Here is a 65,698-nt window from a genome sequence, read left to right as displayed (position 1 = left end):
ATATATATATAAAATATTCCTCGTGGTTTAATAAATAGCATGTCACTGATTACAATAATTATTTAATATGGAGATCTAACATTATAAAACAAAGGCAGATGTAGTATGCGAAATAATATAGTTAAGCAACAACAATGAATGCATGTTCGCGGCAGTGCATAACGAGGCGTCTAGTTGTTAATAGTTCAAAGTTCTGTCAATTCAATTATATTTGATATTAATAGAATGTTATCGAAATTTAAACCAAAATCACGAATATTTGATTAAATTAAAATATTCCTCATTTTTACTAGATCGACTTCAATAAAAATCTCCGTCATCATAGTTATATTCCATATAAGCCCAGTGGTGGAAATTCGTGTATAATTATAATAAAAAAAAAATAAGGAAAACATATGTGAATTTATATATTCATAAAATTAAGAATGACAAAAAGGAGAATACGTTCCGAATAGGCACCCGATCAAATTCAATATGTAGTAAATAAGTCGTACATTATCGGCTTTCGTTAATGGCACAGTTGAGAACATTTTGCAATACAATTTATCCTGTTTTTTTTTGGAATTTATTATTTATTCACAGAGGTATTTTTAAATTATACTATTTAAAGTTGAAGAATTTTTTTATGGTACAAGTTGGCGGACTGCCAAATGGGCTACCTGACCATAGACATTCGCGCCGTGACCTTAACCATTCCACAAATCGACAATACGCCACTTACCTTGGGAACTAAGATGTAATGTCCATTGTGCCTGTAGGTTTACACACCCTTCCAACCGGAACACATCAATGCTAAGTATTACTGCTGGTAGAATATATGATGAGTGGATGGTACCTACCCAGATGGGCTTGCACAAAGCCCTACCACCAAGTTTGTTTGAAATCGCTATCATCAGGTTGTACGAGACCGATTTAAGAGAAAATCTTGTTGAATGAGATAGCACATTAGTTTAGACAGGCTATATCATTATGATACGACACATGGAGGTGGAGCAGTGACGTAAAATGCAGTTAAAATCACACGAAGCAGCAAAACAAATCAAAATATACTTTATGCAAAAAGGCTCTTGCGTGCGCTTTTGAATCGTCATTTACAAGATTGAATTAAAGCTACCAACTGTTCTGAATGTAGCTTCCACCGAGAAGATCCAAGACTCATTAGTTACTCTTTTCCGAAAATAATTTACATTAAATACAATTGAATTATCACTTATCCTGCACGGAAATCCACTTTATTAATCGAATCACTTATATAATATATAAATACTCTGGACTGCTTACAAAAACACGCTGTAACAGTCAATGTCTAACTGCTGGGCTGAGGCCAAGTCTCCACTTCATGTAGATTACTCCTCTGGTTGGTCACCACACTAATCCAATGCGGGTTGGTGGATACACAAGTAGCATTTTTTTAACGACACACATATGTTTCCTTAGAATTTTTTCCTGCCTAGCACAAGCAGAATTAAGCAAATAAAAATTCACTTGTACTTGCCTTGGTTGAACCCACAATTTACCGATCAGATTAAGGTATTCTCACCACTAAGTCATGTTAGCTATAAAGCTCAAAGGCCTTATTGTTAATGAGTAATGGGAGCCCACGATAAATACATTCGCCATCAACAAACATAGTAATGTATTACACAGTCCATTTATTGCGTTGAAATACGGCTTTGATTACATAATCTGTGGCGGCGTTATGATTAACGACTTCTTTGCTCGAATACGACTTCAATTCGTATAATTCTAGAACAAAACGGTGTGTAGGGGTGATAGCGGGAGATTGTATAGAACGACTGGTGTGTCATGGTTGACAGATTGTATTCCCTTGGAACTGTGTCTCACATCAATATTAGCCTTACTAATGCTTAAGGTATTTTCAACCTTGTCGTTTGGGACTCTTGGTCCATATTCGCATAAACATATTTCTGTACTTTCGCCCAAATAGTCACACTTCTAGTTCAAAGTCAAGGATAAACAACACTTTCGTGGCACATCGCTCAACAAGCACTTTACTATGAATACGGATTCGTTAATATAAACCATTAACTAGAACCATTACATAGTGCAGCTTAAAGCAAATTGGCACGGATGGTTCAATAATTAGAACACATTAATCTTAATCAAGATTGCGGATTCAAACCCGGGCAAGCACCACTCGATTTCCATAAGCTTACCTAATTTCTGTTTTAATTTATGTTGTGTTCAGTAGTGAAGGAAAAGATTATACTTTATGTGCATGTATTGAATGAATATGTCACATGTAAATCCAGCAATCCACGAGGCAGGGTTGTACAATAACCTCGTAACCTTCACCACAAATGAAAAGGTCGTTTTAGCCCAACCGTGGGACATTTACGAGTCTAATTTTTTACAGTCAATACCAAAATTTTTTTTTAAATAATATCACTAAAAGTAAGTATATCCCCACATACTAAATCACATCGGCTGTAACTAGACGGTGGCCTGACGAATTTTGATGAGCGACCAATAAATCTTTCTAACAAAATTAAGCACCTATAAATGTTGGAATTAGCGTGCAAAAGATTTATATTGCAGCTAGCGGTATGTTCTGGGATAACTCGGCTTTAATTATTCAAACGTTGAGTACGATTTAAATTGAAATAAAATTTATTAATTCTTTCTCAAACATAATCTTTTTGATGGACTTTTATGTAGGTATTTTTTTGGAATATTTAAACTAAAAACCATTAATAATATCAAATATAAATGTTTTATTTGAGCCTATTAATGTGCCTCTGCTATTCAAATGCCACTGCTTCTCGCGAAAAAAAGATTTCGAACTTCAAACTCCACCATACTACTAAAGCGGAATTGTGAATATAAACGTGGCAGATTTTCATCCGACACATGCAGGTTTCCTCACGATGTATCCCTTCATCGCATCGCTTATACGCTAAAATATGTTCTGCGCAAATTTACCATTCCATACCATGTAAACATCATTTTTTTATTGCCCCATATTAGGATTGGAATTCAAGACCTCTTTTTAGCCTTATCTGTGAGAGCGTTACTAGAACCACACGGTTGTACTCTATAACTTTGACAGCCTCATTGGTCTTGTGGCTAGATGACCGCTGATCCCGAGATCTTGGTTTCAAAATCAACGTTAGGCCGATAAAAAATTATTGGATTTTACTATCGCAACACTCTCAGTAACAACAACACTGGACTGGATTCTGGAAGTTGGAATTGTGAACACTCCCGTGTCTCGAAAAGCACGTGAAACTTTTGGTCATGCGCCTGACCTCTTTGACGGAAACATCAAATTTTTGGATCTGAATCATCTGAATTTAGGGAGTGAGAGAATACTAAGTGCACTTGTGTGTGCGAACACACTTGTGCAGTATAATATGTTCTGCGTAGTTCGCTGGTCTTCCTTAAGATTTGCCGCCGTTGCCGAAATCTTTCAGGTAACCATCACTGAACTACACATAATAAGCAATTGTGAGCATACTTCAAAATGATTTAGAAAAAAACAAAGGAGATTAGTTTCAGAATTTAATGGGTCAGACTTTTAATCACTTATTTTATAAAAAAAATATCTATTTAAACTTTACAAGAACTATCTATAAAATACCTCTTTAAAATTTAAATAAATATAAAAATTACAGTATCTATTTCAGTACAGAAGGCTTTTAATACAATTAAAAGGTTTTATAAAACACAGTCTCTTGTTAATATAACAATTTTAGTAACGCTAACAGAACAAAGTCTAAAGAAGCAATTTATTTTCATCGCTCGTATTTCTTTTTCTACTACAATATACTAAGTACATGTAATGCAGAATAATTTAGTTCTTAAGTACTTGTATTGTTTGTTAAGGAATTATATTCAATTATTCATATGCAATATATATTAAGAAGTAATGTTCCTGTAAGTGTCCACTGCTACGCTTAGGTCACTTTTGAGAAAAAGGTTTGGAGCTTATTCCACAACGATGCTCCAATACGGTTTGGTGAATATACATGTGGCAGAATTTCATTGAAATTAGACACATACAGATTTACTCGTGATTTTTTCGTTCACGAGATTAATTATAAACATAAATTAAATACAGTTTAGGTTTGAACCCGCAATCATCGGTTAAAAGGCACGCTTTCTAAACAACAGGCCATTTTGGTTTTATGTTATAAACGCGAAAGTAACTCTGTCTATCTATCTGTTGCTCTTTACAGTCAAACCACTGAACCGAAATTGAAATTTGATATTAAGGAAGCTGGATCTCCAAGAAAGGACATAGACCTTTTTATGCCTAAAGCCTGACAATTAACCACGAACAGATGAGGGATCCCGAAAACGACATCTACTGCATACATAGAGGATAGTTATAAGTTAAACGTTTTATTTTATCGAGACTGTTATTGGCTATGACACGTCTTAAATAGACAGCCGAGTTAAATTCTTAATTTACCGTAAAAGAGGTATCGAAAAGTCAGAAGTACACAAACTCATAATACAGTATAGTAAGAAAAAATAATGTTAGGGGGATGTTAGAAAGCCCAGCTTTATAATAAGGTTTGAATAATAAGGTATCACTAAAAAGGTATAATATCTATGAATTATAAATTCTATAAGTGTATTTAAAAAATCCTTTTAGCAAAAAAATTGAAAGGTAATCGAAAGGATTTCTTTTTTAGAAATTTTATTTAGTACGATTTTTACTGGCGGTAGGACTTTGTGCAAGCTCGCCTGGCTGGGTACCACCCATTTATCAGATATTCTACCGCCAAACAGGAGTAGCCAGTATGTTGTGTTCCGGTTTGAAGGGTGAGTGAGCCCGTGTAACTACAGGCACAAGGTACATAACATCTTAATTCCCAAGTTTTTTGGCGCATTGGCGATTTATGTGACCGCTTACCATCAGGTTGCCCATTTACTTGTCCGCTAACCGATATCATGAAAATGTGCCTTAAGGCACTAAAAATTGTTATACAATATCTTTGTTTATGTGTTTTTCGTATTAAGTGATTTATGCAAAGTTCTTGTTGAGAAATATACCCATAATCTTTATCACATTATCATAAACATGAGTCGAGAATTAAAAAAAATCATTCATTCATCTGACTTCATAGTTAGGCTTCAGTCCAATATAACTCTTAGCTGCGGACCACCAATGTCATAATCCCATCAAAAACGTAAATGAAAAATGGAAACCAAGTTCAATTTTCAAAAATATGCGTACAAATCCAGTTCGCCGACAAAAGAAATTACATCTACATGTACCATGTGATAGATTCCCAGTTAGTGAAAAGTTTTGATACTTGTATCATTTAAATGTTACAATCATTATGGTCAAAGTCGCAAATCCCCTCTGAAATTTCCGCTTTCATAGTGTTCCGCTTTCATAGTGCCTATTTGAAGACGCACTATTTTTTCCCGGGATGGGTACTTCGGAAAGAATGTAAAATAGGACTTTTTTATTTCTGTGTTCTCCTTAATCTGTGTTAACACACACACACGTGGACCATATTATTAATAGAGAACTGTATGTAAAATATCCATTTATTTAAACTACGAAACATTTTATCCTTACATAGTAAGACAAATATAGCCAGAAATACCGAATTATTCGCTTCACAAACGCGGCGGTACATCACTCGCGATATGACTGACACGCAATAAACGGAGTACGTGTGAATTATTAAAATTTAATTCACATTTTGAAAAAAATTCTTACGTATCTTCTCATCTTTACCAATTCTCAGTTTTTTGGTCTAGTAGTTAAATTTTAAAGCAGATCTGGAGGTTCATATCCTAGGTCGGGCCATTATTAGATTAAATTTTATTGTATTTACAGTCCTGTGCCTCGGAATACACGTAAATCTTTGCGGTCGTGTCGGATTTACCGTCCCATCGAATTATAAGAGTAAAGGTTTAGAGAATGCACATATGCATTATAAAATTTCGGACGCAGTTGGCTAGACTCTCTTGAGGATGGCCGCTGTGGCCCAAATCGAAGAGAAGACTTAGTAGCATAAGTTTCATGTAATTTTATAGTAATTCTATATGTTGTACACGCGAGAGATAAGTGGACTGTATTAAGATGAGTAAAAAGGGGATTTCTTACCACAAAATCTGAAATTTACTTTGGAAGTAACTTTCTTTTTGGGAGCACTCCCTTGGTCTTCACACACTTGAAGAACACAGCCAAAGCATGGCTGATATTATTTGTAGAATAGGAGAAGCATAATCGAAGAACTACATGAGTACGTCATGCGTCAAAATCAATCATGGACAATTATCAACATATCAATTTATGCATTATCCTAAATACTCTATGATTTGTTATTAAAATTAAACACATTACTTTGAGTTTTTATTGGTTGAAGAACCTAATATTACCTATAATGTTACTCAAACAATAAATATAAATTAATTAGAAAATAAAACCACAAAATCATTTCAACTATTTTTTTTTAATTTATTGAATTTAAAATAAAATTAAACAATACATTGCAACACGGAAGACCAGACTATATAGGGAATCAGCGAAGAGGTTGGTCAATGAGCTTATGAATCCAATCATACCAACCTAACGACTTTGATAACTCCAAGTGCACAGTTATATAACTTGTGTTATAACAATAGACAAATAGAGGATTGTTCATTAGATCCAATAATTATATCAATACGGGCAGCTGGTGGAAGAATTACTTGAAGAAGCCGCTGGTTTTCAATTTAAAGACGAAGTACTTTTGGTAAATTTGAGAAAAGCAATGTTTAAATGTTTCCAAAGCAGTTGGGCGTATAATCCTAATGAGATTTCTCTGAGAACATTTGGATAAGTGCAGGATTTCTGGGTTCACGGAAATCTTAGGGTTAATCTCTGAAATACACATGAGAACCTGATTGATCTGTTTTGAAATTTCATCTGCGTGTGTCATTTACTGATATACCAAAACTTATTCCGTCTACTGCAAGAAATGTAGTTATAATTATAGAGATTTTTAGTACCTATAAATAAATGTGTTTTGTATGGAACGTTTGACAATTTTCCTTATATGACAACATTTATATCGAAAAGAGGGAAAGAGTTCAGATCGACTTCCGATTTCGCAATAATAACAGCAAATATAACAAAACTAAACATTGTACTGACACAAGCTAATATCTGAACAGGCTGACTAGAAGTTACGCTATGGTAGTAAATTTGCCAAGGATTTTTCCACCTATTATAATTATTTACATTCCAACATTACTAAATACACCAGAACACTAGAATCATTTTCGTTTTCCATATTTTTTTATTAATTATAATTTCTTCACAGACGTGCTGTCCGTGTCGTTGTTAAACCAAATTTATAAATTTAATTGTTTTATTTTAATGTGCCTGCATTTTATTGTCAGATCACGAGCACGGTCTGAATTTTTGGATTCGTTTTCCATGTTTAATTATATTAGACTATTGTTTTTATTTGACACTTAAATACGTTATAACTCAACTCAAATAATTTTAAAAATCACAAATAGAAATCTAGTACGAGCAAACTAATTTATACATTATTAATAACTGTTTAGAATTTACTTGGTGGTAAGGCTTTGTGCAAGCCCGTCTGGGTAGGTACCACCCACTCATCAGATATTCTACCGCCAAATAACAGTACTCTGTATTGTTATGTTCCGGTTAGAAGGGTGAGTGAGCCAGTGTAATCACAGGCACAAGGGACATAACATCTTAGTTCCCAAGGTTGGTGGCGCATAGGTGATGTAAGGAATGGTTAATATTTCTTACAGCGCCATTGTCTATGGGCGGTGGTGACCACTTAACATCAGGTGGCCCATATGCTCGTCCACCAACCAATGCCATAAAAAAAAAAAGAATTTCAGATTTGATAAGAAATTTTTACACTTTGCAATGACTTACAAAAAAGACTCGAGTTATTATATAAGGGTTATAAATGTCTCAATAAATAGGTTTTACTTGTTTGTATTAAGTTTTACGGCGAGGTGTCTACAACGGCTATTCTTACGAGAGACCTCTCTACACGAGATCGTTATTTCGATAGCATAAAGGTTTCAACACATCTGACTGTTATTCATTATAAATATTAAAAATGGAAATTTTGCATAAATTTATCTGTAATTTCTGACAAATGTATTACAAAACACACACAGTACTGCATGGTAGGCCTATGTGCAAGTCCATATGGGTAGGTACCAGCCACTCATCAGATATTCTACCGCCAAACAGCAATACTCAGTGTTGTTGTGTTCCGGTTTGAAGGGTGAGTGAGCCAGTTAACTACAGGCGCAAGGGACATAACATCTAAGCTCCCAAGGTTGGTGGCGCATTGGCAAAGTAAGGGATAGTTAATATTTCTAACAGCGCCAATGTCTATGGGCGGTGGTGACCACTTACTCAGGTGGTCCATTTGCCCGTCCGCCTTGCTATTACATAAATAAAACACAGAAGATTAAGGAAATATAAATATTACTCCATTTACTTTTTTTGTCGATCACTAAATTATTTGCATATTAGTAAATATATCTACAGCCAAGTCAAAAGAGTTCTCATAACACGGTAGGTAATTTTGCATATTACAAGGACAATTTAATTTTAGACAACGAAAGACCTGTCTTAGCATATATTTTTGACAACAAGTTAAACGTGTTGCCAACCTAAGCCCGTTATCCCGGTACATAAGCAGAGGCTAGAACAAACAATATATTTTACCCGGTTTGACTCCACTCGCAGTTCGTAGTTCAGACATAAATAATGCTACGCTTAACGTTCCACGGTGTTGCCAAGGGTGAAATTTGGACGTATTTACGACATATTTTAAACTGGCAACACGTCCTTTGCATCTGTGAGCGGGTATACTGCTGGTACATTACTTTGTAACCTTTCTAATCTTTACCCCTATATATTATAAAATTAATTAAATTAACACAAATGATTTACTGCCATTGTTGATAGAAAAATATATAAAGATTAGTATCAAAATCAAAATATACTTTATTCAAGAATTGTAATTTTACAGAATTATATTAAACGTAAAGCTTACCGGTTTAGTAAGTGGAAAGTAGATTCTACCGAGAAGAACCGACAAGAAGCTCAGTAGTTGCTATTTTCCAACATTTGAAACATATATGTCAGTTATATGCATCCATATATAATATATATATCAACGTCGCCTGAAAGTCAACAAGTATTAGCTCCACGATTTTTTATCATCTATATAAATTTTACAATAATAATCTTTCTTTTTATATAATTCAATGAACCACATAATAGTGCGATTTAACTTACTACTAACGCCATCTATTATCACGAGGAAAAACCTTTTATTTTTTGTTTAAGGTGTTTAATATGTACAGGTATAGAATAAGGTGTATAATTAATATAGATTTGGTGAACATTATGTGGATGCTTGTCGAAGGTATCGGAAAAAATATGCCGGTCAATAGAAATTTATATGTAAACACTAGCTGAACATGCGACTTTACTCGCGCGAATATTTTGAAGACACAAAACAAATTTCCAACCGTTTTTACCTCTTAAGGGTGAAGTTTTGTAAAATCCCATTTTAGAGGATGTCTACACCCAATTATTAACCTACCTGCACATTTTCAAGTTTGTAGGTGTTATAGTTTCCGAGATTTCGTGATTGATCAGTGAGCGGTATTTCGCTTTTATATTTATTTAGATTATATGAAAATCCTTGTTCTACCGTACGAAGCCGGGTCTGGTAGTTAGTTAAAATTAAAATGATATTAACGAGAAAGGATATACCTTTTCCGTCGCTAGTATGTAAGGGAAATAATACAAAAATATTCATCAGCGAATTATCTTTCAGACTTTTGATTAACCAGTTGCGTCCAGTTTTCTGCTGAACTCAATACAATTAATATAAGACTTTCAGCTTAAGATAACGAGACGAGAAAATATACCACCTGATCACCATTACTCGTAGACTTTAGAACCGTAAGAAATATTAACCATTCCTAAAACACCAATGCGCCACCAACCTTGGGAACTGATATAATATCCTGTAGTTACACTGGATCACTGACCATTCCGAGATGTGACCATGAGCCGAGATGGCCCAGTGGTTAGAACGCGTGCATCTTAACCGATGATTTCGGGTTCAAACCCAGGCAGGCACCACTGAAATTTCATGTGCTTAATTTGTGTTTATAATTCATCTCGTGCTCGGCGGTGAAGGAAAACATCGTGAGGAAACCTGCATGTGTCTAATTTCAACGAAATTCTGCCACATGTGTATTCCGCCAACCCGCATTGGAGCAGCGTGGTGGAATATGCTCCAAACCTTCTCCTCAAAGGGAGAGGAGGCCTTTATCCCAGCAGTGGGACATTTACGGGCTGCTAATGCTACTGACCATTCAAACTCCAACACAAACACCACTGAATATGTGGTACTTACCCAGACGGACTTGCAGAAAGCCCCAAATGAAAAAATAATTCCATTGCTGTCTTCGAGAGTTTAAAAACCTCACGTTTTCATATATTTTTTAAGAATAGATTTTTTGCAAATTACATATCTCTTAAGTTGAAAATACAGTTTAAAAAAAACAGTCACAAAAGAAGAGATAATTCAGTATAACTGTTATTACTTAAAAGCTGACAAAAGAATATTACATTATAGAAAAATTGAAACGCGTAATATATCATTTATACAATGATTATTTTTATTTAATAAAGCACTCACAATATGTACAAATTTCAAGCACTTTTATTTTTATCGTTACTAAAATCAATTGAACAGAAATAGATCAGAAATGCTATTGATCTTACGTATCTTATACGTGGATTTTTTTTTTCAATTAAAATAGTATTTTCACTACCTATATCATTAGAAAGTTTAACAGATATTTAAAAAAATACCAATCTGTTCCTCAGATATGCAAATTTAAAACTAGATGGAACTATTTTAATTTAGTTATATATTTATATATTTAGTTATTATATTAAGTTAATTTATGCTGACATATTTTAAAAACGAAGTCCAAATAAATTATCAGGATTACCCTGAAGTCTGTAGAGTGATTAGACCATTTAAAAAAAAAATTATGTATGTTGTCTCTACCACAAATATGAACCATGCCGTACATTACCAATGGGTCCCAACCTTTGCAATCAAGATCACACCACAATACTAAGTATTGCTGTTTGTCAATAGAATATCTAATAAGCGGGTGGACTAACAACATAAAAAAAACAGTTATGAAATACAAGATACCTTTTTCGGAGTCAAATCTAAGACAAGCCGCGTTGAAGCCACTTCTATCTTACATGCACTTAGGTATAACTTAGCCGTCTCAGGCAATGTATCTCTCGGCGCCTCAGATATAAAAAATGGAAACAAAATTATATTGACGTTTCTATATCGTCATCGACATTATTGGAATAGAGAATGATCTTCGTGCTTTGTGAAATAATCATTTAACAGAAAAATATAAGAACGTTTGATATTTTATCCAAGGATTTAAAAATAAATGTAAGAAAAAAATAAAAAAATATTTGAGAGATCTTTTTTCAAATACAGAGACTAAATATTTAGTTTATGGATAATATTGTCTCTGTTTACATGTTTGTGTACACATTATCGGCGACCCCTCGAATATAATGGATTTAAGTAAAACTCGGTCTAGTGATGTAAGCATGAAATGTTTATATATGTTACCGGAAATGTATGAATTCAAGGAATTGTATACAAATCCTAGGAAATTTATACAATTCCGAAGTTATTTAGGAAATGTATAAAATATTGTTTCAAAAACTATTTAATACATAAATGTCCTAGGAAATGTGTACAATTCCTAGGAATTCTATATAATTCCAATATCGTAAAAGGAAATAAATAAAATGAATACTTTCTGTAATAAAACAAGAATAATATTTTTTTATCGTCATTCGTCTAGACAACATCGTTCAGGTAACAATCATATCGTATAATATAATAATCTTCATATTATCTTACTAATTAAAGCTTCTAAAATTAACTATCTAGTAAGCTTTAAAATGTATTTATCACAAAATCGACTTATATTATTCATATAAAGTCAAACTTTCGTTTGGTAAGTAATCTGTTATTTAAGTAATTATAAATGTCACAATAAGTAATTCCGATTGATATTTAGGAAATGTATATATTTCCTAGGCAATGTGTCTACTATAATTTATTTTACACATTTCCGAGCGATTTTAGGAATCACATACATTTCCTAGGAATTATATACAATTCCTAGATTTCATACATATCCGGTAACATATATTTAAGAAACACTATTTCGAATTGACAGTATATATAAGCAAAATCTTTTGTTATTTCAATGAAGGAACAATCTGGATTACAACCGAATAAACTTGTAGTTGATCTTTAATAATTTAATTGCGATATGTATCTATGGAATAAATAACTAAACTTTTACCTGTAAACGCGAAAACATATTTAAATTTTATTATTCCACATGACCTTTCAGAATTCCTTATCACGTTCAACTAGATATTTTTTTTAAATTACCATTTAACGTCATTTCAAGTTTTCTCAATTACCACAGATAAAACATAACCGAAACTTAAATGTCAGCACGAAAGCAAAACTTAGCAAACATTAAAGCAATATAACTAACTAGCTGAACTTGCTTTACCCGAACGTAAATTATAAAACTTTACTTAAAACAAACAAACCATAACCTATTAATCCGCCGAGGGGTGAAAAAATAGCTTATGTCTTTTGTTAGGATCCAAACTAATGTATCCGTAACAAATTTAATTTATTTAACAAATCGGCTCAGTGGTTTAAGTGTGAAGGCGTAATAGACAGAGTTACTTTTCCATTTATAAAATTAGCATAGATTTTTCTTTACATATATAAATATTAATAATTATTTCAATTATTCCTAAGAATACTTAGAAAGAAACGATATTTACAAATGGAATGTTCAAGAAGAAAAGAGTGATGAATCTCTAGTTCCTCAAACTCATAGTTTATAAGACAATCTGATTTATATGTTTGTTGAATCATTGTAGTGTAACCTCGACAAGATTTATAAACCGAGTAGCTACTGATTTTTTTGTAAACCTGATAGGTTTCATTGGTCCAACGCATTCGAGTCCGACTTATAAAACTACTAGGTAGGTCAACTACCTACCTAGTAGTTTAATACAGTACATCTGTACATCTAAAAAGAAATGTATAGTTTTTCGAACAAGAAATTCATCCTAGTACTCCGATTCATCTTAATAAGTCATTTTACAAGGTTAATTTTAATATCAAGAGAAGAACCAGCAAGAAACTCAGTAGTAATTCTTTTTTAAGCCAAAGCAATTTACATATAATAAACATATACAATTATTATTATGTATCCTGTATTAACTTCAACGAATATTAACACCAAACTCTTCTTTTACATAGGTTAAATCCTGTGCAGTATAAAATACCTTTTTTTAACATAAATTATAAATTTAGCGTCAAGCAAAAGTAAAATGTAGTTAATTCGTATAAGTTCCAATATTAAACATCCAATATTGGCGACAAACTGTAACAAATTGCTCGGTGTACTTAAATAGAAATCGAGGCGCGATTCCATGAGGAAATTTAAACAAGATTCGTTTCGTTAAATCGTGTGTGCAGCAAACAAATTAAAAGTAAGATGGGAATTTTCATTTGTTGATATTTGCACCGGTTTCATCTCTTATTATAATTGTAGGACGGAAAATAAATAATAATCCTTGAAACCTTCAGGTAATATAGGTATTATTATTCATTGGTGATCTGATGAACCTCAGGTCACCATAAAATATAAAAAATCACATAAATCTTTATAATCGGGTTCTTATGTTGGAGGGGCTACATTCGAAATGAAAGAGTGTTATTAATAATTTGGATTTTAACTTTTATTATATTTCAAAAGGGTGGTAATAGTCTACTTGATGCTAAGCGGTCGCCGCCGTTAACAAACACATGGCAACAGTGAAATAAACCGTCTCTTTCATCGTCAATCCGCTACCAACCTTGGTAACTTATATGTAATGCCTAGAGTCTGCGGTTGTACTGACTCACTTGCCTTTCAATCCTGAACACAACAATAAAAAATATTACTATTTGACTGTCGAAAATAAAATGGTAACTACTTAAGCGAACTAACACAAGTTATACCATTTAGCGAACTCAGTCTGGCACTCTAACTCCGGGATTCTTTTTTTTAAATTCATCTGTCGATGAAATAATACACCATAGACTCGCCTTCGTCTCCTCCTTCTTCCATAACTTCATGATTGACTGAAAACGTGACGGTTATGAATGGCTAAAAAAGTAACAATAAAAATCCTTTAATCAAGCCTCTTGATAATATTAAAGAATATTTTGCAACGAAATCCTTGTACGAGAATTTCTAAAACGAGAATAATATATATGTAATGTTAGATGTAATATTCCAATTTTAAACATCCACGTGCTAACACTTATACTGTAAATATTTTCTAAAATTCGACGGATAACTCGTTGAATGTTAAACTAACGTTTTAAAACTAATTAGCTTCGAAACTACATTTATTATTCAGAAAACGCTTAAGTCCTCGTAATTTATGTGTCTGAGAAATTTCCGAGGAAAACGTTCGGTTCGAAGTATCTGTAATGCAATAAAATGCAGACCGACTCCCCTGGTGTAGATGTGGCGTTACCGTTATCTATAATAAATCTATAAAGTTCCGTCTAATCGTAGTCATATGTTTCTCATCGAAAAGCTGAAGGAATAGGCATACATGTGTACTATGTATACAAATGTCTAATTTAATCTATATCTATATATGCATGTAATAAAATTGGAGTGTCTGTTTGTAATATAAAATTTTAATTTAAACTAAAATTTAAAATGAACAGCTTTTTACTAGATGTATATATATACACGCTACATTTTTTGTCTGTCTGTCTGTTTATTCCGGCTAATCTTTGGAATGGCTGGATCGATTTTGACGGGACTTTCACTGGCAGATAGCTGATATAATAAGGATTTAAGTTTCTCCTTATTTCCAATAGCCTAAGTAGGCTACTTTTATTTTAGAATTATATATAAAATGATAATAATGTCACGCTGCAATGTCCAAATACCGTGCAATACCGGGCGCTCGTGCGTGCCACCGCTCCGCCGTCACGTCGGGTGCTTCGTACCAACGACTTAACATCACAAAAGCTGCCTAATACCCAATTAATAAGTTATATTAAAATCTGGGAACTGAATACAAACACTTAAAGTTTAACTTTAACTTTGGGCTACTACTGAAAATAGTACTCTGTATTGAACCGACCTGGACTTAGGATCACTTAGGACATCGATGTTCGCAGTCTTATAAGCTAGTTACTAAACTAAGAGTCATTTTAAATTAACATCGATCTATTAAAACAAGAGTATACAAACAAATCTGTTCCATTAGTTATATTAATTCAGACAATTTATAGTCCTTGATCTGTTTTAATCATACAAAATAAAAAATTGAGCCACGATTTAGTTAGGCAAGAACGCGCACTTTCCAAGCACAAAGGAAATCCAACGGCGCTGGTGTTTTGAATACAAAGACACGATACTCTGTTAAACGACTGATCCTTATGTTCATTCAATACTAAAACTGCTTTTGCAGTAAGCTTAAAATTTACCAGGTGTATTTCTTATTTATCGCAGTAGTTTTTAAGGTTTTTTGCCGTCTATAAATTAGTCAAGTAGAGCTTCAAAAACTCTTCGTTCATTATACAGAACTGGGTCCCGGGATGTCTCACGTCACGAGTCCTAAGACTTGCTTGTCAAAATTATATCATAATGTTGCTATTTAAAAAAAGTCATAATAAGTTTTATTCGCTCGCATTTTTATTCCCTTTTTCTGTCACCGAGGCTGAAAGGACTTCTCGTTGCCCCAATATGCAGCATTAGTAATTGACGTGACGTGACGGAAAGAATGTGTAAATAGTATTTTAATAGCTTTTATTTACATGGGCTGAATTGGCTTTAATTGTTGCAGCACGTGAATCTTAACCGAAGATAGCGGGAACTAATTTGTTTTTCATTGTACATGAAAAACAACGTAAGGAAACCTGCATGTATTGGATAAAAACAACCACATGTCCATCCATCCACCAACCCGCATTCGATCGAATATACTAGAATAAGTTCAAAGCTTTCTCCTCAAGAAAAATGGCGACCTTTGAGAAATGGGAATTTTACAGGTCGTAAAGACTAACATCACATACATGAAGACATAATTTTGCCGTATCGCTTCCAGCCGAGTAGAACGGAACCTACAGCTAACCAAATAACTAGTTTTTTGTGGGCTAATCTATCAATCAAGCATAAGCAGCTAAACCATTCGTACACGGTACAGTTTTGTACCACCAACTAAAACAAAAGCATGACGTCAGATAAATCTTGTCCATGCAGTTTAACGACCCGAAAACACGGGAAATGTTGGACCCATGACCCCAAAAACATATATAAGTGCGTTAGGTTTATTTAAAGTGACTTAACGCATTTTAAGAAGAATTTCTATATCTTTATAATATTTTAAGGTTATAAGACAATAAAAGTTTACATAAAACTCAAATATTTATTTAACCATTATAATGGCTGTAATAATCGTAATATTGTATTCATTAATGTTAACATTAACACTAATTACCAAAATACTAACTTTGTATCTTGTTAATTGCAAAAAACAATTCATATTATCATGAGCCCATATTCACTCCAACGTGCCTAAGGACGTCCTACACTACGTTTGCCGAGACAATTCATATATTATCAATAATTTATTAAGCAATAACAATTATACTTTATCACAAAATAATACCATACCTTAAATGCTAATACTTTGCTAGTCCAGGAAAAAGTAAGGAACTTCCATCACTGATACAAGCCTCACTATTAATCACATGATTCGCAATAATGAACGGAAAAGTCTTATTTTTAATGTCTTATTTTCAATGTTATCAATACAATTTAAATCTAATTATTATTATTACAGAATTAATTAAAACATACAATACATAATATAAGCCTTTTTTTTATCATTATTTAATAATTTCTTACTTAATCTGTCAAGCGCAACGAATCATAAAACCTACTGCATTTTATTATGCACACAAAAAAATTATAAAAATTAAAATTTAATTGATACATAAAAACATATATTTTAATGAAACACTCTAAAGATGTTATGAACGTATGATTTAGTGTGTTAATTCAGGTTCGGAATGCCGCTATTACAAGATATGCCTTTGATTATAAAGGATCTAAAGCTATCCGAATCGCTTGTTAACATCTCTTGATATTAACACGTGATTGACTATTTAATCAGAATTCTATAATTGTGGCACTATATACATAAAATAATACAAATCCCAACATATAATGTATACTCTATTTCAACACTAAGAGGAGAAAAACCAAATAGACAATTCGACCGCAAATTGACGCGATATCATTGGTCGAGAGCTTGATTAATCTATAATATTCACTATGGATTTGCGAAAAAATGGCGTTTTGAACGTCGCCGAAACTGTTATCGGAATTTTGGTAATAAAATTAAAGTGGAAATGAGTAGTTAAGTGTATTAATGTTGTGTTATAAATAAAGATATATGAATCATAAGCTCTTAATGTTAATTGTTAATATGTTTATAGTACACTACCAACAAAAATTCAGAAATCTTAGAATTAAACACAAAAAAAAAAGAAAAATAGAAATAGAACTAGAAAACTCAATAGAACTCAAAACAAGAATATAAACAATTTTATGTGTTGTACAATGGGCGAACTTATGGCTAATTAGCATCTCTTGCAGACAACCCAATCTGAGAGAGATTTTTTAAAACCATCGGGGTAGACGTAGTCATAAACTTATCATAATACATATATAAATATTTATATCTATTGTACACTAATTAATATTTAAGATAATAATAATATAACGAAATTAATTGATGAATTATTACTTAGGTAATAGTTTTTAACAGCATTTTTAAAATTTGAAATGGACTTTTTTTATTTTCACTGGAAGAGCATTCCATAACTTTATGGCCTGTGAAGTAAACGAGTTGTTTAGGAATTTTGGTCTTAAAGGGGCATTGGTATCGTATAAACTGAGTTAGCAGCGTATTAAGAATTTCTACTTTCTTATTAATTGAGTCAGCAGAGAATGCCAACGACCAATCCAGCTGACGAGCCTCATCACAGAGTCGAAATCTGATCCATTCCTGCAAAATTGTACCTGCACAATTATTATTTTTTACATTAACAGCCTGTAAATTTCCCACTGCTAGGCTAAGGCCTCCTCCCCCTTTGAGGTGAAGGTTTGGAGCATATTCCACCACGCTACTCCAATGCGGGTTGGTGGATACACATGTGACAGAATTTTCGTTGAAATTAGATACATGCAGGTTTCCTCACGATGTTTTCTTTCACCGCCAAGCACGAGATGAATTATAAACACAAATTAAGCACATGAATATTCAATGGTGCTTGCCTGGGTTTGAACCCGTAATCATCGGTTGAGATGCACGCGTTCTAACCACTGGGCCATCTCGGCTCAACAAAGCTCAGTTATTAGCAAATCGCATAAAATACGCAAAAAAGAAAGGTTTATTATTCAATTGGAATAGGTATTAATGGATAGAGTTCAATGAAATATTCTTCGAGAAGATCAAGGTTATACTCCACGTTGCGTTGGCATTATTCGTACATCATTATTTGATAGAATAATGTATAAGGTAACGATAATTCTAAAATGTTAGCGGTATTTATTGATATGTCTCGTCTTGTCCTTGAAAGTCCTTATAAAAGAAAGGTCACGGATTTCTTCGCCATTTTCGGAATGTAGAGAATGAGCGAATCAAATGAATTTAATAGTACCACTAAAATCTGATAATTGATAATAACAAGCGGCGTCAATAAGAGAATGGTTTACGTCGCCTTGTGATGTAAGAAGTCTCAGGTTCGATCTGACCCCGTGGGCTATGGTCCCGACTCCTAGCACAAGCTTTAAACATAATTGGGGTATAAATAGGAACATTACTAATAACGCTACTATTCTTAAAAAATTTCTTAATAGGCTTAAATCTTTTCTTTATAATTAAGAGGTATTCCACCAAGCATTCATACGTGCTATTCTGTATGGTGGTGGTAGATTTTTACCTATCAATAAACAAGTGTAACACTTCTATTTTGAATGAAGATTTTTGACTTTGTGAGAACTATTTTATTATCCTACTTGGTGGTAGGGCTTTGTGCAAGTCCGTTTGGGTGGGTACCACCCACTCATTATATATTTTACCGCCAATCAGCAATATTTTGTATTGTGTTTCAGCTTAAAGGGTGTGTAAGCCAGTGTAACTAGCACATGTTAATTTAGTTCCCAAGGTTGGTGACACATTGGAAATCAAGGATCTTACGGTGCAAATGTCCATGGGCAGTGGTGACCACTTACCATCAACTGGCCCATTTGTCCATCCGCCTACCTATTTCATAAAAAAGTGTTTCAATTATCAGTAGTCAATGTCACTGAAATATCACGATCGAGTTCTTCTGTTAGTTTCGAGTGTGTTCTTTCAGAATAGCTCCACAGGTATGGATCGATGCGTCTCGACGCTGAACTCCATCGCTCACCTGTCTGTACATGTAGGAAGTACTTATAGGAATTAACCATGAATTTCTTTGTAACAACTATTTTGCTATAATACTATGAATGGATGTTAAAAATTATCTTATTAAGTGTCCATATTTTGTGTTTATTGTAAATTCTTTGAGTGCTATCTATCTCGACTGCCTCATTGTTATAATGGCTAGATACAAGGCCGCAGGTCCCCAGGCTGATAAAATGATATTAGGTTGTTTTGTCAAAATATCTCGACGACGACCTCCGTGGTCGAGTAGTGTGTACACCGGTTTTCATGGGTACGCCACACTGAGGTCCCGGGTTCGATGTAGAAAAAGTTCATTAGTTTTCTATGTTGTCTTGGGTCTGGGTGTTTGTGGTACCGGTTTTACTTCTGATTTTCCATAACACAAGTGCTTTAGTTACTTACATTGGGATCAGAGTAATGTACGTGATGTTGTCCAATATTTATTTATTTATTATCTCTGGTAGGTCAGCAAAAGTATGAATACTCCACGTAAACGAAAGTACGTAGTCATTTGGTCCGCGCCTGAACTCTTTCTAATTATGTCTAGTTTGCCGTCTCTTTTGATCCGACTGCACTTGTCCTGCACAGTCTCCCTTGAGATTGGCCGGCTTGGCCGAAATCGGTCACGAGGACACTATTATGTTGGATTAATTTTACAAAATAACGATATTGTATTATAATTGAAATGTCAATTAATCAAATAAAACATTTAACAATTTATTAACATTTTATCGGTGTATTACTTTTCGTTATTTATTTAGTGCTATTTTAAATTTATAACCAAATAATTCTGCAAATTCATTTTATATATCATCTGTAGAAGGTAAAGCGTTGTCACTGGCATGCTATTATAAAAAATGTTGTTTAAAAATTTGGAGCGATTTCACGGTTTTGTAAATGAAATCAAATTCATTTATTAAATATAGAAGCACTGCATTTAATAATTTAATGTCATATTAGACACTACCACCGGTTCGGAAAAAAATATCCTGACTGGCGAAAGTAATTCAGCTGCTTTTCTTTGTATCTGTTGTGAAATGAAAAAAAAAACAAGTATCATTAATGCATACCAAATACTTCTAACAGTTCTACATTATTTCAGCTTTTTTGTATGTCATATCAGAAGAAATTCAGAAATGTCGAAAACACGCTACAACATCTTACACCTCTAAATATTACCTTTAACACGACATTAGCGATCTTTTTTAAATAGTTTTCATTAAAATATTATGTATCTGTATTGAACTAGTAGTCGTCCGCAGCTTCGCTTACCTTTTAGGTCTGGTAATAATTTTCCCTGGAGTTAAAGCTTGCTCCATAACAAATTTCATTAAATTCGGTTCTGTTAATTAGCCCTGAAAGCGGAACAGATAGTCAGACACAGAGTTACTTTCGCATTTATAATATTAGTATATAGATTATCATATACTTTGCTAAGGAATAAATTATAAAACGAATACCATTTTATAATTTCCTACGTAATTAAACATCAAACCATACAAAACAAGCAAACAAATACAAATAATGTAATGTTATAATCTCAGAACATTGCAAATAATAATCAAAAAATCGAATTTTAAAATTCGAACGAACATATCTTCCAAATAAAAATCGAAAAAGGCAAACGTCAAGTCACCATAGGTCTAAAAAGTTTTTACATGTTGTAAATTAATAATTCTGTGTGTACCCTCAATGTGTACCCTCAATGTGTATGGGTTCTCGAGGTTACTAAAACGCAATCCGATGCCACACGATCACATCCTTCCGGAGTCTTGACAGTACACGATTAGTATTACTTAGCGCCTACACAACAACACTATGTACGTATGGAGTAGGGATGTTATGTAAGTCGATGCTTTCAATTTAAATAAATAACTGTCAATTAATTCGAATTTAATGTTTCCGTTTACATTACATTACAGCCTTTAAATTTCTCACTGCTGGGCTAAGGACTCCTCTTCCTTTGAGGAGAAGGTTTGGAGCATATTCCACCACGTTGGAATACACATGTGGCAGAATTTCATTGAAGACACATCCAGGTTTCCTCGCGATGTTTTCCTCCACCGCCAAGCACGAGATGAATTATAAACACTAATTAAGCACATGAAAATTCAGTGGTGCCTGCCTGGGTTTGAAGCCGCAATCATCGGTTGAGATGCACGTAACCGTTAAATATTTAAAAATAAGACACGGACTCTATCTGGTAAATTACATAGATGTTATTTTTATTTGATGTCATGTTTATTGCGTCCGCTAAATCTACCAGTATTTTATGTATATTGTCTGCTACCTAATTAATACATTATTTCGTCAATAATTAACTAAAACTAATGAATCTAGAAAAAAAAAACACAATTATCCCTCTAAGTTTCCCTCGCCAATTTCAAGCTTTTCACTACTTTCAATAAGTAAAATCTTTCCATATTTAAAAAAACATATTTCAAATTTGACTCACAGTATATCGACAAACATGTATGTAGAATACAAGCATCCCTATCCGTATCTAGATCTCTAATCTCAAATTCCTAACAACCCTAGTATACAGTGAAGTGCTGGCAGTACAAAGGCCACAGGTGTGGATCGATGCGTCGCGACATTGCGACACTACGCCTGCAACCTTTGATACACACGAGAGTAGTGAGCCTTATAAGTAACAAGATAGTTAACTGCTTTATATTTCTATAAGGATTTTATATTAAAAAGACAAAATCCCTTGTTGTGGGTGATTAATTGAATACCTTCGGTCATATATTTATTTAATTCTCGAGTCTCCAAAAAAGATACACACTAAATACATATTCTTAAAATTAAACAATGTAAAGGTTACAAGTCGTAAATAATAATTTAAATACAATTAGGATAAAAAGTGAAAAAAATATACGTAGCAGTAAAAAACAAATATAAATTAGTAACTTAAAAGTTAAGAATAGCTTATTAATTAAATTTTTTTTTTGTGTTAGGTTAAAAGTTTAGTTAGACACACTCTGAATTTGAACAAACTGTAACGATGAATTCAGGTCATTATTATTTCTAGAAAGTGTGTTATATTGTCTACAGAGCCTTGGAACGGCAGCGTTATGGCCTAAGTTTGATTGAAATAAAGGAATATTAAATAAGTTAAATGATTTTATAAACCAAATGACAGTAAAACATTACATTTAAAACTAGCTGTGCAGTTATAGTGAGTTCGCAGTTTTCACTATTATTAAGTCATTGGTGGGAGGCACCCGACGTGACGGCGGAGTGGTGCCATGCACGAGGGCTGCGCGTGGTACTGGACGGTATTCGGACATTGCAGCGTGACTTTACTATTATTTTATATATAATTCTAAAATAGAAGTAGCCTACTCGCTATTACATCAACTATCTGTCAGTGAAAGTCCCGTCAAAATCGGTCCAGCCGTTCCAGAGATTAGCCGGAGCAAATAGACAAACAAACAGACGAAAATTTAGTATAAAGTGGTTATTTTAATATTACAAACAGACACACTAATTTCATTACATGTATAGAGTATAGATAAAAAATACTTTATTTAGACGAGACATAAATACATATATTATAATGAATAATTGTGATCGCTTAAAAACTCTTTATAAAACATCCGAAAACATTTTCTACGAATAGCATTTGTGAAGAACGCTTAAAGTAACGTACAATATTAATTAGCTCGTGTATAAAACCATATTCGATTCGATTAAAATTAAGTGTTTTCTACTCATATTTTCCGTTGAAGTTATTTTTTTTTATGTACAATTTCGTATCTTTGAATGTTAGTTATTTATTCACGACTCATAAATATATATTAGACATTTGGTCAAAAAAATAATTGAACGCTACGTCTTCGGACGTCATTGTGTGGGCTTATGTGGGTATCGTGCAAAATGAGACAGCTTTTGGAAAAATCATAGTATTTTTAAATAGTCACAGTAAATCATTAAATAGGGAACTGCTCAGAAAACTTACTGTAACGTTCGGTGCGACTACCTAGACACCCAGACAATAAAGCGCTAAATGGTGCCACTAGTCTTCCGCCGATATAAATATAATTTTGATTAATAAAAGATTGTAAAATTCGCTTGGTGGAAGTGCAAGCCTGGGTAGGTATCTCTCTCATCAGACATAACATCTTAGCTCCCAAAGCATTTCTCACAGCGCCAATATAGACGGTATCGACTACTTACTATCAGCCGGTCCATTTGGCCGTCCGGCTAAATATAATATTAAAAAAAAAAACGCCCCGCGGATTAGATTTATTTTTAAATAGTCTAAGATTTTAAATTAAAAAAAAAAATTGATATTTTATTTGTATGTACACAAAACTCCCGTAACACACTTAAGTTATTATAAATTTAAAGATAGATTGTTAACGACGTCACAAAATTATGAAAAAAGAATTTCATTTAAAATTAAACGCAAAAAAAATTAGTTCACAATTTTCACACAATATTCTAGGTTAGGTTAGTGTATTAAAAAATAATTAAAAATTACCCTTTATATTTATTGTGTGTTTTGAATATTATTATTTATTTATTGTTGTTTAATAATAATAAGAAACAATCATGTACCTAAAAACTGAGAACAAAATTGACTTCCGCTAGTTTGGAAATCAGGCCCGGTATTAATAATGTAAACAAAACTTGCCTGTAAAATAAATTAAATGAATATTAAATATAATAAGCCGAGATGGCCCAGTGGTTAGAACGCGTGCATCTTAACCGATGATTTCGGGTTCAAATCCATGCAAGCACTGAATTTACATGTACTTAATTTGTGTTTATAATTCATCTCATGCTCGGTGGTGACGGAAAACATCGTGAGGAAACCTGCATGTGTCTAATTTCAACGAAATTCTGTCACATGTGTATTCCACCAACACGCATTGGAGCGGCGTTGTGGAACATGCTCCAAAAACCTTCTCCTCAAAGGGAGAGGAGGCCTTAGCCCAGCAGTGGGAAATTTACAGGCTGTTAATGTAAATACATATGTAAAAATAACATAAGTCTTTATATTATATACTCGCGAATTAGATCGTTTGGAACCGGCGCTTCATTACCTACTCTATTGCACTATAAGTACTCTATGGCGTCCAAGATGATTTGCCAATTATAATGAAACTTGCAGCTGAAGCTCTAGACTTGAGCACACAGCTCAACGACCCGCGCCACCGTCTGATGCGAAACCTTTCCTTGTTTACATTTTCCATGTATTAATTTAAAACGAATACTAAAAAACGCAAATTAATTATTATTTTATACTAGATTACATATGATAATAATATTATATACAACAAGTATTTAATACGGAATATTTACCATGTTTTTTTATTTTTATTTGGTATAGCTCGATATTTCGGCATTATCTACGAATGTCTTGTCCACCAAATAAAAATAAAAAAACGTGGTAAATACCCCGTTTTAAATACTAGTAGTTATATAATTAACCAAGTTAATTTAAAATCTTATAAAGAATATTTTGATTTTGGTGACTCATAAACTCATACTTAAATTAAATAAATAAACAAATATCGTATCACCGTCGATTATCAACATTTAACTATTAAGATTAGACGTGAGATTTAACAGATTAATGCTAGTTTTTGTACATTTTACAAATAAAGTAACGGACGTACCTAATATGACGAAATAATGAATTCAAATTCCACAAAAAAAAAACTTAAAATACAAATTTTAAAAATATATACTTTTATTGTTGAAATTAAAATACTCGAAAAATTATTTAATAACTGAACTCCACTTAAAAAATATTGAAACAATGAACACAACATATTTAAAGTTTTAAAGTGGAAGCTAAAATGAACAAAATAGACTTATAACAACAATTATTAATTATTATTAATATTGCCACTATTCGATATTCTTTATTAATTATTACTTACATATAAAGTACATAAGTCTGTACCTATTCTGTAAGACGAAACTCGAAATGTGACAAAAGACTACAATTAGTATGTAACTTACATATAGGAAACACGTATAAAAATGGCGTATGACCAAAAGTCAATGGACAACATTTCACGAGTGAGATGCGAAACGAATTCTTATATAATGCGCTCATGATTACAACAAAATAAAAAAAAATGCCGTTAAATTTCTAACATCAAATTATTACAAGGTTTCCTGTTTTTGACAAACAAAGAGTATATCCAAACGAACTAATCTAAACCAACGAATTCATAAGTGCACGCATCGATCGGTACAGACGCAGCCGGCAAATAAAACAAAATGGGCCCCGTAGTCTCGTCGCTAGACAACAAAGGGTGGTCATACAAGCCCCTTGTACCATAAAAACGAGGAAATTCGAGCCCTCCTACCGTGACATAAGGTAGGATTCGGTTGTAAATAGCAAAATGTTCTGTCCAGGAAGCGATGTGTTAAACGAAGGTTAGATTTAATTGCGTTTACAGATTTCACGGTAGGGATGCTGGCTGTATAGTAGAATATTCTAGATTCTAGAATGTATATAAATTATGAATACATAGTTGGAATAACTATTTACTGTAGTAATTAATGAAGCTAGATTATTTTTATAAATTTCATTTTAGCATTATCAGCATTAGCAGCCTGTAAATTTTCCCACTGCTGGACTAAAGGCCTCCTCTCCCTTTGAGGAGAAGGTTTGGAGCATATTCCACCACGCTGCTCCAATGCGGGTTGGCGGAATACACATGTGGCAGAATTTCGTTGAAATTAGACACATGCAGGTTTCCTCACGATTTTTTCCTTCACCGCCGAGCACGAGATGAATTATAAACACAAATTAAGCACATGAAAATTCAGTGGTGCCTGCCTGGGTTTGAACCCGAAATCATCGGTTAAAATTCACGCGTTCTAGCCACTGGGCCATCTCGGCTCAAATTTCATTAATAGTATATAATTTTGCACTATGTTTTTGTCTACAACAACAAACAATTGTAAAACTTGCTATGTGCAAACCCAGGTAGGTATCACCAACTCTTCAGATATTCTACCACCAAACAACAGTACTTAGTATAATTGTGTTCCAGTTTGAACTTAATGTAACTACTGGAAGGACATTTATTATACATTACAGGTGACTTTACGTAACTACACAAAAGGACATACCATTTTACTTCCAGAGGTGATGGTGCATTAGCGATCTAAAGAATGGTTAATATTTCAGTCATTTGTAATTAGAGGTAACGTTGCTGTAGTCGATTACATTTTGATTGTTATCCTTATTTCGTGGATGGATATAGAGGTAGGAGACGACCAAAGAAACGATGGATGGATTGTGCGAAAGACGATATGGTTAGAAAGAATGTTACTTGTAAGATGACGTCCGACAGAGAAGTATGGAAGAAGAAGATATGCTGCGCTGACCCCAAGTAAAATTGGGATGAGGGCAGGAGGATGATGATAGTAGACAACACAAGTCCTGTCAATGCTAAGACGATTCCAATGGAAGTAAAGTCAAATAAAGACCATTGACCTTGAATTAACATGACATATTTAGTCGAGAACTAAAATAATCGTTTAACATTACGAATTCGAAAGCGTCGTGAATATTAGCGTCGTAATTGTCCGAAGTTTTCGAAGTAAAATTATAGTTAATATAAATAGTTAAGTGGAGGAGTGCTGTTATGAATAAAGATCAAGACCTGTCTACAGACAGGTACAGTGCATAATATAGCGGAGCTCTTAGCAAATCGCATGGAATATGTAAATCTAAGGTTTGTTTATCTTTGCCATTAGTAGGTATATAGCATATCTATATTTATACTTAACAGAATATCGCGGGATCCAGGTCTGCGCTCAGCGCTGGATTTACACTAGCGGCAATCGGGATTAGTGCCCAAGTCAAATTTTGAGGGGCGGCCAAATTAGGGGGATCAAATAATTTCTTCGCGCTATCGAAAATGTTTTTCTTATCTTTTGGTTGAGGGGCGGGATTTTTTACAGTGCCCAAGAGCGCTAAGGTTGAATCCGGCACTGACTGCACTACTGAGTTTCGTGCCTAATTTGTGTTTATTATGCTAGATGCATCTCGTGCCTATCTGATAACCAATCCGCACTGGAGCAACGTTGTAGAAAAAGCTCCAAGCCTGTTCCTTGAGCCCAGCAGTGGGAGATATACGGGATGTTGCTTACATGTTTGCAAATCACGTCTATAAAGTTATTATTAAATTAAATGCGAAATATTAAGACATTTTTAATGATTATAAACTGTTTTTTTTTCCTTTATAATTATCTAAAGTAATCATAAATACTGTCTTATTATAATTGTTATAACCATCGAAATCAGTTATTTAAAGTTAAATCAATATCGAGCTGAAGAAATTGAACAGACAGACGGAAGACAAACTAAGAAAACTAAGTTAAAACTGGTCGCGTCGCGGTAATATACCAATTTTCTTTCATGAGATTGAAGCCGTCACGATTTGTCGTACGATAATATGATATAAGTTATTCTATATGTTTTTATGTTTTAAGCTACCTTGGTCTAGTAACTATAAATCTTGAGATCCCGAGTATGAGTCGGTCGGGCGATATTAAATTTATCTGACAAGCAATTCCATGTCGGCTAATTTAATTTCTCGACGCAGATCACCTATGAAGGAGGAATTTTATTGTGCTAATTTATACCCAAAAGTGACGCTTAACTTATTTGTGTAGAAGATTACCAACGAGGTATACTCACACAAATACATGAAAATACACAACGCAATAAAGACAAAAAGTGCTACCCCAGTAGACGATAATTCCGTGAATAAGGCACTAAGTTTGAGGACTATTGTGATACATTTCTATCATATTGAATCACTTCTTGAAAAGTAAACAATTGTTCTCAAGTCATCAAACTATCAAGCAAACTATCTTGATTCGTGTATTAACAAATATATAGTATTCAAAATAATTACCGAAATGAGACAAAAACATATTTTCCACCATAAAGTAGTTACGAATTCTCATTCAGCAATGTTGTTTATACACTACACTGGAGACATTGGAAATATAATGTCAATATGATGTATTTATGTTGTGACGTATTCATGTGCTTAATTTGTGTTTATAATTCATCTCGTGCTCGGCGGTGAAGGAAAACGTCGTGAGGAAACCTGCATGTGTCTAATTTCAACGAAATTCTATCACATGTGTATTCCACCAACCCGCATTGGAGCAGCGTGGCGGAATATACTCCATACACGTTACAGGCTGTTAATGTATGATGTATTATCCAAAAAAAAACCTTAATACAAAATTGATTACATAAGATCTATATTAGATAAATATTAAAAAGTTTAAACGTTTTCTTAATTTAATACTTCGTTGGTAAATAAAGCAATATTTTAAATAAATGTTTTCTAAAACATGAATCGTAGAGACAGTCGTGCGTTGTAACGGTAAACGCTAGAAATGTAATATTATTCGAAAGCCCCTTCTTCTTAGCCCAGAGTGTATCTTTTATTAAGTTTCTAATTAAAAATCTTGGAAGTCAATTAAAGTTGAGCGGCCCTACGGCTATGCTTGCTTGTATTGAAGTAATGGATCATAGAATATAAAGTCTGATTGAGGATCTTGAGAAATTTAAATTGCGTCGTGGTAATGGATAGGTAATTGTTTCTTTACTTCAATCATACTATTAAAATAAAGGTGTGAGTTTAGTTTGGAAGATTTTATTTTAATTTTAGGATGCTGTTACCTTATAATTACATTTATATATTGCACATTTTCATTTTTCGATAAAGCGACCGTATTTGAACTGGGTCTCAAAACTTTGATGTAGCAGAAAACAATGTTTTTATTTAGATAAGAATTATTAACATGAAGTCCTTAAATATATAAAAAAAATTATGGTATCGGTACCTAATGGTAAGTGGTCACCACCGCCCATAGACAATGGCGCTGTAAGAAATATTAACCATTCCTCACATCATCAATGCGCCACCAAGCTTGGGAACTAAGATGTTATGTCCCTTGTGCCTGTAGTTACACTGGCTCTCTCACCCTTCAAACTGGAACATAACAATACTGAGTACTGCTGTTTGGCGGTAGAATATCTGGCGAGTGGGTAGTACCTGCCCAGAATTTACCACCAAGTAAATATATATATATATAAAAAACATGGATTAAAAATAGTTACTATATATATATCATGACCGCGTGGAATGTTGGCAAGAATGCTAGCAGCATTTCTCCGTTGAATCGCAATTCCGATCCTCTGCACAATACACGAAGTAAATATTCTCAAATTGTGTTTTTATTAACTGATTTTAGGATTTTCTATAGAACTTTGCACCTATTTAGATCTCAATTCTTTTCGCATTTTCACATTCTCTTAATATTGAACTTGACTCTCATATTCGCATTATATTTTGATGGGATATCATTACTTTTTATAAATAATTTACTATTATTATATGTCATTCGAAAGTGATCTGTAAAATTTAAGGTAATTTTAACACTAACTTTAAGCTTATAATATCCTCCCTCTAAGGAGTAGGATTGGAGCTAATTTAACCACGCTGCTCGGATGAGGTTTGGTTAATACAAATGTGGCAAAATTTTATTAAAATTATACACGTGCAGGGTTGATGTTTGATGCATGATTCCATCACCGCCGATCTCGAGGTGAATTGTATACACAAATTAAGTACATGAAAATTAATAACACTTACTTACTATTAATTTATTTGTGTTTTTTAAACATTTTTTTTAAATCTATTCATTTTTAAATAATGTATCATTCTTGCCTGGTCCCTTGTCTATTTATTCGAATAATTTAATTATTGAATAAGGATGCCTCAAACCAACCAAACTTAAAACAATATAGGTTTTGCCAGCAGTAAAAATCTTCGAGCTTAAATATACAACGACTGTGTTATCCTGTATTTTATATATTGTGGAAGTAAGTGTTGTGCAACATAATATGCAATATCCTACTCATAGCAGTGCCTATTTTGTCAAAAATCGTAGAGAAAAATAACGTGACCACCGTCATAGTTATACCAGACTTTACATAACTGAACGCGTATACAAAATTTATTGTCTGTATTTTTGATTGCCGATTAGTGCCCTTGTCAGTAACCAACCATGAATTTTACATCATGGTAGCACTAATATATGACTATTACAATTGGACACGTGGACACGTGTACAAAATTTCGTATCTGTGCTGTTGTTCAACAGTGCCAACTCTAAGTGAAGAAGCTATGCTGTGTTAGGCCTTAGAACGGGCTACCCAACTGAATGTGAATACGAAATTTCGTTTCAGTGCTGTTTTAATCGTTGAGGAGTTCGTTCATCGAGAGCCAACCAAACTTTTATAAGGTCATAGAGTCTATATATTGTAACGAATTCATTTCCTACGTCAATAGTAAATCAATTGAAGATAAATTAAACGGATTGAATACTAAAGTGTGTTAGATAGGTACATCTTCCATAAAGGAGAAAAATACTGACATTTCCACAGAATCTTCTAACTCCATTTAAAAAAAAGGAATGCACTTCTTAGAATCATATTAGAAGAACTTTCTTTACTAAACGAACTTTTCTTTACTTTTCATAGTAACTTTTTTTTAATATACACACAACTACATAACGACAAATGGTATGCAAACTGCAAACGCGTGGGTGCTTACTGCCACGTTGGTCCATTGATAAGATGTCTACAAACGCTACAAGTGAAGTTCTCTAGTAAAGGTACTCTTTAAGCACGCTCGAAATTCCTCTTCATTGACGTAATACGATAGTTATCTCAAAAATATATGCAACCAAAACATATAAATAGCTTTAGCCGAAATTGTAAAATACCTTTTTATACATTCACAACGATATCTAGATCATTTATATAGTGACAATATTTGAATAAAAACAAGAAGTAAACTTTGTTAGGCGTCAAAGTTTTCGACTCAGTAAAAAACCAGGCATATATTTCCAAGAGAAAGCCTAGACACTTATTATTAAAATAAAATTCCGTAAAATTCACAAAGTATTTTATTTGAGAGAGTAAATATTGAATGTATTGCCGATTCTTCTCAGTTGAATCTACATTCCAAACCGAAGGTAGCTTTACATTCAATTCCTGTAACAAGACCATTCAAAATTGCATATTGTAAAAGGCTACTTAAAAAAGCAAAATAAAATATTCATGAATAAATTGTAAGAAAACATATTACTATTTTTTTTTTAAGCAGTTAATCAATTGTTTTGTCAAATTAGCAAAAGGTAACTTTTTGCTTTTGACAATGATATATCTGTACATCAACATCTCTATATCAATACTATAAATATACTCAACCTATGGTTGGGTATATTTCTCAATCATTTTTAATCATAATTCGTGTAATAATTATACCAACACTAAAATTTCTTATTAAATGACAAACAGCACCATCTATGAACTACTATTATAACTACAATTCAAAATAGTTAAAAGCTTCGGAGTTCAAACCTTATTTTTGTGGAGTTTTTTTTGTCTTTGCCATAGAAGCACAAAATTTTAATTTAGTGTCTCGAAAAAAATTCCTTCATTTATACTTCATTCGGATCAAGACCTAATTATGTAGGGTTTATTGTTTTTTAGTGATGTTTGGTAACCAACCATATTGGCGCCACTGTCGTACTATCACCATTGCTATATAGAAATAAACCTTTACTAAACTAGAGTTAGATTTATACAACATTTTATTTTGCTTAGATTAATATTATAATTCACATTTTAGCGCACATTACCACTTAGCACCTCTTTGAAATTAATAACATTTATGTGATTTTTAATTGGAATTTATAAATTTGTGAATAGAATAATATTGATATTAGTGCTTTTTAAAGAGAGTGTCTAACTTTACAGAATATGAGCGCGTTCCTTGAAATTTTGAGCACTAGCTCCAACAGCGACATCTTAATTTGATACATTTTGACACTCTTTATGTACAAAAATACCTCTCCTTACCTTACACTCCATTGACTATGGTAATATCTCTGTTCTCCCTTTATATGTCAATGTCAAATACGACAATACGTGTAGTAGGACAGATAGGTACAAAATTGGATCGCCCAACCCACAACATATTATTTTACATATTTTGTTTGTTATTGTAGTCATATATGTATTATCTATGGCCTGTTCTCTTCTTCCAAGAAACTTAAATATTGTGCGCGGACAGATTTGTGACAGTGCGATCATTCGCTCGATCGATTTGTTATTGTTTAAACCCAAAAAGTAAGAGTATCACAGATATTTTGCATTAAATAATATTTTTTCTTTATTTATTTAATAAAATATTCTCAAATTTCTATTGAGAACTATTTCATTATAATATTGTATACCGATCTACTGTTATTTTCCACGGAAATGATGCGCTCAATACTTACTTTAAAAAATATATGTATATGTAAATAATTTTGAGTTATAGAAGCGTAAACGGGCTTTCAATAAAATTAATCAAGCAAAAATTTTTAATACTCGTCTTCAAGGTGAATAAAGAATCAAATACTCATGCAGATGTCATTTGGGATCAAGCCGACTCAAGTCAATGCTTCAGAGCAATCAAATGATTCTGGAGTAATTTTAGATGGTCAAAAGTAAGCTAACACACACACAATACACACATTATAAATAATTGAATATAGATTAAATATCAAATAATAGTAATTACAACTAAAGTAATATTTAAGTTATACTAAGTAATATTTTATTTGTGTTTTTTTTTTATTTATACAGTAAATATTTTAAATTCTTATTTGTATGGCGTTATGGGCTTACTGTTAATAATACCTCATAATAATAATTTAACTTGATTTTATTATACATTTCAGTTCAGGAATGGATTTAAATACCAACGGTCAAGACAGATCAATGACATCATCACCTAACACCGAAAGACCAACTCAGGCTCCTGAGACAACAAATAATGAGAGTTTTAATTCATTTAATAACAATGAAACATGTGGAAATGCTTTGTGGTCCAGGCCTGCTACTAAAACCACAAATGCTCATCCTTTTGGGATGGCCTCATCTGCATCTGCTGGAGATACAGCAGGTATTTATGACTTACAAGTATAGCTTGAAATACATTTAAAATCAAATTGATATATTTCTTATTTTAATTGGTTGTAGGGCTTTTTGCAAGCCCATTTGGGTAGGAACCTCCCACACATCAGATATTCTACTGCCAAAAGTTATGAGTGAGCCAGTGTAACAACAGGCACAAGGGACATAAAATCTTAGTTCTCAAGGTTGGTGGTACATTGGCAATGTGAGGAATGGTTAATATTACTCTTCAATAGAGGAGAAAACTGTACCAAAAACTCTTTTTTTTTTACACAAATCTCTGTAATATGTCATACATGAATGTACATTATGTATGTAGGTATTAACACCCCCACGCAAAAAAAATCTGTGAATGTACTAATATATTTGGTTTTATTTCATTTTTTTTTATTTTCTTTATATATTATAAATAAATATTTAGTTAATACATTGTTTTGAGTAAAATAGGTAGTGTCTTATATTTTGTAAGAAATTATTTTGTAGCAACAAACAGTAGTAGTGTAGTGTAGGTATCATTCAATCTTTGATGGGTGTTCCAGATACTTCAGTGACGTCATCAGCAGCTTTTGGCACTTTAACAACAACTCCGGCTGCTGATACAACTAATAATCAGACTTCTGAAGCAAGTAATAATCAAACTTTTGGTGCAAACAATAATCAGAAGTTTGGAGTAAGTAACAATCCTGCTTTTGGAGTAGCATTTGGTGCCACTTCTGTTCCAAATACTACAAGTACTCAAGCTGTTGGAGTAGCATTTGGTTCCACTTCTGTTCCAAATATTACAAGTACTCAAGCTTTTGGAGTAACATTTGGTTCCACTTCTGTTCCAAATACTACAAGTACTCAAGCTTTTGGAGTAGCATTTGGTTCCACTTCTGTTCCAAATACTACAAGTACTCAAGCTTTTGGAGTAGCAAATCAGAGTTTTGGAGTAGCAAATCAGAATATTGGAGCATCTAACAACAATACCGCTTTTGGTGGTGGATTTGGTTCCATGTCTGCTCCAAATACAACAAATGCTTCAACATTTGGAACCACTAAGAATCAGACTTTAGGAGCATCAAATAACAATAATTTCGGAGCAACTAATAACAACAGCACTATTGGAGGTGCATTTGGTTCCATGTCTGCTCCAAATGCAACAAATATTCCGTTTGGGGTCACTTCATCTGGACCAGCAGGTATGTATGAGTTAGACAAAGCATAGATACTCTAACTTCAACTTAATTTCAAATATAACAATGACATATTAAATATAACTCCTTGGTTTAATTCTTAATAGCTTTTGGAGGCATGATTGGTTCTCTTTCTGCCCCAAATGCAACAAATACACAACCTTTTGGAGGAGCAAATCAGAACTTTGGAGCAACTAATAACAGTAATGCTTCCGGAGGTGCATTTGGGTCCATGTCTGCTCCAAATGCAACAAATACTTCATTTTGGAGTGCTTCTTCTGGAACCGCAGGTAACCCAGGTATGTTAGTTGTATCATACAAACTACTCTCAAATATTTTGAATAAAACTCTTTGGATATATTCTTAAGAGCTGGTTTTGCAGGTGCATTTGGTTCCGTTTCTGCTCCAAATGCAACAAATGCTAATAGTCAGCCGTTTGGAGCAGCTAATAATCAAACTTTTGGGGGTGCTTCATCTGCAGCACCAAGTATGGCAGGTATTTATGGCTTAGACGTAGCATACATGTTTTTTTATGATATAGGTAGGACAAGCAAATGGAGTCATCCTATGGTAAGTGGTGACCACCGCAAAGAAAGAAAGAAATTTTAGTTGTTGTATGGACTGTAATTATAGTATATTAATTTACTTTTGAAATAAGAATGTTACTTGATGGTAGAGACTTGTTCAAGCCTATCTGGGTAGGTACCATCCATTCCCAATCTGATCTTATCCCCAATCTTACCCCCAAGCAGCAATACTTAGTACTGCAGTATAAAAACTTGGTCTTAACTCAGAAATAAAATGATGTCTCTTAGGTTTTCTTATATAATTTTATAGTAATTATAAATAATGTTTGACTCGATTCCCAATAATATATATAGACTATTGAATCAATTCAACCGACATAACGTCTGTCGGTGTCTATGAGATCTGTCAATGTTCATGTTGCCAGATAAAAAAAAAGATAATATTATAATGATTATTAATATATAAAGTGTACGTTACTTGCAGTGGCGTAGCTAGGTGGGTAAGGGCCCCGATGCATAGAAAAAGAATCGTGCCCTTGCCCCCTCTTCAATGTATATTGGCCTTCAAAATTATAGATAGGAATAAGAATAGGATACAGGATACAGTGAATTGAACATATCACTAGTAAGTTAAATCCATACTTCATCTCTATTCAAAGCTCTTTTCATAGCTTAGGTTAGAGGGCCCCCAGAGCTCAGGGGCCCTGGTGCACTGCACCACCTGGCCCTACGATAGCTACGCCACTGGTTACTTGTCTGTAATATATGGATAATAATAATTCGTATAATATTAAGTATTAAATTCTTATTGAGTCTTACATCAGGCACTAGAGAGATGGTATTTAAGTTCGCTGGCGCTTTGTCGATGGTGATCATTTACTATAGCTTATTATTATACCCATTTGCTAGTCTGTCTTCCTAGTTTAAAATCAATTACAATCCAAGCAATGATTTTACAGGTGTGCAATTTGGTAGTGATACAAGAAACCGTGGGAATCCATTTGGAGCACCCAATTTCACGCAGTGTTTCCAAAGATACTTCACTCCAAATAATATCGGGAATAACACAAATGATGTAGGTGAGTCTAAATGTTTTTGCTTAATAAAAATCTATATCTATACTAATATTACAAATGTGAAAGTCACTCTCTCTGTCTGTCTGTCGCTCTTTCACTATCAAACAAATGAACCGAATTTGATGAAATATGAATTCCAAGGAGGGACATGGGCTACTTATTTGTCTAACAAATGACCTCCGAACCTCCTAAGCGAGCGAAGCCGCGGGCGAGAACTATTGCTTTATAAATCATAATCTTCTTTATAGCGAAATATGGCAGGTAGGATAGGATATAGACATCCGTAAGGGGGTAAAATGGGGATTGGAGGTTTGTGTTTTATAAATTTTGTGTGTTAGTCAAATTTATATTATAAATGCGAAATTGTAGATGGATGTTTTTTATTAATTCTCATCAGAATGTATGAATGCAACGGATCTAAATTAAATTTGGCACAAAATTAGATTATAGTTAGGGATAGCACATAGGTTACTTTTTATCAATAAAATGTATCCTACATCTGCAAGACCGGACGTCTAGTCGCGACCGGAACCGGGTATTAGAAAAATTCAATAGAATGAAAATTCCATTTGTTGTTTTTGATAAAATAATTGTTGATATTATTATGTTAATATATAAACATTACTCATTCAACTTCTGTTGTTAGTTCCCTCCCCTGTTTATTTAATTTTGTAGATATCTCAGGAACTTGGATATTTGGGAGTCAAATTTTAAATATTCTTACGGCGTTTCTTTGCTTTATTTTCCAACTTAATATTAATTTAATTTTTTACTAATTAATAATTGTTTTTTCTGAGTTGAATTCGATGTCGTTGAAAAATGATATTGCATTAATTATATTAATCCTGTTTGAGTAATTACACAAAAACAAAATAATTTATATATACATATATATATATATATATGTCTTAATCGATATTTTTAATAGAGATAATAATGTTACGGTTACAGGTAAGCTGGGTACTACAAATATAGACATTGATGAACCGATCGTCATAACAGGTGCGTATTTTAAATATATACATACATACATATGTATTAGTAATAACTCGATATATGGGACAGGAAAACTAAAAAAACCTAACCCAACCTTGTTACCTTAAGAATATTTTTTTATGATATCGGTAGGCGGACGAGCAAATGGGTCACCTGATGGTAAGTGGTCACCACCGCCCATAGACAATGGCGTGGTAAGAAATATTAACCAATCCTTACATCACCAATGCCACACCAACCTTGGGAATCAAGGTGTTACGTCCCTTGTGCCTGTAGTTACACTGGCTTACTCACCCGTCAAACCGGAACACAACAATACTGAGTACTGCTGTTTGGCAGTAGAATATCTGATAAGTGGGTGGTACCTACCCAGACGGGCTTGCACAAAGCCCTACCACCAAGTCAAGTTATACATTTTGTCAAAGAATTTAATATTTTTAGTATATATTTTGCTTAGTATTCTGTACCCAATGGGTAAAACGGGACCCTAATATGGAGACTCAGTTGTCACCAGTTGACAGTTACACATGATATTCTGTTACCTCTATAACAACAAATTATAAAAAAACTGAATAAATAAATATTTAAGGGAGTCCCCCCCCCCATCCATCAGACATGATTTTTATAAATATTGATACGGAACCCTTCGTTAATGGGTCCGACTCTTACTTGGCCGGGCTATTAACAATAAACTCAACTCTTTAAAACATTAATATTTTGTTGCTATTAATTTGGTTTGTTTTTTTATTTATAGGTTACAATGAACAACTAGGATTCAATTCAAACACGGGGTTTAACTCTACACTACCCCGTGGGTTGTACGGTTCACCAATGAACAATGCCAGTGGTACCGGTAAGTTTTTTATTTAAATTATTAAGATTTTAAATATATATATTTTTTTTTTTAATAAAATTAAATCAAATAAAAAGTTTGTTTGAATTGTACTACAAGTATTTAAAACGGGATATTTACCATGTTTTTTATTTTTATTTGGTGGAGCTCGATAATGTCGACATTATCTACGAATGTCTTGTTCACGAGACTCGTGAAAAATATGGTAAATACTCGTAATTACTTGTAATAATAAAAATAACCATTAAAAATCTTATGTTTGGATTTTATCTGTTCGAGACATTTAAATTTTCTTGAGCATTTCGATAATACCACTTTTACAGCTAATTCAGTAATAATATTATTGTTAATATAAATTTATTTTTATAATTTTCAGGTAAATTGAGTTCAACAAACATAACAGTTAATCAACCTATCACAATAACAGGTGCGTTTAATAATTTGCTCTATATTATTCCATTGTCTATTCTAGAAACGGAAGATGTATGGCCTGTTTTGTTTTTTCTTTATGGAACCGTTGGGCGGTTGGTCTAATGGACCTCCTAATGTGGTCTCACACTGCCCATAGACATTGGTGCCGTGAGAAGTTTTATCGATGACGCCAATCTTGAGAACTGATATGTTATGACACTTGTGCCACATAAATCCTTATTATTGCCGCTTGGACGTAGAATATGTAATGAGAGGGTACCTACTCATACGGGTTTGTACCAAGAATGAAATTCTACCGGCTGATTGAACTGCGCCGCTTAGTATAAAGGCTAGACTGTTTGAATTCAATGGAATAGTTTAAGCTGCCACAAGTATACAAAAGTCGTAAAATCTGTCGGGTTTGCTAGGCTCATTTAATCAGACAAGTAACTTTGCCGTTTCATAGATTCAAGTCATTTGTAAAAAATACATTGGTTAAGAAGGCATTTTATTCGATACAAGATAATATAGATGACAAAAAAGCGTGGAGTTAATGCTTGTTGACTTCCAGGCAGGAGAAATGACATACATATATAATTGTGTTTAACTAACATGACTGTATTCTTAGGTGTTGAAAAAAAGTAAAAAATCAAATCAAATCAAAATATACTTTATTCGAGTACGCTTTTACAAGCATTTTTGAATCGTCATTTACTTACAACGAACTACTAAGTTTCTTGCCGGTTCTTCTCGGTAGAATCTACATTCAGAACCGGTGGTAGCTATACTTTAGTTTGTTAAATGACGATTGAAAAGTGCTTGTAAAAGCCTACTTGAATAAAGTATATTTTGATTTTGTTTTTTTTTTTGATAATAGAGAGAAATTTCGTATTGGGTTTATAAATTCAACTGACCATTAGTAAATATTATATTATAATTTCTTAAAAAATATTTTTTTGTTTTTAAAGAACAAAAAGGCGTCATGTTTGGTATCCAACCGACTATGTCGCAGCCAGTACAGGGACTTTATGGCCAACCTATTATTACTACAAGTGCAGGTAAGTTTGATTTCTAGCTAAACACTACATTACGATGACAAAATTTATTATACATACCTATACTCGCATACTATTCCAACCACAAAGGATTGATCCCAAATAGATAAAATTAGTCGTTGAATTGACGCCATATTTGTTTCAAAATAAACTATGATATTCTTTATGGATTTGCGAAATAATGTAATCTGTTTTTTTTTTATCTTCATTTCATCTTTGATTAGAATAGACTAAAGAAAAAAGAATTATAAATAAAATAAGGCCGAAGAATTAATAGAATTCGGTACAGTCAGATTGAAGCCTTGGATTTTTTCAAGGCTAACTTAAAATGATAATATTTATATACTAAGAGCAACAAACAGACAGATACAGTTTCTTTCCCATTTATAATATAAATCTATATTTACAGGTACGCTGTCAACAACAAATATAATCGTCAAAAAACCAATAACTATATCAGGTAATTTATTTTTACCTCCAATATGTTCATTTACGTTGAATTTTCTTATCATGTAATTATAATTATGTATTTGGAGAAACAGTATATTCTATAGTAATATTAAACACTACAAATCTACCTTATCTTTGAAATTATTGTAGCTGTTGATTTCGCTTGTTTATTTATTTTAGTTAAAATTAATTCATTTTTAATATTTTTAGGAACCCCGAATACATTTAAATTTGGCATTAACCCAACACAGGCGACTAATTTCGGATACTTTAATACCCCTATTACAACAAATGCATTGGGTAAGTTAAAATTGAATAATAAATTTTAACATAGCTCTATAATATTAATTGTAGTAATAGACAATCAACCATTCTACCTTATGGTATATAGTAGTCCACACAAACAGACGACACACATACGATATAATCCAACACAAAAATATACAGAGGAATTAATAACCTCCCCCTTTTTGAAGTCGTTTAACAAACAGCCAGTGTAATCACAGGCACAAGGGACATAACATCTTAGTTCCCGAGGTTGGTGGCGCATAGGTGATGTAAGGAATGGTTAATATATCTTACAGCGCCTTTGTCTATGGGCGGTGGTGACCACTTACCATCAGGTGGCCCATATGCTCGTCCGCCAACCAATGCCATAAAAAAAAAAACAGGTTTCCAAGCAAGATATACATACATATAGGAAATTGGACACAAAAATAGATCGTTTCTGTGATAATCAATAAATTTGATTAAAAAAAAATATAATTCTTGTTTTATGTTTGCAGAAAAGCTGTGTACTACTAATATTAAGGTCAATAAACCGATTTCCATAACAGGTAAGTTCTAAACTAATGTAAAATATTGTATAATAAATATATTAGTGATGTGAAATTATCCCAACAATTTACTTTTGTAAAATATATCAAAGTAAAGCATTTGATAAGATATACCACAGTCAATAATGTTATATTTTTGTCTCTGTTACTATCAGATCTAATTTACTATGTCTGGTAAAATGAACATCTAAAGAGTAGAAGTAAAAAAGGTGTCCCTTAGGGCTTTGTTTTGGACCAGATTACTTTTCATGTTTTATATATGATGATTATATAATACAATTTTTGTTATGTTATATGAATATGAATTGTGTTATTTTATGATTATATGTATTTACTGTGTGCTGACTTGATTGAAAAAATAATCTGTTTCAGGTAATTTTGGACGCAATACCTCTTGTATGCACAATTGTAATTGCCGACCACATTAATTTATACATATGTTTTAAAGTATTTTAACGAGCGATGAAATAATCCAAAACTACATCACACCAAGAAAATAAAATGTTACCAGATTGTAACATTTTACAAACCGTGCAAAGAAAGCCGAGGACAAAGCAGAGAATTACATATGTTATTGTTTTCATTAAGTATACTGTGAATACTTTATTTATATCATTTAAATTGATGGCATTTATACTCTCAGTTACCATTTGTGATAACAATTTAGAAATAGGAATAAATGTTCACTCACACAACATGACGAGAAGTTTTTGTATGTGTGCGTGTTAGGTGATAAAGTTATCGAAAGTAAACTTAATATTACAACATTTATTTTGGAAAACTACTACTAAGGTATTTCATGTATATCTACTATTTGATGTCTATTATCAGGTTACTCAATCAAAATAAATTGATATTTTTCAATGTTGTAACACTTTACATCTAATCGTCAACCTAAGGGTTATTAGCACTGCGGATTTTGATCACCAGCGCTAATATTAGTTGTTTAAATTACAATTAAATGTATTATATCTGTGGACTAAATGTTTTATTGTCTAATAAAGTGGATAGGATTTCGATAAATTAATTATCACCATAATTGTATATTTTAAATCAATTGATATGTTGTGTAACTTGATCAAAATGTTGAAAATGTTAATGTATAATATATAATTTAATACTTAATGTTTTTATAAATGGTCACAAAGTAGTTTTTATTTACTTATGTGTTAATATAAAGTATTCCTTTTGTTTCAATGTTTCATTAATTTTGTAATATTTTACTTTTTTTGTATTTTTAATTTTAAATGACTAAGTATTCTACGTAAATTGTATGTACTTAAGTATAAGAATATATAATCTACCTAAGCGGTATGGAATACCAAAAATAAAAACTATCATATAAAATTGTTGGAAGTTGGACAGCAATAATAAAATAAAATGCTTGAATACCATCACTACTATCTTATTTGATTAGACCCATTTACTAAATTCCAATCCACATACGACAAAATAAGCATCAATTTTGCTTATTACATTATTTATGTATATATTAATTTATAACAAAGAATAATAATTACTTTTATATCCTTATTAGCTACCTGAAGTGTCGAGGATAAGGAAATGGAGTGCAACTAGTGCCAATCTAAATTAAAATCAACCCCAACTCTGCCAAGGACCTTCTGTAATCCTTTCTGTCTTTTTATCAATTATACACTAATTATTACGACAAAGTTCCGGCATATGAGATTAGTACATAGACAATTTAACTTTTCTTTACTAATTTGAATTGTAACGCGTTTAAAAGAATAAGATTCCTTGTGATATGACTACAAATTTTTTGTTTCTCCTATGTATATAATTGTTCTACCTGTGCGTAGCTGGGACGAGTGTTATACTAACAACAATATAAATTAAAACCTATACAAAAATTTGGTAAATACACAAAATAATGTATCAAAAAATTATTGCAGACAAAACACATTAACTGTAGACTGGTGACGAGGCTAGAGAATTAATGGTCAAGGTACGTGCTTGCAGTACCAACTACACACCAATATTGCAGGATAGGTAAATAAAGGAACATGATACGCACTTATAATATTGTGATTATAGCATTACATTTTAAAAACTAGAAAAGTAAATATGTTCTTAGAGCAAGCTGGCATCGACTATCCTCTGAACAGTTATCCAAATTTCGGACTAGAATATTATCTTTTATGTAGGTATGAAAAGTTCCAGAGTCTAGTAGAAGAACACGTCGCAATTGTATACGATATCGCAAGTCGGGTCACGTCACGACTTCATAAAATGTTTATGAGTGGTAGCTCTTAAATCCATACTATTCATAGGTTTAGCCCACAATAACGTAATTTTAATTACTGAAGTAGAAGTAAAATTTTGTAAATACGGAATCATCATTAGATCTCAGATAATATATACTCACCCCTATCGGTCGTATGAACATACGGAATTAGCTAAACATGCACTCGGGAGAATACATGTGTGTAATATCTATTTATGAATTAAATTACTTAAACTTACAAACATATCTATTAAAAATGAATTCTATTGATTTATATTAAAAAAATACGCAGATTCTGTTTAAAAGGAAGATTTTATTATTTTCATTGGAGTCGAATAACCGCACACCATTCTGATATTCCCGGTAAGCAGATTACTATAAAGTTCCTCCTTTATTTTGCTTTGGTAATATAAAATATTCGGCGGTTGCGTAGGATACATTATTGGATCACTAGATATATTTATTGCAATAGGTGTTGTTTTGAACATAATTTGGCAAGAACTCATTAAACAACCCCCTTTAGCTAAGTAATTCATTTTTATTAAATAACTTCACTTCAACGGCAATACGAATACACGAACATGAAACAAAACTTTGTTTTTTTATTCTTCCAGTAATTGTATTTATAAACAAAAAGTATTTGACACTATTTTTCTTTTTCTGGCGTGTATTTAAAATATTTGTAGGTTGAGGTCTAGTAAATTTTATGTTAAGTAAAAGCTTTTTAAAATAGATTTTACTGGAAGGATTATTTAAACCTTCATACTTATTAATTGAGTAAATATAAATAACACTTTTATTTAAAAATTACGCTGTTGCTTACTTGGTGCTTCATCTGCAGCACCAAGTATGGCAGGTATTTATGGCTTAGACGTAGCATACATGTTTTTTTATGTTATAGGTAGGACAAGCAAATGGGGTCATCCTATGGTAAGTGGTGACCACCTCAAAGAAAGAAAGAAATTTTAGTTGTTGTATGGACTGTAATTATAGTATATTAATTTACTTTTGAAATAAGAATGTTACTTGATGGTAGAGACTTGTTCAAGCCTATCTGGGTAGGTACCATCCACTCCCAATCTGATCTTATCCCCAATCTTACCCCCAAGCAGCAATACTTAGTACTGCAGTATAAAAACTTGGTCTTAACTCAGAAATAAAATGATGTCTCTTAGGTTTTCTTATATAATTTTATAGTAATTATAAATAATGTTTGACTCGATTCTCAATAATATATATAGACTATTGAATCAATTCAACCGCCATAACGTCTGTCGGTGTCTATGAGATCTGTCAATGTTCATGTTGCCAAATAAAAAAAAAGATAATATTATAATGATTATTAATATATAAAGTGTACGTTACTTGCAGTGGCGTAGCTAGGTGGGTAAGGGCCCCGATGCATAGAAAAAGAATCGTGCCCTTGCCCCCTCTTCAATGTATATTGGCCTTCAAAATTATAGATAGGAATAAGAATAGGATACAGGATACAGTGAATTGAACATATCACTAGTAAGTTAAATCTATACTTCATCTCTATTCAAAGCTCTTTTCATAGCTTAGGTTAGAGGGCCCCCAGAGCTCAGGGGCCCTGGTGCACTGCACCACCTGGCCCTACGATAGCTACGCCACTGGTTACTTGTCTGTAATATATGGATAATAATAATTCGTATAATATTAAGTATTAAATTCTTATTGAGTCTTACATCAGGCACTAGAGAGATGGTATTTAAGTTCGCTGGCGCGTTGTCGTTGGTGATCATTTACTATAGCTTATTATTATACCCATTTGCTAGTCTGTCTTCCTAGTTTAAAATCAATTACAATCCAAGCAATGATTTTACAGGTGTGCAATTTGGTAGTGATACAAGAAACCGTGGGAATCCATTTGGAGCACCCAATTTCACGCAGTGTTTCCAAAGATACTTCACTCCAAATAATATCGGGAATAACACAAATGATGTAGGTGAGTCTAAATGTTTTTGCTTAATAAAAATCTATATCTATACTAATATTATAAATGCGAAAGTCACTCTTTCTGTCTGTCTGTCGCTCTTTCACTATCAAACAAATGAACCGAATTTGATGAAATAGGGTATGAAGCAAACATGAACTCCAAGGAGGGACATAGGCTACTTATTTGTCTAACAAATGACCTCCGAACCTCCTAAGCGAGCGAAGCCGCGGGCGAGAACTATTGCTTTATAAATCATAATCTTCTATATAGCGAAATATGGCAGGTAGGTTAGGATATAGACATCCGTAAGGGGGTAAAATGGGGATTGGAAGTTTGTGTTTTATAAATTTTGCGCGGGTAAAGCGGCAGATGCAGCTAGTCAAATTTATATTACAAATGCGAAATTGTAGATGGATGTTTTTTATTAATTCTCACCAGAATGTATGAATGCAACGGATCTAAATTAAATTGGGCACAAAAATAGATTATAGTTAGGGATAGCACATAGGTTACTTTTTATCAATAAAATGTATCCTACATCCGCAAGACCGGACGTCTAGTCGTCGCGACCGGAAACGGGTATTAGAAAAATTCAATATGAATGAAAATTCCATTAATATATAAACATTACTCATTCAACTTCTGTTGTTAGTTCCCTTCCTTGTTTATTTAATTTTGTAGATATCTCAGGAACTTGGATATATGGGAGAATGATGTCAAATTTTAAATATTCTTACGGCGTTTCTTTGCTTTATTTTCCAACTTCATATTAACTTAATTTTTTTACTAATTAATAATTGTTTTTTCTAAGTTGAATTCGATGTCGTTGAAAAATGATATTGCATTAATTATATTAATCCTGTTTGAGTAATTACACAAAAACAAAATAATTGGTATATATATATATATATATATATATATATATATATATGTCTTAATCGATATTTTTAATAGAGATAATAATGTTACGGTTACAGGTAAGCTGGGTACTACAAATATAGACATTGATGAACCGATCGTCATAACAGGTGCGTATTTTAATTAATTAATTATTAATTAGTAATAACTCGATATATGGGACAGGAAAACTAAAAAAACCTAACCCAACCTTGTTACCTTAAGAATATTTTTTTATGATATCGGTAGGCGGACGAGCAAATGGGTCACCTGATGGTAAGTGGTCACCACCGCCCATAGACAATGGCGTGGTAAGAAATATTAACCAATCCTTACATCACCAATGCCACACCAACCTTGGGAACCAAGGTGTTACGTCCCTTGTGCCTGTAGTTACACTGTCTCACTCACCCGTCAAACCGGAACACAACAATACTGAGTACTGCTGTTTGGCGGTAGAATATCTGATAAGTGGGTGGTACCTACCCAGACGGGCTTGCACAAAGCCCTACCACCAAGTCAAGTTATACATTTTGGCAAAGAATTTAATATTTTTAGTATATATTTTGCTTAGTATTCTGTACCCAATGGGTAAAACGGGACCCTAATATGGAGACTCAGTTGTCACCAGTTGACAGTTACACATGATATTCTGTTACCTCTATAACAAAAAATTATAAAAAAAACTGAATAAATAAATATTTAAGGGAGTCCCCCCCCCATCCATCAGACATGATTTTTATAAATATTGATACGGAACCCTTCGTTAATGGGTCCGACTCTTACTTGGCCGGGCTATTAACAATAAACTCAACTCTTTAAAACATTAATATTTTGTTGCTATTAATTTGGTTTGTTTTTTTTTATTTATAGGTTACAATGAACAACTAGGATTCAATTCAAACACGGGGTTTAACTCTACACTACCCCGTGGGTTGTACGGTTCACCAATGAACAATGCCAGTGGTACCGGTAAGTTTTTTTATTTAAATTATTAAGATTTTAAATTTTTTTTCTTTTTTAATAAAATTAAATCAAATAAATAGTTTGTTTGGATTGTACTACAAATATTTAAAACGGGATATTTACCATGTTTTTTATTTTTATTTGGTGGAGCTCGATAATGTCGACATTATCTACGAATGTCTTGTTCACAAGACTCGTGAAAAACATGGTAAATACTCGTAATTACTTGTAATAATAAAAATAACCATTAAAAATCTTATGTTTGGATTTTATCTGTTCGAGACATTTAAATTTTCTTGAGCATTTCGATAATACCACTTTTACAGCTAATTCAGTAATAATATTATTGTTAATATAAATTTATTTTTATAATTTTCAGGTAAATTGAGTTCAACAAACATAACAGTTAATCAACCTATCACAATAACAGGTGCGTTTAATAATTTGCTCTATATTATTCCATTGTCTATTCTAGAAACGGAAGATGTATGGCCTGTTTTGTTTTTTCTTTATGGAACCGTTGGGCGGTTGGTCTAATGGACCACCTAATGTGGTCTCACACTGCCCAAAGACATTGGTGCCGTGAGAAGTTTTATCGATGACGCCAATCTTGAGAACTGATATGTTATGACACTTGTGCCACATAAATCCTTATTATTGCCGCTTGGACGTAGAATATGTAATGAGAGGGTACCTACTCATACGGGTTTGTACCAAGAATGAAATTTTACCGGCTGATTGAACTGCGCCGCTTAGTATAAAGGCTAGACTGTTTGAATTCAAAACAAAAGTATACAAGTATACAAAAGTCGTAACATCTGTCGGGTTTGCTAGGCTCATTTAATCAGACAAGTAACTTTGCCGTTTCATAGATTCAAGTCATTTGTAAAAAATACATTGGTTAAGAAGGCATTTTATTCGATACAAGATTATATAGATGATAAAAAAGCGTGGAGTTAATGCTTGTTGACTTCCAGGCAGGAGAAATGACATACATATATAATTGTGTTTAACTAACATGACTGTATTCTTAGGTGTTGAAAAAAAGTAAAAAATCAAATCAAAATATACTTTATTCGAGTAGGCTTTTACAAGCATTTTTGAATCGTCATTTACTTACAACGAACTACTAAGTTTCTTGCCGGTTCTTCTCGGTAGAATCTACATTCAGAACCGGTGGTAGCTATACTTTAGTTTGTTAAATGACGATTGAAAAGTGCTTGTAAAAGCCTACTTGAATAAAGTATATTTTGATTTTGTTTTTTTTTTTGATAATAGAGAGAAATTTCGTATTGGGTTTATAAATTCAACTGACCATTAGTAAATATTATATTATAATTTCTTAAAAAATATTTTTTTGTTTTTAAAGAACAAAAAGGCGTCATGTTTGGTATCCAACCGACTATGTCGCAGCCAGTACAGGGACTTTATGGCCAACCTATTATTACTACAAGTGCAGGTAAGTTTGATTTCTAGCTAAACACTACATTACGATGACAAAATTTATTATACATACCTATACTCGCATACTATTCCAACCACAAAGGATTGATCCCAAATAGATAAAATTAGTCGTTGAATTGACGCCATATTTGTTTCAAAATAAACTATGATATTCTTTATGGATTTGCGAAATAATGTAATCTGTTTTTTTTTTATCTTCATTTCATCTTTGATTAGAATAGACTAAAGAAAAAAGAATTATAAATAAAATAAGGCCGAAGAATTAATAGAATTCGGTACAGTCAGATTGAAGCCTTGGATTTTTTCAAGGCTAACTTAAAATGATAATATTTATATACTAAGAGCAACAAACAGACAGATACAGTTTCTTTCCCATTTATAATATAAATCTATATTTACAGGTACGCTGTCAACAACAAATATAATCGTCAAAAAACCAATAACTATATCAGGTAATTTATTTTTACCTCCAATATGTTCATTTACGTTGAATTTTCTTATCATGTAATTATAATTATGTATTTGGAGAAACAGTATATTCTATAGTAATATTAAACACTACAAATCTACCTTATCTTTGAAATTATTGTAGCTGTTGATTTCGCTTGTTTATTTATTTTAGTTAAAATTAATTCATTTTTAATATTTTTAGGAACCCCGAATACATTTAAATTTGGCATTAACCCAACACAGGCGACTAATTTCGGATACTTTAATACCCCTATTACAACAAATGCATTGGGTAAGTTAAAATTGAATAATAAATTTTAACATAGCTCTATAATATTAATTGTAGTAATAGACAATCAACCATTCTACCTTATGGTATATAGTAGTCCACACAAACAGACGACACACATACGATATAATCCAACACAAAAATATACAGAGGAATTAATAACCTCCCCCTTTTTGAAGTCGTTTAACAAACAGCCAGTGTAATCACAGGCACAAGGGACATAACATCTTAGTTCCCGAGGTTGGTGGCGCATAGGTGATGTAAGGAATGGTTAATATATCTTACAGCGCCTTTGTCTATGGGCGGTGGTGACCACTTACCATCAGGTGGCCCATATGCTCGTCCGCCAACCAATGCCATAAAAAAAAAACAGGTTTCCAAGCAAGATATACATACATATAGGAAATTGGACACAAAAATAGATCGTTTCTGTGATAATCAATAAATTTGATAAAAAAAAAATATAATTCTTGTTTTATGTTTGCAGAAAAGCTGTGTACTACTAATATTAAGGTCAATAAACCGATTTCCATAACAGGTAAGTTCTAAACTAATGTAAAATATTGTATAATAAATATATTAGTGATGTGAAATTATCCCAACAATTTACTTTTGTAAAATATATCAAAGTAAAGCATTTGATAAGATATACCACAGTCAATAATGTTATATTTTTGTCTCTGTTACTATCAGATCTAATTTACTATTTCTGGTAAAATTAACATCTAAAGAGTAGAAGTAAAAAAGGTGTCCCTTAGGGCTTTGTTTTGGACCAGATTACTTTTCATGTTTTATATATGATGATTATATAATACAATTTTTGTTATGTTATATGAATATGAATTGTGTTATTTTATGATTATATGTATTTACTGTGTGCTGACTTGATTGAAAAAATAATCTGTTTCAGGTAATTTTGGACGCAATACCTCTTGTATGCACAATTGTAATTGCCGACCACATTAATTTATACATATGTTTTAAAGTATTTTAACGAGCGATGAAATAATCCAAAACTACATCACACCAAGAAAATAAAATGTTACCTTATTGTAACATTTTACAAACCATGTAAAGAAAGCCGAGGACAAAGCAGATAATTACTTATGTTATTGTTTTCATTAAGTATACTGTGAATACTTTATTTATATCATTTAAATTGATGGCATTTATACTCTCAGTTACCATTTGTGATAACAATTTAGAAATAGGAATAAATGTTCACTCACACAACATGACGAGAAGTTTTTGTATGTGTGCGTGTTAGGTGATAAAGTTATCGAAAGTAAACTTAATATTACAACATTTATTTTGGAAAACTACTACTAAGGTATTTCATGTATATCTACTATTTGATGTCTATTATCAGGTTACTCAATCAAAATAAATTGATATTTTTCAATGTTGTAACACTTTACATCTAATCGTCAACCTAAGGGTTATTAGCACTGCGGATTTTGATCACCAGCGCTAATATTAGTTGTTTAAATTACAATTAAATGTATTATATCTGTGGACTAAATGTTTTATTGTCTAATAAAGTGGATAGGATTTCGATAAATTAATTATCACCATAATTGTATATTTTAAATCAATTGATATGTTGTGTAACTTGATCAAAATGTTGAAAATGTTAATGTATAATATATAATTTAATACTTAATGTTTTTATAAATGGTCACAAAGTAGTTTTTATTTACTTATGTGTTAATATAAAGTATTCCTTTTGTTTCAATGTTTCATTAATTTTGTAATATTTTACTTTTTTTGTATTTTTAATTTTAAATGACTAAGTATTCTACGTAAATTGTATGTACTTAAGTATAAGAATATATAATCTACCTAAGCGGTATGGAATACCAAAAATAAAAACTATCATATAAAATTGTTGGAAGTTGGACAGCAATAATAAAATAAAATGCTTGAATACCATCACTACTATCTTATTTGATTAGACCCATTTACTAAATTCCAATCCACATACGACAAAATAAGCATCAATTTTGCTTATTACATTATTTATGTATATATTAATTTATAACAAAGAATAATAATTACTTTTATATCCTTATTAGCTACCTGAAGTGTCGAGGATAAGGAAATGGAGTGCAACTAGTGCCAATCTAAATTAAAATCAACCCCAACTCTGCCAAGGACCTTCTGTAATCCTTTCTGTCTTTTTATCAATTATACACTAATTATTACGACAAAGTTCCGGCATATGAGATTAGTACATAGACAATTTAACTTTTCTTTACTAATTTGAATTGTAACGCGTTTAAAAGAATAAGATTCCTTGTGATATGACTACAAATTTTTTGTTTCTCCTATGTATATAATTGTTCTACCTGTGCGTAGCTGGGACGAGTGTTATACTAACAACAATATAAATTAAAACCTATACAAAAATTTGGTAAATACACCAAATAATGTATCAAAAAATTATTGCAGACAAAACACATTAACTGTAGACTGGTGACGAGGCTAGAGAATTAATGGTCAAGGTACGTGCTTGCAGTACCAACTACACACCAATATTGCAGGATAGGTAAATAAAGGAACATGATACGCACTTATAATATTGTGATTATAGCATTACATTTTAAAAACTATAAAAGTAAATATGTTCTTAGAGCAAGCTGGCATCGACTATCCTCTGAACAGTTATCCAAATTTCGGACTAGAATATTATCTTTTATGTAGGTATGAAAAGTTCCAGAGTCTAGTAGAAGAACACGTCACAATTGTATACGATATCGCAAGTCGGGTCACGTCACGACTTCATAAAATGTTTATGAGTGGTAGCTCTTAAATCCATACTATTCGTAGGTTTAGCCCACAATAACGTAATTTTAATTACTGAAGTAGAAGTAAAATTTTGTAAATACGGAATCATCATTAGATCTCAGATAACATATACTCACCCCTATCGGTCGTATGAACATACGGAATTAGCTAAACATGCACTCGGGAGAATACATGTGTGTAATATCTATTTATGAATTAAATTACTTAAACTTACAAACATATCTATTAAAATTGAATTCTATTGATTTATATTAAAAAAATACGCAGATTCTGTTTAAAAGGAAGATTTTATTATTTTCATTGGACTCGAATAACCACACACCATTCTGATATTCCCGGTAAGCAGATAACTATAAAGTTCCTCCTTTATTTTGCTTTGGTAATATAAAATATTCGGCGGTTGCGTAGGATACATTATTGGATCACTAGATATATTTATTGCAATAGGTGTTGTTTTGAACATAATTTGGCAAGAACTCATTAAACAACCCCCTTTAGCTAAGTAATTCATTTTTATTAAATAACTTCACTTCAACGGCAATACGAATACACGAACATGAAACAAAACTTTGTTTTTTTATTCTTCCAGTAATTGTATTTATAAACAAAAAGTATTTGACACTATTTTTCTTTTTCTGGCGTGTATTTAAAATATTTGTAGGTTGAGGTCTAGTAAATTTTATGTTAAGTAAAAGCTTTTTAAAATAGATTTTACTGAAAGGATTATTTAAACCTTCATACTTATTAATTGAGTAAATATAAATAACACTTTTATTTAAAAATTACGGCGCATGCATCATTAATGAATATGTGGATAAATTATATTAGTTAAATTTGTGTCACGATCTCCAGTGTCCACTCTGGCCTCTAATTTATAATCTGTATTGTATATGTGTTATCTGTATTATTTTTATTCTGTATTCTACAATTTAAAATATCGTTGTGCAAACTACAACGTACCACAGAGTGTATTAATTTGTAATTTTTTTTATCACGGTATCATCAAAATGAAACTATAAACTTTTATTTATAGGAACACTTATTTATATTTAAAGATTATTATATTAGGAGGAATCAACACTATCGACTATGTCTTTTTCATTTGGTACGCCATCGAGTGCTCCGGCCACAACGGGATTATCTGGAGGTTTTAGTTTTGGCGCTAATAAGTAAGTAAATATCATAAATTATTAAAAAACAATATACCATCAAGCATATATGAAATGTAATTAACTTAAATGTTAAACAGTGATAATATAAAAAAACATATTATATATAACCTATTTTGCTTCTAGAATTTTGACTTTAAGTTTAAGTCTGTCTGTCAATTAATAAAATTAAAAAGTTAATAGCATATTTTGTGGTTATTAAATATTACTTTCAAAATATTTACAAAATAAAACTTCCATATTAAAATTACTATTTTAGGCCAGCTACTCCAGCTTTTGGCTTAACTGCGACAACTCAACCTGCCACTGGTCTATTTGGAACTCCAGCTACATCTGCTCCGGCCTTTGGCACTGCTACATCATCTTTTGGGTCTGCTTTTGGAGCCACATCTACTGCTCCTACTTTCGGGGCTACGTCAAGCGCGCCTTCCTTTGGAGCTGCGACGAGTACGCCTGCTTTTGGGGCTACAACTGCTCCAGCTTTTGGTGCAACTACAAGTGCTCCAACTTTTGGAGCCAATACAGCACTTTCATTTGGAACTAGTGCTGCTCCTGCCTTTGGTATGTACAATTATGAGACAAAATGATTAAATTAAAAAAAAAAAACAGTTCTAAATTATTCTATAAATAGGTGCAACCACTACTCCTGCTTTTGGCACAACAACAACAAGTCTTGGAGGTGGACTAAATTTTGGCACTGGAACAAGTACAGCAGCAACAACAGGTATTTTTTTTCAGTCAATACAATTTGAATTATGTAATGAATTCTATTGTATACACATATAGCCTATTGTGATATACACATTTAGCAAATTTCACTTTTTATATTATATTTAAAGGAAATCATAGTAGTTCTACTACATCAGGCGTGTTTGTAGAATCTTGTTTTATAAAACAATATTATTTCACTCAACTAGGCATATCAACTTTTAATTTATAATCGAAGTTCCGAAACAGTTAAGTGCCTTCATTTCATTCATAAAAGAACATTAATAGATAATAATTACTTAATAAAGAGTGTTTTTTTATAAAATGACATTATATTGAATGAATATTAATGTTATACAAAGGGGATTGATTGGTAGAATCTTACTTCAGAAATGCTGGTAACATTCAATTTTGTCCTTTAACATGTAAAAACAAGTAACTAATTAAAAAAAAATACAAAAATTTCATACAAATAACATTGAAGAAGAGTACATTGTATATATTCTATTCAAATATGACTATATACTGTCACTATATAGACCACTAAAGACTTTAATTAAAATGTTCTTGCAGGTTTATCATTTGGTACTAGTACAACAACGAGCACCGGTTTAGGTGGACTTGGTGGTTTTGGTTTTGGTACTGCTACGACAACTTCGACCGGGTTTGGTTTATTTGGATCAACAACAACTGCTACCACAAGTGCAAGTGCATTTAGTGAGTCATTTTTTTATTATTAAATAAATTTACATCACATTTCTTAGGAATAATACTAATACATAATGAAAGAAAAGAACTAATGTATTATAACAATTGCCATTTATTCCGAGTTCATTTCCTGTCCTGTATAATAATTTATTATACAATGATGTGAAACTAATCTAGTAATGAACCCATATCCTGATTAACTCACCAACTTAAGGACATAGCCGCCCTTAAAATATTGTCTGCATAAAACTATATAATAAAGGGTGGCTTTATTCGCAATTTATTAAGAAATATCTATATAAATAGTTTTAACATAATGAAGATCTTAATTTATTTCATTTCCAGTACAATGTTTCCGAACCCATCATCCTCCGTTCCTATATCTCATGCTACAGTAATGATCCAACCGAATACAAGCGGCGTTAACGATAATTGCCTTAGTTATGTTGTAAAAAGTGCTAGAAGGGATTGTTATCCTACTATTGCATCTAGTAAGTGATTAAACAAGTTTATCCAATTTTATAACCTACTAATTTCAAGATTAGTCAAGTTTTTCATTTAAAAATGTACTGTGCCTAATTTTTATAACAATGTATAAATAGTTGTCTATGAACTTAAAATCATAAGTAATAAAATTATAGAATAGCTTTCGGTGTAACACAATTAAAAACTTTTTTTTATATTAAATTATATTTATTTCCTAAAACGATATTGTATGTTGTATGAGAGTATAATATCATCTTTAAAACCAAATTATCCTTAATGAAAATAGGCGCCCTATAGAAGAATATAAGGCAAAATATATAGAAAGATTAACCTCTCCTTTGACCAGCCCATATGGGCATTTATGATACTTAATGCTTATATCTCCCACCAAAATCTCCATATTAAGATATTACAAGTATGAAAATCGGCATTAAGGCTTCTGCGTATAAGTAAAGGGCAAGGGCTATATCTTTTTTAAATGATCATCAGAAATTGGCCTATCACCTCCAAATTACTCCTAATACTTAATTAAATACAGTGATATTCTGTATAACATTCCTGATAGGATATCCCATAGGGTAGTTAGCCATAGGTAGGCAGGTATCATGCATAATTCTATCACTGCACATTGCAGGTACACTTGGTACAACAAATATAAATAATGACGAATATCACACACCAGGTATTAACACATATTTTCAACAACATTTTATAGAGAATTTGTAAATAAATTAACTATGTATAGTACAAGATAAATTAATAGCTTGAAGTAAGTGATATCACGACCAAGTTATCGGTAAATAGATATATTTCAAAAGTTTGTTTAAATTTTTCATCCTTTAATGGTATTTCATCTTAGTTTGGCAGTTAGGAGTTTCATAATCTTATAATTTTAGTTCATTATTATTATCTTAATGTTTTTGTATTTAAAATGAGTCCTTTACTTATCACTCTTTCTCTGTATAATTGACATGTACTAAGTATTTGTTAGTTAACATTTAAATAATAATTTTCATTATAAATTAGACAAAATCACAGTGTAAACATTTGGGAGTCATTGATTTATTAGAACTATATAATAACTGCTGCCTTATAGGTATTTAATAGTTGAAAAGTATTAACATTATTTTTATTTATTTTAAATGATATTTCGAGAAGTTTTGCAGAAAATGTACAAATTGATGAATTTATATCTGTGTAAATTAATTTATATTTTTTGTTCTAGGTTCAAACTTAGGTCTGGGGGGTGCCACACAACAGGGAACGAATCACACAACGACAGGTGATGGAAAAAGTAAGTAGTTTTAATCTGATTTAAACATTCATTTCTTTGTAAAAGTGTTTTTTTTTTACTATTTAAAATCAAAGTATATTTTATTCAAGTAGGCTTTTACTAACACTTTTGAATCATCATTTTACAAAACTCTATTCAAAGTACCAAGCTACTGGTACTTTGAATAGAGTTTGGAACACTGCTTTGGAACATATTTTCTACTGAGCTGGAAAGAATCTCAATTTTAATATTCATGGTCAATATTAGTTTATTTTATGAATACCATTGAAATATGTATGTATTTATTTAATTTCTCCTGCAGGTGAGCCGCCAAAGCAAACGAAGTTGCCCAACGAAATATCAACAACAGTAGAGTCTTTCAAAGAGTTTGTTAAGAAGCAGAAGTCACTGAGTTCAGATGTTATGCGCGTTTCAATAAAACCCTTGCATAAGGTAATTTTTATTTTTATTCACCTATTAGTTCTTTCTTTTGGCTTTATTCCCGATGTTATATCTGTGCATTGTTAAAATCAATAAAAAAATTACCCTTACCTTATAGAAGAGTAGACAGAGACTTCGTTTATATAATATCAGTAGGGATTATATACATGGAATGTTTATTGTCAAGGAATGCTATTGAATATTTAAATTTATATTTTACTTCATTATTTTCTCTCATGGTACTCTATCGGTGTTCTGGTTTCACCGTTTGTGAGCTAGAGGATTTATATACAGTTACACGAAATTTAATCTTAGATTCCATGGTTTTCCACATACCGATTTTGACAAAGGATGTGCTTATGGTACTTTCCGTACCGGTCTCCGTATCGTCGTCCACATCTATTACAAATATTAAATGTATTAGATAACTCTTCCCTCGTCAGAGTGAGTCATGCGAAGTGGAATGCGCAGGTGGGGCGGGAGGCGGAGGCGACGCTGCGCGCGGTGCTGGCGCTGCGCGGCGAGTGCGGGCGCGCGCGGGCGCACTCCAAGCGCCTGCGCGCCGCCGCCGCCGCCGCGCTCGCCGCCGCCGAGAGCGCCGCGCGCGACCCGCGCGACCCGCCCGGCCTCGAGCTCGAGGGCCTCACGCCGCCGAACTACGTCAAGGACCTCATCGCGGAGCTGGAGCAACACCTGATCGCGTTCCGGCGGCAGATGGATGTGGCCGATAAGCAGATGCAATCCTCTCCCAAACTGCTCACTGAACAAGGTTACTATTTTTGTACCATATAAATAATAATTTATTTGAGTATTCTATTGTTTTGATATTAATTAGTTTCAAATTTTTAAAATATCTGACTGAGCCGTCTGTCAAATACTTTGTTCCGTTTAATAATATTTATTTTTATTTTATTTTTAAACCAAAATAAAACTCCTGAACACATATTATTTTTTCTATATTTGGTTCCAGAACTAACCTTGGGTATACGTCGCATGCACGAGTCGCTGGTCGCTCTCGCGGGCAGGCTGCAAGCTGTCCACACTCAAGTTGAAGCGCAAAAAGAACAGTATCTCAACCTCCGGAAGTACATACTCAAAGATCCTACCAATGTCTTTGATACGCCATCACGTAAGTTTTAATCATTTTTTCTTCGCCCGAGTTTGCCCATTAATTTTTTCCTCGGCTCAGCTTTCGTAATCGTGTGTCACGTGTCAACCCTGGGGTTCTTTTTTGGTAATAGTTTTTGCATGGAAGGGTCCTGAACCAAGACTTCTCATCAATTCTGTTGGTCTTAGCTATAACTAAAAAAATATAGAACATATAGTACTGCTATGTTCCCATATCTTTCCTAACTATAATCTAAGATAAAATTGAAGTTCGTCGAACTAGTAGTTTTTGCGTGAATTAAGCGCTACATCTTGATAATATTAGTTATATTCGTGTTTTAATGTGTATTTATTTTCAGCGAGTGCAAGCCTGGATCAAATACTTCGTGATGCTGAAGGTACTAGGAAGAAGACTAAGCCGGGCAATGTTAGCGACGTCGGTCTGAGTAGCGCCGTACTCTCCGACCCTAGAGCAGCTTTAGGTACGATATATTTATTCTCTCCTTATGTAATCATTTTATTAACACCTGCGTTTTACTTATAATAGAAATATTTAACAGTGAACTAACTTCTCTTGAATGTCAGTCCTGGGCAAAAGCATGCTCAGGATTGTTTTGGAGTTTATTCCACAATGTTGCTTTTAAATTCTACTGGCTATCTCTGCATGAAATTCGTTTTCAATATTTTAACATATGTAAGAAATAATATTTCATTAAAGCTTACAGTTTGGTGACACAGTGAATATATTTATACATTTATTTATTCAATTTTAATACTTATTTTTTTTAATAAGATACATCCACCTAGGACCGGCAAAGTGGCCATCCGATGGTAAGAGCCTGCCCATAGACATTGACGCCGTAAGAAATTTTGATCATTCCTTACATTGTCAATGCGCCACCAAACTTTGAGAACTGAGATGTTATATAATTAGTGCCTGTAGCTCTTAGTTCATAGTGGTAGAATATTTGAGGAGTGGCTGATTCTTACCCATGTGGTTTACACAAAGTTTACTTAATAAATAAAAATATTTTTTTGTATAAAAACTATTTAAATATTGTTGTATTTTTGTAACATAAATTCAAAAATATTAGTAAAACATGACAATATGGTAAAGTACTAAGACGAAAACGCGATTACTGTGTAACATTAAATTAATATGTATAATAATTAACAGGAAACATTCAACAATTGGCTGGTCCGTCGCCGTTCACGTACTTGGGTAGTACTCTGTCTTCGTTCCCAACTGGAGACATGACCGGTGAGTACAACTCATACATACTGCAACAGGCGATTTTGATTATTTTTATATTAAAAATGATTTAAATTTTAATAAATAATATAAATAATTTACATGAACTTTTCTTTATCAGGATCAAATTGGCAACCTCAAGCCAACCCGCAGACGAATCTTAACACATCTCTAAACTTAAGTTTCGGAGCATCTACCCAGAACGACTCGGGATTCCAGCTGCAGAAGCCGCCCGGGAAGCGCGGGAAACAATGATATTGGAGATAATATTCGAGACAATGGACTCTATAGTATGTGAAATAAAGTTCAGTTTCGATTAAACAATTCGTTTTTAAGTGGATGTGTTTTAGCGTTCCAGCTACACGTCTAGTTTGAATGAAAGAAATGAAGTGTGTGAAACTATAATACATTTAATGGAAGTCTTGAAAATAATTCGTATTTGTAAAGTGATAAAATTTCGATTTGAAAACCGAATTTTCTGTTTAATAATGTTTTTATTCACGTCGAGAATATAACATTCCAAAACTGCCAATTATCCTGATATTGAAATAATATGTTTTTGAATTAATTAAATCTATTTTTAAATAATGTACAAACTTTAACATTAATTTTGTATAAATGTTATATTTAAATAGGAATATAAAACGAAGGTTTAGGTAAAAAGTGTTATAATATTAATTATGTTGAGTCGAGATGGCCCAGTGGATATGACTAAAATTTCGAGTTCCAAAAGCAACGCTGAGTTTTCAAGTACACGATTAGGGTAATGTAATTCCAATTATTGAATGGAGTTAAATTTTTTAATGTATATTTTCTTGTTTTCAAACGTTAGCTTAAGAGTGCTTGTAAGATATATTTTTATATAATAAAATGTATGATAATGTCTAAAAACTCTAATGATGATCATGTAATCTTCATTCACCATCAACTGTGAACTGAAGTCGGAGTCAGTTTTCTAAAAGTTTTCATTGCAAAACACGGCACGTCTGCCGCAAAGTGTATCGATGCGGACCCGACTTGAGTCGGGTGGTAGGAGCTCACGTCAAGTACTTCTCCATTAGCGCCGAATACTTGACTTGCAACAAAGGATATACAGTAAGGTGCAAAACTGATTCAGTACCTTACATTTTTATAAAAAGTAGTATAATAAACATAGGATTCATTATTAAATAAAAAGTAAATTCTGTCATTAAAAATTAGATTTATTTTTACTTTAATTAATCAAGTCCGATAGGCTTAAACATACTTTTTATTTATAATTATGAGAAATATAATTGGTTCACTTTTGCACCAGTGAAAAAAAATATTAATTTAATTATTTCAATACTTAGTCCAAAGACCTTTCGCTTTTATAACTGCATGCATGGTGCATGGTGGTGCTTTATATTCATTTAAAAGCATGCTCTTCAAGTATGCCCATAAGTTTTCTACCGGATTGATATTCGGACTCTGAGATGGCCACGGCAGGACTTGAAACTCTTGCTTATTTAGCCATTTTTGTACTATTTTCGATGTGTGCTTCGGATCATTGTCCTGCTGGAATATTATTTCTTTAACAGGGTACGGCATATTTTCAACAACTTCCAACAGACGTGTCTGAAGAATGTTGCGGTACATTTTCCCATCCATATTGCATTCAATTTAGTCAATTGGTCCAACAGCAAGCAAGCGACAACATAGGTCCATAAGCTGTTAGACAACCCCACAATTTGATATTGCCACCGCCATACTTAACTGTTTGTATAAAATCTTTTGCTTGTAATGGTTCACCTACTTTTTTCTAGTTCCATTTTCGAGCGTCTGTGCTGTAGCTATTAATTTTAGTCTCATCTGACCAAATAAACCTAATCCAATCATCTTTAGTCCAGTTAAAGTATTAATTTGAAAATTTATATCTAGCTTTGATATTTTTCTTAGTAAGAAAGGTTTCTTCTTCTTATCGATAGCTCACATATTTGCTTTGTATAACGCTCGACAAATAGTCCACTTACTCACTGATGTGCCAGTGTCTTGCTTTATAATTGCCGAAGCCTCAGAAGCCGAAGACGCCTCACTAGATCTTAAATATTGAATAATTCTTCTCATGTCTCTATCAGATATTTTTTAGTACGACCGTCCACATAGAGCGGTATAGGAAAATTACATTTGGCTGTAATTCTTTGTATAATTGATTGACTTAAGTTTAGCTCATGAGCGATATATCTTGTTGATTTCCCATTTTTAAGTAAATCTTTAACATATTCTATAATATTCTTTGCAATTGGTTTCATGATTGTATCGAAAAGAGATGAATTAAGTTAAACCTTTCACTGCGCTGTATTTCTCTGAATTTGAATTAAACTGAGTAATAAACAAAGCGGAATCATATTTCTATACTAATATTGAAAAATTAAAACACGTTTGTAGTTGAGCGCAGAGACGTTTTTAAACACGGTGCAAAAGTGAGTCAATCAATATTAACTACCTCACGTTAAGTGATTAGCGAGTTATATTTTCTAATAATAACACATATTATTTCGATAGCTTTTAATTAGTATGAATATATTTGATGCGATGAAAAATGTCAAGACCGTAAACTGACTCAGTTTTGCACCTTACTGTATTATTATTATTAAATCTCGGCTCTAGAGGGAGTGGGAACGCAAAATATAAAGACCAATTATTATTTTTTTATTGTCATGGTAATAAATTGACGATAATAATTTAACAGAACACATAATCTTAGTAATTAAGTGAAAATCTAAAATTTGCATTTGCACAATTTTATATACCCCAGTTTATAAAATTGCGCTTGCTAGTCGATAATATAACATTGCTACCTCATTTCGACCTGTCACAAATAAAAGCCCCGGACCACATGTAATCAGAGCTGTTCTCATGCCGCCAACTCCCCATGTATTACAATCGATCCAATCTTCGATAGGTCTTTATAGATTTTGCTGTATCCTTAGCAAACCCAAATTTTGATGTCTCTGTTATTTATAAATAATAAATAAATAAATAAATAAATAAATATTGGACAACATCACATACATTACTCTGATCCCAATGTAAGTAGCTAAAGCACTTGTGTTATGGAAATCAGAAGTAACGAAGGTACCACAGACACCCAGACCCAAGACAACATAGAAAACTAATGAACTTTTTCTACATCATTTATATTTATTAGGTTTTGGTTTATATTTATTAGGTTTTGGTATATTTCTGTTCGTATTTTCTCTATTTGATGTTTATATGGAGAACTGCCAATAATTTCTGATATTTGATGAGAACTCTTGTTTGAGTTGTCTTTGGAAAGGATATCTATATCAGTGCTGAATGTACTTGGAAACAATACAACGCTTTTGCAATTGTTTTTCGGATGCATGTGCTAAAGATTAAGTCCTTAAAATACTCTTGTTTCAAACAGGACTCGTCCTTCAATTTGGAACACATCAATGCTAAGTAATGCTTAGCCGTAAAATATATGATGCTTATCTATGCCATCTAGGTAAATGGCATAGTACCTTAAGTAACAAGGAAAATATCTTTTATCTTATTCATGTTTTGTGTTTTGAAAGCTAGAGGTATAGCAATATCTGCTAGTTTGGGGATATCATAGATTGTTACAGTTTTTCCAGGATTGCTGACCATCCAATCTGTTAAAGCTTTATTGAAGTAATTTTTTAGTGGTCCATATACTGTTAACTCAAGTGGCTACAGTTTGTGGCTACAATGTACTGAAAAGGTCAACAGAACAATGCCAATTTCTTTACTAAAGTCGTAAGACTTCCACAGAGCATATGGCTTTCATGATTATCAAGGAGCAACAACACTGGATTTTCAGGCGACGGTTTTGCATGTTTCGCAAAATGATGCATACAGGGTGTCCCGTAGGTCGACGTCAAGCCGAAATTTCCTGACAGGTAATGCCACACCAGTTATCAGAAAGTTTATAAAAAATTATTTAAGTTATCAAAAAATTTAAGTCATGTATTTTTGAAGTTATGGAAATTTTTCTTTTATTCCAGATTCATTTTTTTTTCATTCCTGTTGTTACAAATATTTACTTTTTGCCAATTTTTTTTCTCTTACGTCATCCCGAATAGTGCTTTATGTAACCTATGATCATAAACCCTGTGCCGATCACTCCAACTTGTAGGAAAATGTCATTTTATGCCATACCAAGTTTTCAAAATTAATTTTTCGCTCTACTTCAACTGATCGTCCTGAAAAAAAAATGTACTACTGCAGTTTGGCAAGCAGCTTTAAAAGTTAGCGCATTTAATAAGGATTCTAACGTGGTATAACACTTACTCCATTATTTCTTAGATCGGCCATAAAATTTTTTTTTGTTAAACAAAGTCTGTTTTCAACAATCTCTTTGAAATTACAAAAAACGATTCTAGTGCACTCAAAGCGTTCCTAATGACCACAGCGTGGTTTAAATAAGATGGAGAGAGGCATTCCATAAAGTGTGAGCGAGACAGATAGTGACGCTTATGACATACGGACGCAAATAAGTAAACTAGAGTAAAATAGACAGTTTCTTTTTTATGATTTTTATTACTTTTTTTTATAAAAGATGTTCAAATTGCCATCCTTCAGCAGCAATGCAAGCTCGACATCTCCTTAAAAAAGATCGTGAAATGAGGCGGGCAAATCTTCCATTATTTACAAATTCTACTACTTCCGCTATTCTCTGTCTAAGCTCTTCTACATTTTCAATCGACTTGGAATAGACTTTTTCCTTTACTGCTCCCCAGTAAAAAAAAATCTAGAGGATTTAAATCGGGTGAGCGGGCGGGCCATGAGATTGTACCAGCCCGCCCTATCCATCTGTCTGGATATTCCTCGTTAAGGTGGTCTCGAACTAAGCGGCTGTAATGCGCAGGACAACCATCTTGCTGGAACCACATATCTCTTAAAATAGTAAGCGGCACGTCCTCCAGCAAATTAGGTAAATGATTTTGTAAGAAATCCAAATAAATTTCAGCATTTAAAACTTCTGGTAACTCAAAAGGCCCTATGACTTTTCCGTTCAAAATTCCAGTCCACATGTTAACTTTGAAACGGTACTGTGATCTATCTTGTCTCATCAATCGTGGATTTTCGACGTGCCACTCGTGTAGATTGTGTAGGTTCATGTAGCCGTCTTTTTTAAAGGTTGATTCATCCGACCACAAAATTTTTTCTAAGAATTGTAGGTCTTCTCGGTGTTTTTGAATCATTGTTTGGCAAAAAGCAACCCGAGGTTCATAATCTCGAGGTAATAAGGTTTGTACTCGCTGTACATGAAATGGATGGAACTCATTTTTTTGTAGTATTCGGTGAGATGTACTTTTGGGCACACCTGTGCTAGCCTCAATTCCAAAAAAATATTGAATGCCAACTTTTCATAATTGATTAGCTCGGATTGATTAGCATACTCGGCACCCATCTTTCGCTAACTTTAGTCATGCCAAAATGATCATACAGGTTTTTAAAAATGGTTGTATCGGATACTCCAACCATTTCTATGATTTGTTTCTTTTTTAATAGAGCATCGTCGAGTACAATTTTCGGTTTGATGGTGTTTGGGTTCTCGTGGGTCCCTCCGGAGTGCTCAACGGACCAGCAGTTGGCGCGGTTTGAGCGGCTGGTGGAGCCGCCTTGGCCTGGCCGCCTGGCGGGCCGCCGACGCACACGACGGAACGACTTGTTCCACCTGTTGTGTCCTGTCCATTGCAGGAGGTCGCTGCACCTTCTCAGGAGGGAGGCACTCCGATGAACTTTTTTAGTTCCTCCTGCACTAGGAGTAGCTGGCAGCCTCACTTGTCACTGCCACGGTGGTACGCATCTCCGCCTACTCACGGCGATGGGACTTCAGGTGGAAGCCTTGAGGCCGTCGACCTCCCTGCACAGGCGACTGTTGTCCACGCGGAGCTTTCGGGATTCGTCAGCTCAGCCCTGGTGCGACTGAGCTCATTTTTCTTGTTCTTGCCGCGGAGGTCAGCAGCGGATCTCGCCGTGTTAGTCCCTGAGTCAAGCTTTGCCTTGGTCGACGAACCGGACCGAGGCGTCCGACGCTGTCGTTGAAATCAATTTATACGGGTGATCCTAAAGTAATGATAATGAATTTTGAACACGGTGATTATAGTTAAAAAAATAATTTATTTTTCTACGTAGTCTCCTAACGAGTCAATACATGTAGTCCATCTTTTTTCTAAACCCAGAATTCCTTTAGCAAAAAAATATTTTTCTTGACCCTCCAAAAACCCCTCAACAGTGGCCATCACAGTTCATATCACTAGCAAAAAAAGTAGATAAATTATCTACGATAAGTACTGTTAAACATTTATTCTAAATCTGTAACAATAAATAATACTATTATTCGAAAACATACCTTCCAAAGAGTATAAAAAGTAAGAGTCGGCACTTAGAACACTAGT

General features: G+C 32.8%; 3 protein-coding genes across 6 annotated transcripts; all 3 read left to right on the top strand.

Annotated features, from left to right (window-relative positions):
* Positions 1–32,671: 32,671 nt before the first annotated feature.
* LOC125072436 (nuclear pore complex protein NUP98B-like) lies at positions 32,672–42,143 on the top strand. 4 transcript variants are annotated; one of them, XM_047683065.1, is made up of 15 exons: positions 32,672–32,858; positions 33,141–33,220; positions 33,455–33,678; positions 34,229–34,870; positions 34,972–35,163; positions 35,247–35,360; positions 36,351–36,470; positions 37,419–37,469; positions 38,218–38,316; positions 38,693–38,743; positions 39,696–39,785; positions 40,192–40,242; positions 40,443–40,532; positions 41,018–41,068; positions 41,441–42,143. In XM_047683065.1, exons 2-15 carry the CDS (start codon positions 33,141–33,143, stop codon positions 41,494–41,496), a joined length of 1,911 nt encoding a protein of 636 aa, XP_047539021.1. In that variant the 5' UTR covers positions 32,672–32,858; the 3' UTR covers positions 41,497–42,143. The 4 variants fall into 4 exon arrangements, with proteins under 4 accessions (XP_047539021.1, XP_047539020.1, XP_047539019.1 ...); XM_047683064.1 differs by having other exon boundaries at positions 33,052–33,220; XM_047683063.1 differs by having other exon boundaries at positions 32,673–32,858; positions 33,113–33,220.
* Positions 42,144–44,144: 2,001 nt separating this feature from the next.
* On the top strand, positions 44,145–50,949 carry LOC125072374. Its single transcript, XM_047682994.1, has 10 exons — positions 44,145–44,169; positions 45,160–45,279; positions 46,248–46,298; positions 47,041–47,139; positions 47,513–47,563; positions 48,503–48,592; positions 48,999–49,049; positions 49,250–49,339; positions 49,824–49,874; positions 50,247–50,949. Exons 1-10 carry the CDS (start codon positions 44,163–44,165, stop codon positions 50,300–50,302), a joined length of 666 nt encoding a protein of 221 aa, XP_047538950.1. The 5' UTR covers positions 44,145–44,162; the 3' UTR covers positions 50,303–50,949.
* A 2,132-nt stretch (positions 50,950–53,081) lies between these two features.
* LOC125072454 (nuclear pore complex protein Nup58-like) lies at positions 53,082–60,484 on the top strand. The gene is made up of 11 exons (XM_047683088.1): positions 53,082–53,313; positions 53,573–53,874; positions 53,945–54,037; positions 54,595–54,738; positions 56,441–56,509; positions 56,811–56,941; positions 57,401–57,698; positions 57,900–58,058; positions 58,396–58,518; positions 59,214–59,297; positions 59,410–60,484. Exons 1-11 carry the CDS (start codon positions 53,234–53,236, stop codon positions 59,541–59,543), a joined length of 1,617 nt encoding a protein of 538 aa, XP_047539044.1. The 5' UTR covers positions 53,082–53,233; the 3' UTR covers positions 59,544–60,484.
* Positions 60,485–65,698: the final 5,214 nt, after the last annotated feature.

Source organism: Vanessa atalanta, chromosome 21 (genome assembly GCF_905147765.1).
Source record: "Vanessa atalanta chromosome 21, ilVanAtal1.2, whole genome shotgun sequence".
NCBI lineage: Eukaryota > Metazoa > Arthropoda > Insecta > Lepidoptera > Nymphalidae > Vanessa > Vanessa atalanta.
This window is presented reverse-complemented; position numbering and strand designations above follow the sequence as displayed.

What these genes read in the sequence shown, in the direction of transcription:
- LOC125072436 (XM_047683064.1), top strand. Translation starts at nt 33,135, where the DNA reads ATGCAGATGTCATTTGGGATCAAGCCGACTCAAGTCAATGCTTCAGAG. An exon ending in CACTTCATCTGGACCAGCAG is followed by an intron (nt 34,871 to 34,971) that starts GTATGTATGAGT and finishes AATTCTTAATAG; the next exon opens with CTTTTGGAGGCATGATTGGT. An exon ending in TAAACCGATTTCCATAACAG is followed by an intron (nt 41,069 to 41,440) that starts GTAAGTTCTAAA and finishes AATCTGTTTCAG; the next exon opens with GTAATTTTGGACGCAATACC.
- LOC125072374 (XM_047682994.1), top strand. An exon ending in TATTACAACAAATGCATTGG is followed by an intron (nt 49,340 to 49,823) that starts GTAAGTTAAAAT and finishes TTATGTTTGCAG; the next exon opens with AAAAGCTGTGTACTACTAAT. An exon ending in TAAACCGATTTCCATAACAG is followed by an intron (nt 49,875 to 50,246) that starts GTAAGTTCTAAA and finishes AATCTGTTTCAG; the next exon opens with GTAATTTTGGACGCAATACC.
- LOC125072454 (XM_047683088.1), top strand. Translation starts at nt 53,234, where the DNA reads ATGTCTTTTTCATTTGGTACGCCATCGAGTGCTCCGGCCACAACGGGA. An exon ending in TTTAGTTTTGGCGCTAATAA is followed by an intron (nt 53,314 to 53,572) that starts GTAAGTAAATAT and finishes TTACTATTTTAG; the next exon opens with GCCAGCTACTCCAGCTTTTG. An exon ending in CACAAGTGCAAGTGCATTTA is followed by an intron (nt 54,739 to 56,440) that starts GTGAGTCATTTT and finishes TTTTTGTTCTAG; the next exon opens with GTTCAAACTTAGGTCTGGGG.